The sequence below is a fragment of the Dermacentor albipictus genome, chromosome 2 (genome assembly GCF_038994185.2).
Source record: "Dermacentor albipictus isolate Rhodes 1998 colony chromosome 2, USDA_Dalb.pri_finalv2, whole genome shotgun sequence".
Taxonomy (NCBI): domain Eukaryota; kingdom Metazoa; phylum Arthropoda; class Arachnida; order Ixodida; family Ixodidae; genus Dermacentor; species Dermacentor albipictus.
Window position 1 is genome coordinate 89073311 of NC_091822.1, and position 72089 is coordinate 89145399.

The window sequence follows — 72089 nt, forward strand, 5'->3', positions numbered from 1 at the left end:
GTCCATTCTACGCCTTGGTTTCGAAAATCTGGCTTTCTATAGCATGCTTCAAGAATGTTCCAATGACCTAGGATTCTTTTCTCATTCCGGATATTTCTCATCTGGATTCCACAAAAAGATGAAAACCACCAGAAACGAAGCAGCATTGTGTATTTATCTACATATGTACGTAGACGCATGCTGGAAACTAAGAAATCAAAACCGAAATTTGCACAACTAAACTGCACTTTTAGCGTAAAAATACTCGGAGAACCGATGCAATTGATGATGCAGTCTCGTCTGTCAATAAATCTTTGCATCGCTGCGCACAGGAATTGTGTACCTGTGAGCGTGCTGTACAAATTCATAAGTCGTTTATTGTACTAGCTAGACAAGATTGAACCACCACTGTGGCAGAGGAGTCCACCTTTATTGTCGCGAGAGATGTAAGGGAACCATATTTACTACATTACTACAATACAATACTACAATACAATACTACAATACAATACAATACAATACAATCCCTCCCCTTTTTTTCCATTTCCTTTTCTATTTCTTCTTCTTTTTTTTGCATCCGGCGTGTCAGACGCCCTAGACACGCGGGATAACACGCGTGCGTTGACAGACCGGTGGGGTGCGGGGTGGCCCTGGCCTTGTGCACAGCATTCCTTTACTCTCAATTCGACAGGCTAACACCCCTTTCCTCGTTGCCACACCCTCCCGCCTTACAACCTCTCCCCTTTAGAAGAACCCAACCTATATATACTGTGACGAGGAAAGCATACGTCGCCTTGAAGAAGACAAGTCCACTTATCTAAACGTTGGCTCCTGCTTTCACCTTGTTCACGTTTTGATCATCGTCTTGAAATTCCATCTCCCGCATTTCCCGTGTTTTCCCTGGATACCTTATGTATGTATCATGCTGGTTCACCAACCACAGTGATCGCTATGTTGAGCAGTGCCATCGGCCTCCTGCAGAAGGCTAGCGCAGACATGTGGTGATTTCAAGCCTACTAGACTTGAAATTCGTAAGAAGGATGCCGGTGTATTACAAATATTTGATAGCGTCTGCTGCTTAGATGTTTCGTGGTTGCCTTAGGTTGGCCATACACGAACATGTGCTCTTATGTTTTACTTCCTGCGCCAAGCGATCAGATAGTGAGCAGATTTACGATTTCATGCCGGTAATATAGAGACGCCGATTCTTTTCGTTGAATTAACCCTTTCAGACACCACTTTATCCCGGTGATTGAAACGTTCCTTTCACCCTATCTCATGCATCTTCAGAATCGTAGAAAGTGTACAGCTGCAGAAATTATGAAAAATTTTTAATTGCTTACCAAGTTTTGTCAAGTTCACAAAATTTTGACTCCCTGCGAAAACTCACTACAGGAACACAAAATATGAGAACACGTACTATTTCGTGTTTTGAACACTTTGAAGAGAACTTATCCAGCCACTTGAATATTATGCCTGGTGTACGACATCGTAAAAAACAATGAAAGAGGTGAACCCGCTACATACAACATTCTGACACAGAGTAAAAACACCCAGCCATCTACCTTCCCGCTCATTTTACTAAAACATTCTGCACGTTATTCAATATTGCAGCACAGCTCAAATAAGAAGTGTTTCAAGATGTATGAAACACATTTTCAATATCATTACTTTCATCAGTGCTTTTGTTACTGATGCACTCTCCTGCTGTGCACAATTGTGTAGACAGTGTCAAAGGGTTAAAACAGATTTACGCAAAATAGTTGACAACGCCTACACACACCGCGGCTGATAATGCGCGTCGCGTGTTTGCGCCCCTGAGAGCGTACTGTATTTGAGCGTACTGTAGTTACCGATGCACAGAAAGGCTTCCCTGACGACCTTATATGAACAGACACTGCGTAAATTTCACAAAGTAGGATCTAAAACATCTCGAAATCGTTCCGCAGCACGCGACAACAATACTTACAAGCCAAAGAGGAGGAATGCCAGAAAGGAGGAAAGGCTCGCCGACCACCCTTTCCTCCTCGCCTGGATAAAAGGTCCATAAAGCCTGGAGGGTTACTCCAACCCATGGCCCCACCTAGCAGGCCATTTGAACAAATATGCATGGATCTGCTGGGACGCTTTTCCTTGGTAACCAATGGAAACAAATGGATTATAATCACCACAGACTACCTAACATGGTGCGCCGAGACGAAAGCTTTACAACGTGCCACGGCCTACGAAGTTGTCCTGTTTTTATAGATCGTATGGTCCTCAGACATGGCGCCTCATCATACGTCTTCACCGACAGAGGAACTGCCTTCACAACCCAACACATAGAGGACATCTTCAAGCTGAGCTCTGCACAGCATCGGAAGCTAGGCGTCTGCCTATCATCCCCAGACCAATTGGACTGACGCAACTGTTGAACAAAAGTTAGCTGTGGCTTAGCTCAGCTAACGCTAGATATTCAAAAAGGAAGCTTCGTTTAGCCATGTTAAATCTTGGAGTTACTTGGTTAACGTTTGAGTTAGCTTTAGATAGTATGCTTATGTATACAATCATCGTTAAGCCAGGTGTGATGGCTGTGCTTTGGTCGGTGGCTAGACATGACAGTCATTAGGCATGCGTAGGCAAGCATCATTGGATGGTGCGACGTTTATTGCCCCACAGGCAAAGCGCAAGTACTAGATATGCAAAGGGACGCCGCGAGCATGCGCAGCGTTGAAGCAGAAACAGAGAGGGTGCGAACGCGGTCGCTACATTGATCTCGATGGTGAGATGCCTGCTGCATTACCGATGCCACAGCATCCTCGGGGTGGTAAGGCGCCGCTTGGCGACGACGGCCCAAATACCCGCTCCCGCGCAACGCTAAGAGAAGACGGTCCGGCCTTGCTCTCATACTCTCATCCATGGCCAAGCTCGCACTGACTAGGCGAGTGCGGCGCTCATCTTAGCCAGGTGCGTGGCAGGTCACGTGCTGAGGCGGCGACCCAGCTGCGTAGAGCGCATGCGCCAAGCCGGCGGCGATGGCGGAGCTCGGCGCGACGCGGTTTGTAAAACTTTCGATTTAAAACCAGTGCTGACATGCTGTCTATGTATTATACGTTCAGCATAAAACATATGATCAGATCTTGTTGTGCGTTACATTGACGTATTAGTACTAGTATTAACGTATTAGTCGGCTCGCAATGCGGCGTCGCAGTCCGCCACCGCGCGGTATCGGTTATCGCAGAGCACAAGCAGGGACGGTTGTTCGATGTAACGCTTGTGGCCCGCGATAATGCTGAAGGTACCTGCGGTGGCCGAGAACCATTGACATCACCGGTGTCCGGTGGGGGTGTTTTTTGGGAGAGCCCTTGAGCGAGAGTCACGACATTCTTCTAAATGCTCGACTTGCACCTGCAGGAACTTTACCACCTTTTGTACTTTCTCTTGTCGCGACGCCGGAGTAGCACTACCGTCAGCTTCATTTTCTTCATGCGCTGATAGTATACAATGTTGATACCTTCTGGGAGCGAGCGCATTAGGACACGACAAAGTATGACGTCGTATTTTGACGTTGGTACTCCCAGACTGTCGAGGCAGCTTGTAGGGCAGTGCACCTCTTTGTAAGGTTCCCGCAGCTGCGATACCTGAGACGAGCGGACGACGGGCGCGATGACAGGCAAACAGTCGATGCAGGCATCACTGAGTGTGGTACGACGGCCGAAACTCCCTATGAGCTTTGGTGCCGCCACTGATTAGTTCGCTTCCAGCAGACGCAGACTTGCAATTGCTCGCTTCGCTATTCCGATTAAGTATGACCCTAAATAGAAAAGCTCCTCAATATCCGACAGGTTGCGGTTGTTGTAGATCGTGACCTCGAAATGTAGCCAGAAGCCCTGCCACTCGCGAAGTGCACCGGAGCAAACAGCTACCTGTAGTGTAGGTAGTGCAACTCGTAACGGTGTTCGGGAACTTGTTTGTGTGCAGCCGTCTTGGGTGGCGTTGTCTCCGGATGTTGAAGGAGGATTCAGCAGGAAGCGCAGTCTGCTCGTAGTTTGCAGGTTCTTTGGTATTGCAGAGCATCCGTGGTTCACGCCTTGTATTCGTCTCCATAGTACATGAGATCGGCAGTCCTATCGCTGAGTGTCGCAAGCACGGAGTCCTTGTCCTATAGGTCTTCCGAAATAACCTGCAGGCACGGTGACGAAGGATGCTCGGCTTGCAGTGCTGTGGTGGCGGACGTGATGAGCTTCGTAGCAGCAGGTCGAAGTACGCCTCTGCCGCTTTGCAGTCAATCCACCGTCGCTGCAGGCCGTTAGTCCGCTCGCGGGTTTCACGACACCAAAAACCATGTTGAAAACAGAGACTGACGTCCGTCAGTTGCGGTAAATTGATCCAAGAAGTACGACAAAGACGGCGCTGGCACGTGTCCTCTCCAGGACGTATTCTCAACTTCTTTCTCTAAAGTTTTCTGCACTAGCCTAGTAAGTAATGTCTGGATGGCTTCGCGCGGGAACTAGTTTTCCATGTGTTGGGCGATGAGCAGTCAGCGAATATAAAATTCAGGTGTGCACTGATCACATCTTTTTATAATGTATCGACAAAAGAGACCATTGCCACCTTAACCGACACGACTAATTGCAGTTACATTTTAGAAAAAAACGGAATTGGTATTGCTACCGGTTATATGAATGGTCTTCTAGCTAAGTTGTGCCGAGCGAACTCTCCCCTCACCTCCTCCACTAAAAAGAAAATAAATAAAATACAGACATGCAATACGATATATCGACTTGCTCACTGTTGTTAGCTGTCCGTCTGAACAACTCAAAATATGAATGCGAAGCTTTCTTTGCCGACTTCAAACAGTTTTGAGAGCCATGTCAGTGTCCGCGGACAGCTTGCGAGACAATATTGTGGCAGCGAGCACATCTGTTTTCCACGTAATAAACACAAAAAACACGAATTACAATTTGTAAATATTATCCCGGCTCACCAGACGTGAACTAGATGACATGCAATACAAGGTTTATTTACAGACTACGCGTATATTAGGGTAACTAAGACGACCGAAGAGCAATCACACGCAACGTCCGAGCGACGGCCATTTTCTGAATTTTCTTCAGTGTAGCGGCTCGTATTAATATATTGTCGGCTCGTAGGTACCTCTAAAGCACACACACAACTGTTAATAGAATATCCCACGATATTCAATGAATGCTGTGATTTTCGTAAACCTCTAAGTGTGTACCTGCAGGATATGCGCACATTCTTAACCAATTCTGTAGAATGGGTATGGGCCGATATGACACAAAGTGTATAGAATGTGTAATTTTATTTAAATATGAGTCGCAATGTTGTGTGCACACGTCTGGGACCACTATCCTCATTTGGAAAAACATTTCACATCGCATTCATCCTGGCGACATCCCCATGTCGGTGTCTCACGCAGTGCATCCGCCTGATTTGGTGCGCGCACAATAGCAAATGTTGTGAAGGCTGTAGTGCGCAAACAGCGAATAAGATTAGAGTTGTGAACTGTGTGGTGCGTAAACATAAACACTGCATGACATAAACATTGAACGATATTAAAAGCACCACTTCAAGCGTTGCATTAGTTGTAGAGCCTGTAATTACCCTCCGTACAAAACCTTAGCTTCAAATAAATTCCTACATGCGTGTTGGATCTGCAGAATGTTCATTACTACGACCTAGGTCATCAATTAACGGAAGTCGTTCGTAAACGTTCGGAGTACTGATTTTAATGCGAAACCGTCAACAGGCATTGAAAATTACTGCCTTCGTTTCAGTATCTCGGGGCTCCAAGGAAAGCGCAAGAAATATCTGTGCCCGCCTTGGCGTCGCTCTGGCTATGGCTTTGCGCTTGATAATACCGACCGCGGCGAACCACTTCGATCCCGTGTACCATGCAATGCTACACGGGATCCCGAAACATGTGTACTATGCAATGGGCGCACGTTTACAGCAGTCCAGGTGTCCTCACAGCAGTCCCTCACTATGGAATTCTTGTTAATATCGTGGTATTGGCACAAAAAAACACCTGCATTTTCGTCATCTGTATATGCACCACACGACTAGTCGATTACCCGCTGCGCCATATTTCCAAACTGGCGTATGTCTAAAGAATAGCCTTTGTTGCTCACACACGAAAGCACGAATAGTCTGCAAGCGAAAATTGTAATTATTAGATAAACTCCGTGACTGTATCCCGGATACGTTTGCAACTGCTGCCAAAACAACCTCGTTTCCTACATATACTGACAAAAAAAAGGAGAAAAACTGTCACGGAACTTCGTTTTACCGAGCATTAATATTGATATATCAAATGACTCAGTTTGCTGCATCCTTTCAAGAGCCACTTTATTTTTACAAAAGTGGAAGCCAAGATCTTTGATCCACCTCCGGTTATGAGGGCATGTCGATTGTGGTCACGTACGGTCGATCATTTGTTTCAAGCACATTTGTGCGAACATAAGGGCAAGCGCTAGTCACGTGGTACATTTTGTACATCTCGCGTCTAGCTCACCTTCTTCCGAGGCGCACAACTATTTCAATCACCGCAGCTCTCTTCATGAGAAGATATCGTTTGTATACATTGCAATGCAATCTAGAACTTATCCGTAGAAGCTTTGCGTTTAAAGCGATAGCGCAAATGTGGGGTATCTAAGTCATGGTAATAATTTATTTAAGCGCATAAAAACCATACTTTGATTGTCTTCAGGGGAGAGTGAATACTACGGAGTCGGCTGCATTTTATTACCCCACACAGGCGTCTTTTTTTTTACGCGTTGGCATAAGCAAGCTGTAACAGCATGTCTATACAGAAACGTTATTATTCGAAAATGATCCGGCTGTGCATAACCACAAATACGGTTACGCGGGCACAATCGTGTTCGCTGCCGAAACGCTATCTTAGGCATGAGTCAGAGGCGTCGTATCTTTTTCGCAAAAGCCGTTTATTTTTGCGAACGTTCGTCTGAGTGACCAGACGCGAACCGTTGCTGATAACCGCAGGCAAAAATAGCCGCACACGAGAACCAAACGGCCACCGTCCCCGAGCCCTTGTTCCAAGGTTCGCGACCTTGAAGCAGCGAACGGTCTCCTCATCACTCTGCACACCGTAGACGCCCCCACATGTGCCGCGCAAGCGCGTAATCTCTGGTTAAAAAAAGCTGCTCGTGACAACGTCAGGCGACAAACAATGGAACGAAACCCTCCGATAGGGAGGAGTTGCACCGCTGCTTGTGACTTCGCGGTGCCGGCTCGGCAATATTTAGTCACGCGAAGGGATGAAACTTTGCTGCCCGGTCAACGGCCACGGTGGCCACAGTTCCAAACAGTGCAGCATGGTCAAGCGAGCGAAGGGCGTGAACGTGACATAGCGCACAAATGTACGCACATAGTTTTCAGCTAAATTTACTGAAAGGAACGCTGGCCCTGCAGTCATTCAGCCATAGGAATGATGGCTAGTGCATGTATTTGTGTCATATTCGTGCCTGTGGCTTCAATTTTCTTGCTTTATTTAAGGTGTTTTATCTTTGTAAGTTTTAAGCAGTCATAGTTTTCTAAAATAAGAAAAATTAGACTCTTCACATGTTTGTAATCATTGTGAATCTTTGTATTTACGGCGCAATATTTCGTTGCAGCGATCAATATTTTAACGTAGTAAATTGGTTTGAAGTTGGAAAGGCGAAGTTTAGGAAAATCCATCCACCAGGATTAGTTCATCTAGCATTCAGATGATCCATGCACAGCCATACCTGTCGATGCCTCTAGTATTTCCTGAGAGCGTGAATCAAATTACACCCTAAAGGACCTCAGAGTGTGCAAATTTATCTATATCTGACACCCTTTCATTCTTAAGGTTGTTGAGATGTAGATCAAATTGTCTTTAGCTCACAGCCTTACACCCGTAAGCGTGTAAGGATTTGGGTGCGTTAGAGACAGAAAGTGTAGGACTCTATGAATATTTATACTTTACGCAGCACCAACTTTTCTATCAGGTTTTTATCACGCTGACATTGAAATGAACTAGCAGAAAAAATGTATAGTAACGTTTTATTAACGCCTACGCAATAAAAATGATGGCGCTTTAGGCTTTGCCGTTACTTGCACGAAATTGCTGAGCTTATATTTTAGTAGTTTTGAGAGCTTTTTCAAGCTTTCTTGTGCAAAACATTACAGTCGCTCGGAAAGACAGCTTATTGCTATTCGAGCACGCTGTTGCGTTATTAACCAATTTCGCAAGCAGAAGCGGCAGCAAGCGCAAAAACGTCAGGAAGATTAGCACCGCATCGTTCATACGTGTAAAGTGTGTTGTGCCTTGCATCATCGCTTGCTTTGGTGCGTGCAGCTTCCTCCATGGCACTTTAGTTTGCGTGAGAATAGGACGGCGGGGCAACGGTGAGACAATGGTTAAATTTAGCAAAATTGTTGTTCAACTGTAATTTTGCTAATATAAATGTTTTCATCTCACATTCTAAATACAGCAAAGACTATTCAAACAACTTCTGTCAAAATAAGGACAGTGAATGTCGAGAAAGCTTCTGGTAGTGTTCGTAGTGCTCGGTATAGCAGACGCTAGCAATGGAAACCTTCCCTCAATAGACGTTCTTAGTTTAGCATCTGCGACAGGCTTATGAACACAAGCCAGTACCCTATCAGCGGTCCACATACGCGAAACGTAAACGCAGCAATTCTCACTTGTGAGTCGTAGCGTATGTAACGCTGTAACGAGATTTGCAGCGGCGTCGGCGACACAAAACTTGCCAACTTTGAAGTTTTCTTCGAATATATAAATCAGTCAAGCTGCGATATCGGTGACATTGTCAAACCGTTTGCATATTGGTGAGCGGTGAAATATAAGCTGCACTGGCCATCACCCGGCATCGCAATTTCAAAGTTTCGTAAACCTTTGACATCATACACAAGAGGATGCTAAGGAACGCCCTAAATCAAAATTAGATGAAGTGGTCTAGTAAGGAGCTTACTTTACCTCACAGCACCCTTGCATGATGTGTACGCAGCCTATGCCAAAGCTCAAGCAAAACTGTTTTATAGCGCAACACACATCGTTTCTGTACCTCTACATTGTCCTTGAGCTTTATCGCTCTCTTCGTTCCATTATTCAGAGGAAGCATTAGCTGTGGAGCTCCTAGGCTAAATACATGGGAACGGAGAAACCATTTTTCTCGGCAACCACTGCATCGTACATAATGAGGTTTGTTGTATTTAAAAGAAAATGCTAATGACTAGTAACCATGTACAGTAAAGTTTCTGTTTCTGCTGAAAGTATATTAGGACATAACGTGAAATTCCCAAAACCTGAAAAAGCTCAATCATTATGTGTAGAATTATAACTCAACAATAAAACCACGCCGAAACGTTGTAAACTGCGCGCAATAAGACATTCACAGCGGCCAAAAATTATGTATTATACGTGGGCCTGAACTATACCCGATTTCTTGAGTTGTACTTTTGTGAAAGCCTCGTGAACATTTACCAATTTCCCGTAAGTTGTAGATTCGTATGTCAAATTTCTGCACTTCAGATGCTTTAACAGAAGCACTTTACTAACCTGATATATTTATTTCTGGTGCAAAGCTGCGGGTGTTTAATATTCCTGCTTCAATAGTTATTGAAACACCGCATTTGTCAATTTCTGTAAAATATTGCAGCCAGAAAATCAAGACTTTGCCCAATTATCTCACGATAACGTAGTTTGCTCTCTGAAATGCAACAAAATGTCCTTCCTATAGGTTCCGCAGTAGTCTCAGACCACATTTGCGCCTTTTAGAAGTATTTGAACAGAGAAATTGGAGTTATGCCTGAGCATAGGCTACCTCTTCAGCCACCTGGTGCTTGCATTCTATTTATAACGAAGGACCGACCAGAGCATAACACACTATAGCTAAGCTCGTTGCCACTTTGCACAAACGATGACACTGAGATAACCGATAGCTTTTCGTGAAATCATGCACTAAGGCCGACCTTTCCACTATTCACTTCGCTGCCAGCTCTACCACAAAATGAAGTTTGCTCTGCGATTGGCAGAACAAAGCTGTTTGCGAGTTTTTCGTGGTTTGAAAAAAACGCTCATCGCTGTAACTAAGGGGCAAAAAGTATCAAATTGCGTTTTCGGACGAAACCTGCAGGCATCCTCATCCAATGCAACTAACGTTGTCACTCGGAGACTGCGGTGGCAAAACGTGTGAATTCCTTCAGAGTCTATTGTTCGCAACGCATTGTCTTTGTTTCAAAGCTAACGTCTCTGAATTGTTCTTTTCAGAGAGCAGAGCATTGTATGTGGCGATATGGCTTAGATTGGCCTTTTCGTCTTAAGCGTGAAGCACTTCCCCTATCAAACTACCCAAATGCCCGCCCACTCCATTAGCCGCGCACGTGTGTTATCTGTCACGTCTTTATAAAATGCGTTCTACTGATTAATGCCTACTTAGTAAACTAACTTTACTGCACTTGCCATGTAAATATATTGTTCTCATGCCACTCTAGGATAGAATAAACAGGAAAATACGAGATAGAATGCAGACGTTTGCCAGTGTACTGTGCTTAGTTTCTCTTTGCGAAACTATATATAACAGGAAGAAAGCTCCATCCAAGCGTATTCTCATGCAGCACTTCTCGCTTAGTTATTTTCCGGATAGCGATTTTCGCTAACGTAAATTATTGAGGCCGATTGTCTTGTCGCGATGAGGTCTTCAATGCACTGTCTAGCAGCCTTCTCGTTCTTCAATATTCGTAAGTACAATGACGCACAACTAGCTCTCTAAGCATACAACACGATTCATTGCTCCGGACATTGTGATGTGAAATACGCCCCGAGGTCCGTCTTAAGCGCTAAAGGAACAATTCATTCGTGCAGTGAAAAATGCCTATAATAGGGGAAGATCAAATTTAGTATGAACTACGCCATATGTGTTCACATTGAGAAATGCTACATTTAAACAAAAGCACAATATTCGCAAACCAGGTGCGCCTTTCTACGCCTAAAAACAGGATACTATTTGTTTATTTATTTACATGCGTATTTATTTATATGTTTTTTTGTTTATTTATATCTCTATTCATTCATTTGTTTGTTTGTTTGTGTGCGGGTGTGTGCGTGTGTGTGCACGCGCGCGCGCGTGTGTATGTGTGTGTGTGTCTGTGTGTGTGTGTGTGTGTGTGTGTGTGTGTGTGTGTGTGTGTGTGTGTGTGTGTATGTTTTAAGGAACCCATATGTGCCTTGGTATTACAAACAACCTAAGCGGGGATAGTAAATGAAGTAGACTTGTAACCACAGACAGAGAAAACAACACAGTCACAGCACGGATAGTCATATAAAGTCAGTACAAGAAGTATAAATTACAATGTAACTTTATTGTACACAATCAGTAGTTTCCTAAATGTCAATAAAGCAAATCACGCATGAAAAAATTTATTTCAACGCAAGGAATACTACAGTCTAAATAAAGGCGACGCAGCAACGAAGCATAGTACAGATGACTACAATCCCGCAGGTAACAATGTTGATAAAGAAAACGATTGCAAAAAAAAACTAAAGCGACAATGTATCATAGTAGACAGTACAAGTTCTGAGAACAAATTTCAGTTACTATAATATGACAGCAGACTATTCCAGTGTGACGTTGTTCGTGGTATGAAGGGCCCTGAAACTAAAGCCACACCGATGTGTGGTTTTAGTTAGCACGTTTGATCGCAGTAAAAAAAAAATGACTGGTCAGTTACAGAAATGTGAAATGAAACAAGTCCCAACAAGAGAAGGTACAGAGACGGGGTTTCTTACCGAGACTTTTTGAGGAAACGTAGTCTTCTCACACTTTGTTACCCCAGCTCTAATCTAACAAGAAGAACCAGTCACCAATACAGCTGCAAGCTTACCACCGCAGTTTGTCAGGACTAACGTTTATAACTTCTCCTACTTTCTGGAAACGATTTATGAACGGAATGACTTGCCAGAACCTGGTAATTGTTACTTGCGAAAATAAAAAAAAAGCACTAGCTACTTTCTTAGGTGTATCTCGACGACACTTTGAAGATTTTTTACGTGCTTTGTTACCGGTGGTTGCCTTACTTTATATAGAATACGCCTTCGATATACTCATATATTATGAGTGTCTTGCTGGCTTTCTTGTGTGCTTGTTAACCTTACGTGTTATCTTGTTGACTATCTGCATAACCATTGATATATCATTTTTGTTTCTTTGATGCCAAAGAAGAAGCGGTTTTCTTCTTAGATCTATGAGAAATGTCTGTAGGAATTTGTAAATTAAAAAAGGAAATAAATGAAGAGCGTAGTTCTGATACCTCTATGCTGGGCGTTCAAATATGTCATGAAGACAGCAAGACACGACCCATGCCATTTGCACTCACTGCGCTTTTCCACATCGTCGTTTTTCTCTAATATTCAACAGAATTCATCACAAAGTGAATAGTTCTGATACATTTTCTGAGATCAATGCGAATAAGACAGCACCCGTCCCCAATGGAGCTCAAATAAGCGCCAGAAAACAAGCATCGCCTAAACGAGGCTTTAGCGAGTGCCTCGTTCTTTGTAATCAACGCAGACGATTTAGAGCTTTCTCTGACACACGCCGCGTGACAGCTGCCGCTGACGCACGCACGAGATACGCCGGAAACTAGACCCCGGGTGATGCACAGCGTGAGGTCCGCGTTTCGCGCGAAGAGCGGCATGTTTTGATTTTAACCAAACATGATTATCTGATAGTTCGAACAAAACTGTGAAGTCAGCCGCAATGAAGTCATCCACGATAGCTGACCGAACGTGGCGCGCTATGGTGCGTTCCATTTTTACAAAAATGTCCATTTGTGTAAAGCTTTCGGGCGTACGCCCTTCATTATGCTGCTTGTTACTGAAGGCTTTGGAGATGGACGGCCGCTGTAAAACTTGACTTGCACGATGGAAGCACACCCATATAGAGGCATAACTTTAACGAACGCTGACTGTAACGAACAAACATCGAATGCTTTGTTGGGAAGACGTATTACTCTAGAAATTTCGCGACATCAAAACAGGGAGCACTCAATGCCTTCCGCAGAAATAGCAAAGGGCTGATTATTGCGTTTGCGCGTTCTGTGTGACGAGGACACTATACAGAGAACTTTCAACGAATGGTTTTCACGAATATAGAGCCTAGTGTTTTCTTTTGCGTTTAAACTGTCGCTTTAGAGTTCTCTTTGCGACACCACCAAAATTCTGTATACGTGCCTGTTTAAATGAGAAAATTCCGAAAACAGGTAAATGTTTTTGTGACGTTGCAGGCCATTGACAACTCGCTGTTTGCCTTCTCGCATGAGGCAAATATGCAAATTATGTCACCTTTTTCTACCCCTTCTGTATGTGCTGCTTATAAAAGTATGAATTGGGAAAATACTAGCGGTGACAAAAATATATAGGAAAAGCTATTATATTGTTATATATGAAGCATGCAGATCATTTTTAATGTTAATGATAATTCTGAGAAGTGTCCTCAGTTAGTAACGCCTCCACAAGATCAAATCTCATTAGGCTCGCACTGTAGCTTTTTTTCCGGATTATCTCGTACACCATATTTATAATCAGGCGATTGGGTTGGCATTGGTGTAATCACACCCAAATAAATGCTTTGCGTTTTTACATACGCACATAAGGACTAAGGCAATTGAAGTTACAGTAGAGCGACGTCATGAAGAAAATTACGCAGGAGCTCCAGCGACGGCCACGTGGAATTATGCCACAAATGCCGTTGTAAAGTAACCTGTCACCTCAAAAACCTACGATATGCGATTCCTTGATAAAATAGACATTGGCGGTTGCAAAAGGTATCGATGTATAAAAATCGGTGGTAACTCAGTCGCTATGGTCTTTGGCTGCTGAGCAGGCGGTGTCAGGAGGTTCGATTTCGGCGGTGGCGGCCACTTTCCGTTGGCAGTGGAATGCAAAGAAGTGCTGCGAAACCTCCCTAGTGGGACCTGTCAGATAGTGCATAAGCATTCTTTTCATTCTTTCCTGCCTATATAGTCATAATCATACATATCAGTAGTTATACGTTGTCATACGGCATTGCCACGTGCACCCTCATAGGACCCCATGTATACATATGGAGCGCATCGTGTCACGTTTTACAGAAAGATGGACGGACGGACAGACTTCCAAGGGTAATAGCCCTAGAATGCTTACGCAATAAAATGTTTGTGGGCGGTGCCTTGAGTTCACGGTAAAAAATTCCAGGTAGTAATCCGACTTTCCAGCTACGGCCTGCCTCCTAATCAGATCGCGGTTTCCTTGCGTCAAACCTCGGAAAAAATAATAAAAAAGTGTCGTGTAACTTGGCGCAGCTAAACTGAGTTCGTTGCGTTTTTTAAACGTCCTTGTGAGAGCTAGCTAGCATTTGTCTTACCAATAATGTGACACTACATCCCTGTAAATGTTTTGCGCTCGCATAATAACAATTTAAGAAGTGATAATGCATTCCAGATATCGTCTAGATAGCCAGTTTAAGCCTATTTCTCTTACCCAAAGAAGATTTCTTGACATGTCTGTGTTTTTTTTTCGTGTACAAAAAAGACTTGGGAGAGTGCGTATTGAGAGACGTCTGAGTGCCAAGAAAAGGTTCATAGTAGAGGGTCAAGTCTAAGATGTTAAAATGCTTGAGCCGTCAGATACTATCATTTGTTTTGTGCTTTTTGATAACATTCTGTAATATCTTTTCTTGGCGAGGTCAGGTGACATTCTCAGCAATGGGTACTCATTCCACTGCGTCCCTATGCATGTGCGATTCCGAAACAAAAACGCCGCTATTTCGAATCGAGAGAGAGCGAGAGATAGAGACGGATATACTTTGAGGTCAGACTATGCAAGCGAGCACTACGGAAAGCACCATGCAGTAAATTTTACTTTGCGGGTCGCAAATCAGCTCCGCGAACGCGAAATGCATCCTCCGGATACGTGACCTGTCCGTGCTTGCGACCCGTGTGTCCGCAAACCTGGAATAGGATAACGTAACGATCCCGTCCCACTTCATTCCAGGGCTTATATAGTCAGTGGTCCAAGGGGCGCTGCGGTTACGTTATCGCGAGGGCGAGCTAGTCGTGATTGATGGATGAATAGAAAAAAGGAAATAAAATTAATAAGAGAAAGCCAGGGAGGTCAGCCTGTCGCGGCTTGACACTATTTTGTTACTGATATTTTGATTTACTTACCCTCCACGTTCTTTCGGTACTTCTTTTATAATTGTTGTATAACTTGTGTAATTCGTCAGTTCATACGATCAAAATGTCTGTATGAACCGCCGAACGTAATGCCCTTCTGGGCCTGTTAAATTGTGATTTTTTAATGAATAAATGAAAAACTAACTAACTGACTAAATAAATATATAAATAAACAAATAGAACGCCGAGCCGGTTTGGCTACCCGGTATTACGAAAAATGGATTAAACGACATATTTATTTCCTTTCTTCCACTAATTTACTTACGTTTATCTCTAAAAAAGATAGAGGGAGATAGAAGTGCAAGGCAAATACAGGGATCTTAGCCACGATATGCCCCGTTTGGCACCCTAAACGGGGGAATGTGGATTAAAATATGCATTTCTTTCCTTCGCTTATTTACTCATGTTAATCGGAGCATAAAATGGAAAGAATAAAATTCAGCCAAAAGAGTCCTAGCTTGATACCGGACCGTATCGTGCTTCTGTGCCATATAAATACAAACGTACAGCAACAGAAGATGAAGACGAAGTTACTCAGTGCTAGAACGCATCTGTCCCAGCTAGCCAGTTTTCGTCGAATTTTCATGAGTCTCTGGGGCATTTTCCGCGTCCTGGCTTGAGGCGATGGACGCGAAACGTTCCGCAGGCCCGTGCTGCCAGAAGTATGCAACGGCAATCTCTTCTATGAGTCAAGGCACCTCGTCAACCACCAGTGACCGCTCAAGAAAGACTCCTACTCCTGTGGCCATGGATGCAGAGCCTATTGCCGGCCCGTCTGGCAAGATCACTACATTAACAAGTTCCTCAAGGAAACGGGGCACCTGGTCCAGCACCAGCGAAGACACAGAGATCTACTCAATCACAGGTGACGACTCGTCTGATGACAGCTTCGTGTCGGTGAGGAGCCGAAGGGCTAAAAGGAGGCTTATCAAGGCGTCGTCACCAGCGAGTACGTCAACCCTGCAGGCAGGTAGTGAACGCTGGCCGCACACCATCCTCTTCATGCCAGTGGATTCTTCTGTCAACCTTCGAGTATTGAACAGGCAAGCTCTCTCTGTTTTTCTTGAGGGAAAGGCGCCAAACGCAATCAAGTAAGTCCGGCTGAACACACGAAAGAATGTTGTAGCTGTCGACACAACCCGTGGAACTACGCTGGAGACGCTACGACAGATAACAGATTTGGGCAACATCAAAGTACGATCGGTCATACCTATGGATGGGGCCTGCACTGCAGGTGTGATCTACGATGTTGACTTGGCTATTTCGAACTCGGACCTGCCAATTCTGATCAAACCGGCATACGAAAGAATGGTCATCACGCACGCATGCCGACTTGGCAACAGCCGTTGTGTGAAGATTGTGTTCAAGGGGGATTCCATCCCTTCGCACGTAAAGGTCGGTCACTTCCGACATGTCGTACGACGGTTTATCCCAAAGCCGCTTCAATGTCACAAGTGCTTTAAGATCGGGCATGTTAAGGGCGCCTGCGCAAACTCCCCAATATGCCCCCGGTGCGCGGAGTCACACACGGTAGATGTCTGCCGTGCCACAAACTTTAGGTGTGGCAACTGTGAAGGCACCCATGAAGCGACGTCTAAAGAATGCCCAAGAATCAAAAAAGAGTTCCAAGTTCTGAAACAAATGGTGAGGGATAACTCAACCCATAGAGAAGCCTCAGAAAAGATCCGGCGTCGACGTCGTCATCGACGGAAACGCTCAAGACAGGGTGGAGCTCGTGCGCCGCTTGCGCCAACGCCATCATCTTCATATAGAACGCCCGAGAGCACAAGGAGGCCTCAGACGGGAAATGCTGCCCCCGTGGAAGAGTGGCCGGCGCTTGCAAGCTCTCAGTCTTCTAAGGAGCCTCCACGCTTGATGCTCCCATCGAAGCCTGCTTCTGTCGGTGAGGCTTCAACAGTCGACTGCCAAATGATCCCGGTGCTGCGATCCATTGTGAATGTCATCAGGACCATGCTGACAAGCATTGACACTCCATCTGCTCGTAGTGGACTACAAGTGCTCGACGCGCTGAGCCCCGTCCTAGCAAGCCTTGAGTGAAGCCATGACTGACAATCACAAGTCATTTCGTAAGGAGGTCAGAGAAGCGTCGATCCTTCAGTGGAACGCGAGAGGTCTAAGATCTCGCATCGCCGATTTTCGTCAATTTGTTCTCACTAACAGCTTTCCAATCATTGTCATCTGTGAACCAAGATTATCCCATCCAATGAGACTATCCGGCTACGAGACAATATTCTCATCAAGCGACATCAAAAGTAGCAAGGTGGTCGTGTTTATTCGCCGTGAACTCACTTACGTCGTCCAACCGATGCAACATCATGACGACAATCAGTATGTGTGCATGACTGTTAAAAATAGGAAAGTCACCTTTGCACTCTTTGGGGTGTATCTGTCTCCATCAAGTCGATTTGACACCAAAAGACTAGAAGACATCTTGAAAACACAACCTGGTCCATGGATTATCACCGGAGATTTCAACGCTCACCATACCATTTGGGGAAGCTCAAAGGTTAACGCGACGGGAAGACGACTAGCATCATTAGCTTCCAACAATGGTCTCTACCTGCTGAATGACGTGAGTCCAACATTTCTGCGGGGAATAACGTACAGCAGCTGCCTCGATTTGACTTTCGTCTCCCACCGCCTCGCCACACATGTTAAGTGGTTTTTGGACATTGAAACGCACGGAAGTGACCACATCCCCACTTACCTCAAGATCAAGGGAATGTCCAACACGTATACGTTCACCACGATACGAAGAATAGATTGGTCTGTCTTTAAATCCCAGATTGAGGACGCTTGTCACAAAGGCCTCCCTTGTGGACTTCAACAAGCTATTAAAAAAACGGCACAGGCGGCCACGCGCACACTTACGTCTTCTCCAAGGTATTCTGAATTCGACCTGGAATTGGAGCGCCTTCGTGCGATTCGCCGTCGTGCCGAAAGGAGATATCGACGCACTAAGTCAATTCAGGATCTCAGAACAGCCAGGCGAATGCAATAGAAGATACAACGCCGCATGGTGTTAGATATGGAGCTGGTTCCTGCGATTACTTCGAGTTCCCCAGACCACATCGGATTGCAGCACAGCTAATTGAGGAATGCAGAAGCAGGAAAGCGCATTCCAGAGAAGCGGCCGAGCAGACAAGTTTAAGGCAACGAGTTTACATGCCAACAAGTTCGTGCGCCGCCGGGATTAGCAGGTGGGCATCCGACAATGAAGCAGGTGCAGCCCTCCCCTTCTCTTTGTTCGAAGTGCATTGCCAGTCTGCGATGCAAGACCGCAGCAAGCCGCCAGGTGTGACACCACGACACGGGCGCCTACCATTGGCTGAAAGTGGCGTCATCGGAGTGGACTCTCCCATTGGTCAAACATGACGTGACTTGCAGTGCTCGAAGGCTTTATAAGAAGCCTTCCAGAGAGACCCGAGCATTCTGGGACATGCCCTGATTCCCTGATTCACCTCTCTCGAACTTCTTGCCGCGGGCAGCAGCGTCCGAGTTGCTGCTGGCCCGTAATGTCTGTACTAATGTTACTTGTCGCTCACCTTCCTGTACATAATGTAGAATAAATCCCTCCCAAGTTTGGGTTTTCATCCGCGAAGTCCCGTCCTTCAACCCCTACATCTGGTGGCAGCGGTGGGATCGCCTCCGAATGCATCAGCTGGTGGCAGCGCTACGAATCAACCTTCGTCGAGAGAGATCGTAAGGAACCGGGAAGAGCGAAGAAGAGAGAGCCTTCGTCGAAAGAGGTCCGAAGAGACTGGGAGTATCGAAGAAGGAGCGAGCCTTCGACCCAGGGAGTCCGGAAGGAACCGGGAACAGCGGACAAATGAACCGGATGGCAAGGTGCTGCAACCGTAAGTGAGCGCGTGGTTTTTTTCCTTATGATTCGCCAGACTCAAAGGTTGTGTGTTCAATTTTGATAGTTCTGCGAATCGGGAGTTTGATGCACTGTGTATTTGCACAAATTAATTAAGGAAAACAGTTTTAACCACCTGTCGGGGCAGCTGCCATGGATCTTAGAAGGTTGACGAGGTTAGACTTGTTGTTGGTGTGCGACGATTTGGGAGTTGAGGCGGACGAACGGATGAAAACGCCAGCTATCATAAAGGCGATTAACGATAGTGGCAATGATGATAAAAGCATTGAGCTTGCTTGGGAAGTGATACAGGAGCCACGGGAGCGTGTGCGTCGTGTACGTTTGCGAGTGCGTCGTGAACTTAAGAGTGAGAGTAGGCGTGAAAAACGTGAGAATGAACGCGAACGTGAGCGAGAGGAAAAGTATGAGAGAGAGAAGGCAGCACTGATCAAAGAGATACAGCATTGTGATCAGTTATTGGCACAGAGACAACGGCTGTCTGAGAATTCTGTAAGAAGTACAGAGCGAAAGAACGAGAAAGCATCTAGCAGATTTTCGCCAGAAGCCGACGAAAAGAGTAGTGCCTGTGAGATTAGCTGCAGATTCATAAGTGAAGGGAAAAGGCTAGCTGCTAACGATGCCTTAGTGGCAACAGAGGCCGTTAAAGGCCGTAGTGAGAGCGACGAGGTGCTGTGCCAACAGATGACTGTGGAGACAGCTAGGCCAGCTGCGAACAAATTGGCACAGTTACCGCGTGTGTGCGTCGCAGGTAATGTTAGCGAGGTTGCTAGCGAAGAAAAGGGTACTTCTGACCCGACAGAAGCGAGCACCCATGTAGAGCCAGATGTGCGTGCAGAAGTGAAGTGCGAGCTGAGCGGTGCAGTTGAGGGTAATTCTCAGGATTGTGAGCTGCGTAGCTCACGAGAGAACAACTGCATTGTTCAGGGATCGGTGCGACTCTCCGCCAGTCTAGATGGCCTAGATAGGAATGGTTCAGTTATTAATCATTCGGACTGTGCGCGTGAGACAGCGATCGATACCGACGGGCTGTGTGCCGATGCACAGCGTGAGCTGGGCAATGTAGTAGAGGGCAGTTCGCAAGAGTGCGAGTTGTCTTACTCGAGTAAAGCCTGCTGCATTGTTCCAGAGTCGGTTGAGCTGTCCGCCAGTCGAGGCAAAGAGAGTGTAGTTTTAAATGTAAATCACTCAGACTGTGCGGGTAAGAGACCGATCCGGGCCGACGAAATGTGTTCCGGCCAGCACGAGGCACGAGAAGGCGACATGAAAGCGAGTGCAAAGAGAAAGCGCCGTAAAAAGAAGCGCGGTAAAAGCCGAAAGACGGTAATTAATGTAGCGCCGCCAAAGATGGCGAGAAACCCAAATGGGCAGGGCGCGAGGAAGAAGGTGCGGTCGTCTAGGACGATGTTGACGCATCCAAAATGGTCGAGCCACCGGTCAAAGGGGGACCGCGAAGAATGTTCTGCGCGGACGCGGACAAAGGGCACGGGGCAGTTAATCTCCTCGTCGTTCCGTAGTTCTTTTCACAGCTCAGCGTGCAGTTCGAAGAAACGCCGGGTGGCAGGACGAGACCAGGTGGGGAGTAGCGACGCGGTCAAGCGAGTTCGTGTTGAAAGCGGGGCGCGAGGACGCAAATTGGCAGGAGACCGTAACGTCTTGGGGAAGCTGATAGTGAATCAGCCCGTTTGTTGTCTCTCGGCAGCCAGAGTAGCTTTCAGACCACGTCCACCCCGAGGACGGCTCAGAGTATGAGTCAGACGTAAGCGTTTGGAAGGGAGGCCAAGAGAGCTTCCGTAGAAACGAAGTGTGTTCGTTTTTTATTTCTGAGCATCGGAAAATTTCGCGATTTGAGACTAGAGTTTCTTTCAATGTGTAAGGTATGAGCTCTGTTTGTGTTTTGTTTGAGAAGCTCGAGATTTGAAAGATGCGTTTTAAGTAAACATGTAGTCTCGCGAGATGCTCATTAATAAGTAGATAGGCTTTTTTTGTGTGTGTGTGAGTAACCTGAGGGTCAAGGTTATTGTTGAGAGGCCTATCGTAAAGCGCGTGTGTTATTTAACCTTCTTTCTTTTTAAGTGTTTTTGAATTTTGCAAGGTTAAGCGCGTAGGTTTTCAGTGAGTGCATGATTTGCACGGAGAAGCGTTCTTAGTTCCATTAGCGCGTGTCCTGTGTGGACGGAAGGAAGCAGACTTTATGACTGGGTTGCTAGTGTGTGTGTGAGGGCAGCCGTGTATTCTGACTTCTTTAGTGAACGTGCGTGGAAAGAGTTAGTAGAAGACGCATCATTTTAAGGGTTCTGCGGAGTGTGTAAGTCCCGCAAGTTTAATTGTTCGTTTATGTCACGTGTCCTGTAGGACTTTCAGGAAAGAAACGTGAGTAAGCGTGAATGAAAAGTTTGCCTACAACGCAAGTACGCGTTTTGTTTAGTGACCACAAGGCTAGTGCGCTTGTGATTACGTACTTGTGAGGTTGACCAGATTGTTCAGTGGCACCAATACGTGTGATAAGTACGCCACTGCGATAGATTGGAAACATGCTGTTCGTGTGGTTAGGCCACTTAAGTTATGTTCGGCTGTTTTCATTTGTTGTTTGCATCGTCAACGACCCTTTTGTTTTGCAACAACAATAGTGCTCTGGTCTTGTCGGCATTCGGGGAGAAATGGATAGCGGTTTGGAAGGGTGGTTGGAACTGTTTTGTCGAAATTGTGGAAATAAAAGATCAGGGTTGATTTTGACTCAGTAATAGTCTGGCGAGTCAGGGGTGAAGAGCCTGCGCTTACGCGTGGTGCAGCGCTGTGCTGTTTTGTTTGTTTGACGTTTGTTCTCCAGGGCCCAGGATCCCGAGGGTTGTCAAACGAGGCTCGACCCCAGTACCCTGCAGCTTCTATCAGCGTTCCTCATGGCCAGCGAATTGATTTCACCGGCCATTCAGAACAACCGGGGCGAGGACGAGCTGTTAGATATGGAGCTGGTTCCTGCGATTACTTCGAGTTCCCCAGACCACATCGGATTGCAGCACAGCTAATTGAGGAATGCAGAAGCAGGAAAGCGCATTCCAGAGAAGCGGCCGAGCAGACAAGTTTAAGGCAACGAGTTTACATGCCAACAAGTTCGTGCGCCGCCGGGATTAGCAGGTGGGCATCCGACAATGAAGCAGGTGCAGCCCTCCCCTTCTCTTTGTTCGAAGTGCATTGCCAGTCTGCGATGCAAGACCGCAGCAAGCCGCCAGGTGTGACACCACGACACGGGCGCCTACCATTGGCTGAAAGTGGCGTCATCGGAGTGGACTCTCCCATTGGTCAAACATGACGTGACTTGCAGTGCTCGAAGGCTTTATAAGAAGCCTTCCAGAGAGACCCGAGCATTCTGGGACATGCCCTGATTCCCTGATTCACCTCTCTCGAACTTCTTGCCGCGGGCAGCAGCGTCCGAGTTGCTGCTGGCCCGTAATGTCTGTACTAATGTTACTTGTCGCTCACCTTCCTGTACATAATGTAGAATAAATCCCTCCCAAGTTTGGGTTTTCATCCGCGAAGTCCCGTCCTTCAACCCCTACAATGGATAAACTTGAGGCTCAGCGTTGGTCGAAATTTTGTGCGTCGCTTGATCCCCGCAAACCGCTATCTCAAATATGGAGAACTGTGCGAGGTCTACGTTCTGTTCCGGAACAGCATTTCCCGTTTAAGGCCCTAGCACTATTCCAGCGCCGACAAGAGATTGATGTGGCGGAAGACTTCTGTGCTATGATTGCGGGCCAGCCAACTCGCACAGGTTCGCTTACATTGAACCGTATTCCAGATTCACGCGATTCACGCATGGATCTGCCTTTCACGACGCAAGAGCTTGACGCGGCGCTCGCCCTATGTAATCGGTCGTCGTCGCCTGGTCCGGATGACATTTCTTACCGCATGCTATGTCACCTTGGTGAACGGGCATGAGGTGCTCTCCTTCATATCTATAACGAGTCCTGGCAAGAGGGCAAAGTTCCTCAAGATTGGAAGCTCAGCCGCCTGGTACCGCTTCTTAAGCCTGGCAAGTCTCCTTTAGAGATTACTTCATACCGACCAATTGCGCTGGCAAGTTGCGTTGGGAAGGTAATAGAGCGAATGATCCTCGCCAGACTTGAGTGGTATCTAGAACATTACGAAATCTACCCGGACGCCATGGCTGGTTTTCGACGTCACCGATGTTCTATCGACAACGTTATCGATCTGGTAACCTATGTTCAACACCAAAAGACGTGTAAGAGGTTATCTGTCGCAATGTTCTTAGATATAAAGGGAGCCTACGGCGACGTTCTTCATCACGCCATACTTGAAGCATTGGTATCGGTGGGCCTAGGCGCTCCATTATATTGTTGGACTCGCAGTTATTTACATAGACTGTCTCTATTTCTTAACGCTGAAGCTGGCCCAACCTCGCAATATTATACGCACCATGGAGTTCCACAAGTTGGTGTCTTGAGTCCCACGCTTTTCAACCTTGTACTCATTGGTCTCGTGGAACGACTTCCGAACACAGTTAAAATTTCAATGTATGCCGATGACATCTGCGTGTGGGCATCTGGTGTGACACGGCCGCAAGTACGCGCCAGGCTTCAAAAAGCTGCCACGTCTACATCGGCCTACTTAAATGAACAAGGGCTCAAGATCTCGCCAGAAAAATGCGCATTGGTCGCGTTTAGCAGGAAACCAATGAGATCGTACGATGTCTCTATCGACGGTCAAAACATTCCTTATGTCAGGACGCACCGATTCTTAAGAGTAATCATTGATCGCGACCTCTGCTAGAGTCCCCATGTGGCCTACCTAAAGAAGCGCCTGACGAATATCTCTAATGTGTTTAAGTTTCTTGGAGGAAATGTCTGGGGTACTTCAGTACATGCAATGCTGCAACTGTACAGGACGCTCTTTCTTGGGTATTTGCGATACAGCTTGCCTGTGCTGACCAACACCTGCAGAAGTAATATCCGTACACTCGAAAGCGTCCAGGCCCAGGCGCTTAGAGTGTGTCTTGAATTGCCGCGGTGTTCGTCCACGGCTGAAACCATTGCGATTGCACACGATTTCCCAGCCAAGACCCATATAGTCATGGAAGCACTCAGAGAACACGTAAGACACCTTGCTCGAGCCCCTGCCCATCATCTAGCCACACTGCCAGAGGATCGACCACGTGCTTGCTTTTGTGAAACTGTCCTGCCCTATCGTGCATACCTTCCATCAGGTTATACAGCTCCAGCGAAAGTTCCGTTTCCACCATGGTGCTTGGCTCAAGCAAAGGTTGGACTTATCGTACCAGGCATACGAACAAAAGCCCAACTCTCGTCTCCAGCACTCAAGCAGCTTTCACTGCTTTTGCTGTACGAGACGTACAACGCTCATCATCATCTGTATACTGACGCTTCAACCACGGTGAATGGGTCTGCAGGATCGGTGATCTTTCCTGCAAAACCTTCCACCATAAAGATTCGACTCTCTCACCAGACTACATCGACTGCCGCGGAGCTTGCTGCTATTCGTTGTGCACTTCGTGTAATTTCTGAAGAAATACCCAAGAAATGGAGCGTGTTCACTGACTCCAAGGCTGCACTTCATTGTTTGGTTTCTGCCTTACGCCGAGGACCCCACGAACAACTAGCTCTAGAAGTCAGACTGCTGCTTCACCACCTCGTCGAGCAAGGACACGACATCACGTTGCAGTGGATTCCAAGCCACTGTGGCATAATGGGCAATGAACTTGCCGACGCAGCAGCACGATCTGCACATGAGGAGGGCTTGCAAGACTCCATTCCATTCTCAAGAAGAGACGCTGCAACGGAAATTCGTGTGCTTGCAAATGAAGCCATCAAAACTATATGGAACACACCAAGCTTAAAGCATACACCTCTACACCGACTGGACCCATCCCTTCAACTTCGACCCCCATCTGGACTCTCTCGACTAGAAACAGCAGTGCTTTGCCGACTGTGGCTTGGTGTCGCCTACACAAGATCCTTCGCCTTCCGAGTTGGTATGGACGACAGCGCGGCTTGCAGACACTGCGGCGGCGAGGAGACCATCGAACACGTGCTCTGCCACTGTCCTCAATATAGCGCGCACCGGCTGTCACTAGGGACCACGTTGGCACGCCTTGACGACAGGCCACTTTCAGAACAGTCAGTTTTGGAATGCCGACGTGAACTGTCGTCGCAGCAAAAGTCGGTCAAGGGTTTGTTGACTTTTCTACGTGACAGTGGCCTATTAGAAAGACCATAATGACCCCATTTCATCTCTTTTCATATTTTTTTTCTCACGCTTTTATTTTTGTCACGCTCTTCTTTCCGTCTTTACTTCCCTTTCCCTTCCCCTAGTGCAGGGTAGCAAACCGGAGGTTTTAAGTCTGGTTAACCTCCCTGCCTTTCTCTCATTTGCATCTCTCTCTCTCTCTCTCTCTACGGCATAGCCACGGTCCATGTAGATTCGGCTTTAAACGTCTTGCGTCCCCACTTGCATAGAGGTTATTTCTTTCTTGTTTAATGGTCCTACAAGTGCGGCAAAATCGATTAACGCTAAGGCGGTGCGAAAGTAACAGTGCAGCGGCGACACAACAGGACGACGCAGCGACTATACTTCTGCGAACGAGAAACTATTCGCAGCATCTGTAACCTAGATAATTGCGGGCAATTGGCTGCATGCCATATAGAGATACCTCACAGGAACGGGATCGATTGACCCTCGCGAGGTAATGCTGTTGTCATTGCTGTGTTTACGTAGTGTTTAAGTTGACGAATTCTTTGTAGAAGCAGATTGATTTTCATTTTTTCGATTGTGTAAACCCTGACCTGTCCGGGTGAATTCATCGTTAGACTAAACTGCATTTTGGACTACAGCCACACAAACAAAATAAACAGAAAGCCAGGAAACTCACATGGAAAAGAGAGCGAAAGCGAAAGCAAGGAGCAGAAATACATGGAGGTCAATCAAGGCGAGCACCTGGTTTGCTGCCCTAGGTAGTGGGTAAGGGATATGGGGACACGGTATAGGAAAGAGGCAGAGTCTGTATATTGTGCGCGCGCGGGATTATTTTTGTACAGGACCAAAAAAAGTTTACTAAGGAGTTATTAGCTGTCATGCTAAATACAGTTGGGGAAATATCCATTATCGTATAATAATACCATAATAGTATTTTCCAATTCACCAATAAGCTTTCCATGATTTGATTGCCTGTCGAATTATACTGCTGTAATTAATAATAAATTCCCTTTTGTTGTATTGCAAACTACAAATGAGAAATTGCATGGTTCTACCACCACTACGGCATTGAACACACCTGTTCATGTTTAAGTATTCTAAGCGTCCAAAGTAATGCATGAGGTAACTGAGACCTCTACGTGATGCCATGTATGTGGAATGCGTGGAAGTGTGCGGTACGATTGCGAAAAAGCGGAACTCGCATTTTTGTTCACTTTGAAGGAGTGAAATCTGGAATCAGGATTTCGTGCGTGGGCGAAATGCTTTGAACATCTTTTAGAGGAACCTTTCACCATGCAATGGCCAGATTTTCTGCGTATCAATGCATATGAAATTCTTGAATATGAAAGTAAGGCTAACGCCTACGCCTATTACGCGGAATATCAGAGTTCACTTTGACGACGTTGTCTCCAGCTGCACATTACAGAGCTGTAAAAAATAACGAATTTCTTACGCCATGACCCGCTTGTATTTGCCAGCTTTGTAGGCCCTGGCAGAACAAATGCGACCCCAGCGCCACTCTACGTCTTTCTTGGCGTTTCCGCGGTCAATGCCCTCGCTCGGTTTGCAGCGCTCTTAATTGCATGATATACGAAAGCAAGAGGTGGGGGCTGTGTAAGATTTATGATACCTCGGCTCGCCGAAGCGTTAATCCAATTAGGCCCAATCACTCGCGCTGGAGCCATAAACACCGGTGTTGTTGCGTGGCGTCTCCTGCGCAGACGCTATATGCACTATTTCGGCGAACTAGCGGATGGTCCTATAGCTTCTCCAATGAAATGTTCACTTCTTATATGCAGCGAGAAATGTTATTTTCTTTTGTTCTTCTTGCACTATATATGACGTGATATTTCCTGTCAGATTCCGCCGCAAGTTTTAGTAACTGCTTACCCCTTGAATTCATTAAAATAACGATAACATGCGTACACTTCGCTCCTATTATTTTCGCATGACACTCAATACGTGCTATGCTATATTACGCGACCTATTCCGGCCTTGTTTTGATATAAAGCCGCGTACTATTCCATACAATTTCTCGTAATCTTTAAGCGCTTTTAATTTTTGCGTCATTTGCCTACTACTTCTTTAGGTTTCATTGTTCATGGGGAGGAGGAAGACGAAGTGATTCCTGTTCCTTCGCGCTGCAGTACTTTCGGCTTTTTCCCGTGTTTTACTGGGTGACGCCGTTCCCATTGCCACGGCAATGGAAGTGGAGTCGGCAGAATGCCGCCGCGACGTGACTGCTTCGGCAGGTACCGGCCCGAGGAAGAGAAATTGCCCACCGAGTCAAGCTGACAGCGAGGACACTGCGCTGTACTCCTGCTCAAGTGATGACGTCTCAGATGACGAAGGCTTCGAAAGAGTGGTACATCGCAAGGCCAAGAGAAGAAACATCAGCGGACGGTCTTCGTCAAGTAAGTCTACCGTAATGCCACAGCGAAGGCCGTCTGCGCACACTATTCTTTTTGTGCCGGACACACCCGCCCACAACCTCAACCGCCTTAATAGACAAGCGATTTCCGTTTCTCTGGAGGCTCTTGTCCCAGGAGAAATCAAGGATATCAGAATTAATACTCGAAAGAGCGTCCTGGCTATTGATGTCCATAACCAAAGCGCAATCAATGCTTTGATGGCAGTAAAGCTCCTGGGCAACATCAACGTCCACTACCTCATTCCACAGGACAACGAAACCACGGCTGGTGTCGTTTATGATATTGATACATCGATTAGCGACAGCGACCTGCCAATTTTAATCAAACCTGCCACTGATGGTGTTGCCTTACTACAAGCTCGGCGCCTCGGCAAGTCGACCTGTGTAAGGCTCGTGTTTAAAGGTGACTGTCTACCGTCACATGTAAAGGTCGGACACTTTCGGCATGTGGTATGACCTTTCGTACCCAAACCACTTATGTGCAGAAGGTGTCAAAGAATTGGACATGTGAGCGCTGTCTGCCGAAATACAGCGACATGCCCACGATGTTCCAAACAACACGACACGGACACCTGCCGTGCAACAGAGCTCAAGTGCCCTAATTGTCAAGGCCCACACGTCGCATCCTCAAAAGACTGTCCACGCCTAAAGAAAGAGCAGAAAATCTTGCGGAAAATGGCCAGAGACGGATCATCACACAGAGATGCTTCTGCAGCTATAAGGCGACACCACTCTCGGAAACGAAAGTATACGACATCCTCTTTCGGTTCAAGGGAAAAGTCTCGTCCGGCAACGCCACCTCCTGTTCCATCTGTCTCCAGTAACAGCACGAATGTCAACGATAAAAGCGGCCCTGCTATTCCTGCTTCATCAAGTGAGGTGTGGCCAGCACTGCCGAAGACATGCCACGCGCCAGAGCCACAGCACATGACTCGCCACTTAACGTCAAATGTCACTTCAGTTGACCAAGTGCGAGACAAGGATTCACAAGTGATTGCTATGCTCAAATCCCTCACGAATGTCATGCGTCTACTACTGACAAACATGGACACTCCGGCTGCTCGTAGCGCACTGCAAGTGCTGGATGCGCTGACTCCAGTACTTGAAAGCATCGCATAGCACCATGGCCCGCCCCTCGCTGCCCTTCCACAAGGAAGTCAAGAAAGCATCTTTACTGCAGTGGAATGCCCGTGGTCTCAAATCGAGAATTTCAGATTTCAGACACTACGTTTTCGAAAACCGATTTCCCATACTTGTGATTTGCGAACCGAACGTGCAGAATGTTATACGCATTTCTGGCTATGAGGCATTCATGTCCTCTACCTGTGGTGATGTAAGCAAGGTAATTGTATATATTAGATGTGATCTGACATACGTGTTGCACCCAGTCCCGCCGCACCACGACAACCAGTACGTTTGTTTAATTGTGAAAACGAACAAGTTTACGTTCACACTCGTTGCTGTTTACCTTGCTCCTTCACGCGGATTCGACTCTAAACGACTGCACGACGTGCTATCAGCGACACCCCACCCTACGATTCTCACCGGAGATTTTAATGCTCACCATCCGCTTTGGGGGAGCTTGAAGATGGACTCCAGGGGAAGGAGACTAGCATCCTTTGCCACACAGCACGACCTTCACTGCCTCAATGATGGTAGCCCAACATATTTACGCGGGCTTACATACAGCAGCTGCCTAGACTTGACCCTGCTTTCTCGGCGTCTTGAAAGAAACGTGCAATGGTTTCCAGACATCGAATCCCGTGGAAGCGACCACATTCCGACGTACCTGAAGATCAAGGGACTATTTAAATGCCCCTCCACGACACTCCGGAGAATTGACTGGTTGGTGTTTCGGTCGCACATTGGAGGAAGTATGTCAGCTAGGGAACCATTCAAGTCTGGAAAATGAAATTCAAAAAGCCATGCAAGATACTACGCGTGCTTTTCAGCCTTTCCCGAAATACGCAGAATTTGAAGCCGAACTGCAGCGACTACGAGCAGTTCGCCGGCGGGCTGAAAGAAGATACAGGAGAACCAAATCCATCCATGATCTCAGAGAGGCAAGGCGGATGCAAAACAAGATTCAACGCCCCATTGATGCACTTCAATCTCAAAGATGGAAACGTTTCTGCGAGTCGTTGGATCCACGTCAGCGATTATCTCAGATATGGAGAACTGTGCGTGGACTTCGTGTATCACCGCAACAGCGTGTTCCTTTTAAGGGCCTCGCTTTGCAACAAGGTCGCAGCGAAATAGACGTTGCCGAAGAATTTTGCTCAAGACTTGCCAGCTCGCAGCCTCAACGCGCCCTTAGACCATGTGCCACTCCTGTGCCACGGGACTCCCGCATGGATGTAATGTTTTCGGTGGAGGAGCTTGAAGCGGCACTAGCGACTTGCAGGCGCTCTTCGTCACCTGGGCCGGACGGCGTTACCTATGCGGCGCTCGCCAATCTTGGGCAGAATGCACGCTTCATGCTGCTAAACCTTTACAACGAGTCTTGGCGCAACGGTTTGGTTCCACGTGAATGGAAATGCAGCCGCTTGGTTCCACTTCTCAAACCTGGTAAATCACCGTTAAACTTGTCATCGTACCGCCCCATCGCTCTGGCCAGCTGCATAGGGAAAGTAATGGAACGAATGATTTTGACGCGCCTGGAATGGTACCTGGAAAGTTACAACGTGTACCCAGATGCTATGGCTGGCTTCCGGCATGGGCGCTCATCCATAGGTAATGTCATCGATTTAGTCGCGTATGTTCAACATCAAAAACGGATGAAACGACTCACTGCGGCATTATTCCTTGACATAAAAGGCGCCTATGACAATGTAGCACATTATGCCATTATAGACGCTCTGATTAAAGCAGGAATCGGTTGCCGCACTTTTCAGTGGCTGTGCAGTTATTTGACCGACAGGCATTTGTTCGTGATGACCGAGGAAGGCGCCACGACTCAACACCAAACGTTCTGTGGAGTACCGCAAGGCGGAGTGTTGAGCCCGACGCTATTCAACCTAGTGCTCGTTGGCCTAGGCCAATGCTTGCCCAACACAGTTCAGGTATCAATATATGCCGACGATATCTGCATTTGGGCGTCTGCCGTAACACGACTGCAGGTACGAGCACGGCTACAAAAGGCAGCTACGATAACATCTCTGTACTTGCGAAAACAGAACTTAGAGCTGTCTTCAGAGAAATGCTGCCTTGTTACATTCACTCGGAAGGAAATGAAGCGTTACAGTGTAAAGGTCAATGGGCAAGTAGTAGCAAATGCACGGAAACACCGCTTTTTAGGGGTAATTATTGACCGAGACCTATCATGGAGCCCGCATGTTTCATACCTGAAGAAGAGATTATTGACAATAATACATCTCCTCAAATTTCTCGGCGCAAAGTCATGGGGCACTTCGGTGCGGTCAATGCTGCAGCTGTATAACGCCTTGTTCCTCGGTTTCGCAAGATACAGCCTCCCTGTGATTGGCAACACCTGCAAATCAAACCTGCGTGTACTCCAGGGACTACAAGCTCAAGCCCTAAGGACGTGTCTCGGTATTCCGAGGTGTGCGTCTACAGCGGCAACGATTGTCAAAGCTCGAGATCACCCAATAACAACGTACTTGGTAACCGACGCTCTCAGAGCGCATATTCGGCACGTTGCCCGACTACCTTCTCAGCACCTTGCCGCTCTACCCGCAGAAAGGCCACACGCAGCTATTAGTCGTATGATTGTTGCCAATCGCACCTCATTGCCAATGAACTACATGCCTGCAGCAAGACCATCCACACCTTTATGGTGCCTGCACAGACCTGAAGTACGCCTCACCATCCCAGGAATCACTAAAAAGGCTAACATGCCGTCGTTTGCCCTCAGCGCCATCGCCGACTCTGCCCATTTACCGCACGTGCAAAACTGGACCCTCGACTTCAACTGGGAAACACCATCAGCAGCAACATCACTTGCCAAGCCACCTATAAAGGACCAGCAATCACCTCAGGCAATCTGTGGGCTCGGCAGCTGTGCCACGGCACGGTTATCGAATCTGGCTCTCTTCATCATGCAGGTTGGTGAACCGGTCAGTCTATTTACTAAAAAATCCAGTAATTATTTCCTGATACAGCTGCCGAGCCCGAAGTGTTTGACCGCTATTTGTGCCGAATGTTGTCATAATGTACGGTCCCTATTACTCCTTGCTGGTGATATTGAAACTAACCCTGGACCAGACAAATTGAATGTCGTTCTGGCTGAATTGAAAAAGCTGTCTGATGGCCAGGCAACACTAATCTCTGACCTGCAAGATATAAAAGGACGTATGCTTTCAATCGACAGAGCGATATCCGATTTCAATACCCGCCTCACTGATCTCGAAGAACGTTTCCAGAATCTGTCTACAGTTACATCAGACGTTGAAATCATTCAGTCAACAGTTAGCCAGACAGCTCTTTTGGTTCAAGACTTGCAGCTTCGTCTTGACGATTCCGAAAACCGCTCCCGCAGGAACAACCTAATTTTCTACGGTGTGCCTGACTCATCCCCCCGTGAAACATATGCCGAATCTGAAAAATTATCACTGATCATTGTATAGAACACCTGGAAATAGCCTTGGATCCCAAAGATATAGAGCGTGCCCACCGGCTCGGCCGTCATACCCCAAACCATCTGCGCCCTATCATTGTCAAATTCATATCATCCAAGGTAAAAGAAACCATTCTATCTAAAGGGCCCAAATTTAAAGGAACGAAATTCAGTGTAGGCGAAGATTATACCCGCCGCGTCCAAAATATTCGAAAGCACTTGGTTTCATTTGCAAAAGAAACAACTAATAAATTCTCGCTCCGCTATAAAACGCTTCATATCGGGCCCAAGCGCTACTTCTTCGACGAAACGACTAACACAGTGAAGGAATTCGCATAGCAGATAACTTTTCGGCGCCAGTCCCCACAATACCCTCTATCAGCTTGTCATCCTAGAACCAACTCCCGAACCACCCTTTGCCTTTCCGTCATTTTCACAAATATACGCAGCTTCCTTCCCAAACGAGACCTTGTATCTAACCTTGTATCGTCGTCCGGAAGCAACATACTTGTACTAACAGAAACCTGGCTCAACGAAAACATCAGCGATTCTGAAGTTCTGCATGATTTGCCAAATTTTCGCCTCTTTCGCAACGACCGCGAGGGTTCTCGAGGGGGTGGTGTTTTAGTCGCCGTTAATCGTGAACTACCATTCTCGCTTGTCAACATCACATCTCACCTTGAAATTATGTGGCTCATTTGCCGCACTGCGCCAATAACAACACTAATTGGTGTCTGCTATCGACCGCCACATAATAGCCCTGACTTCCCGCGTGAGTTCAACAGTGTTTTGCTACAATTAACAACTAGGTATCCAAGTGCGCGAATTATTCTTTTCGGTGACTTTAACTACCCGTCTATAAACTGGCACCAACCTCACGTAACCGTTTCTCATGAGCCTCGAGAATTCGTCGACGTATGTCTCAATTTTAATCTTTCACAGTTAATAACTGAGCCAACTCGCATCACAGAGACTTCACAAAACACTCTTGATCTCATTCTAACTAGTCATCCTGAGACCTTAGCTTCGATTACTTACCTGAGGGAAATCAGTGACCATAAAATTATTCACGCCTCATTTAACATTACTCCCGTTCAAATGAAAGTGTCCAAAAAAACAATAAAGCTTTACGATAAGGCCGATTATGTAGCAATAAATAATGAATTAAACTCCCTCTTACCCACTTTTGAACTTCACTTCCATCAGCATACTGTCGACGAAAATTGGTCCATCTTCAAACGCAAAATTAGTGATCTAACGAGCAGATACATTCCAAAGTGCACTATCAACTCTGATTCCCAAAATCCTTGGTTCAATAAAACGCTCAAAAGACTAAAAAATAAAAAGCAGCGGCTGTACCGTGCAGCTAAACTTAGACCCAGCTCTTCTGCATGGGAAAAATACTACAGCGCTGAAGATGCGTACTTGACAGCAGTGAAAAGCGCGAAACGTTTCTTTCTTCATAACGACTTACCCAAAATGATAACAACTAACCCGAGAAAATTTTGGAACGTGATAAATCCCCAGCAATCGCACGACATCACCCTTACTAATGATAACGGTGACTATGTTAGTGATGCTCAGTGTGCCAATATATTTAATACTGCATTTTCATCAGTATTCACGAAAGAACCTGAAGATACATTCCTTTCACCACCCTCCATTACTGAACTAGCAATGCCACCCATAATTTTTCATCCAAATGGCATTTCGAGCGCAATCGACAAATTGAAAATTTCATCGTCAGCCGGAACGGACGAAATTAACACTAAGTTTCTCAAAAACACTAAGGACATTTCATCCAAGTTTTTATGCCTATTGTTCTCTCAGTCACTCGCCACAGGTATCATCCCAGAAGACTGGAAGATGGGGAAGGTCGTTCCTGTTTTCAAATCAGGTAACAGAGACTCTCCACTCAACTATCGCCCCATTTCCCTAACTAGCATCCCTTGTAAACTAATGGAACACGTCATCTACTCCCAGATAATGCAGCATCTAGACTCTATAAGTTTTTTCACTCCATCCCAACATGGATTTAGAAAAGGCCTATCATGTGAGACACAGCTTGCCATCTTTCTTCACGATCTTCATTCCAACCTTGATGCTAACTTACAAACTGACGCCATCTTTTTAGACTTTGCCAAAGCATTCGATAAGGTACCTCATCAACGTCTGCTCTTAAAACTGTCCACACTAAACTTGCATCGAGAAATTATTGCATTGTTAAAAGAATTCCTCACACATCGTTCACAGTCCGTTACTATTAACAACTACACCTCTAACCGTCTACCAGTAACATCGGGCGTTCCTCAGGGAACTGTCCTTGGCCCCCTCCTATTCTTAATTTATATTAATGATCTACCACAAAACTTATCATGTCATGTCCGTCTGTTCGCCGACGATTGCGTTATTTATGCCCCAATTACTAATACCGCTGATCAAGAATCCCTTCTGGACAATCTTAACCGCATTCAATCATGGTGCAATCACTGGTTGATGACGCTTAATCCTAATAAGTGCAAACTCATGTCTTTTCATCGTCGTCACAACCCGCATTTATTTACCTACAAGATTTCCGATTCCCCTGTCGAACCCGTTTCGTCCTATACTTACCTCGGTATCACTATCAGCAATGACTTATCATGGCGCGAGCACGTAACAAAGCTCATATCATCTGCGAATAAAAAACTAGGCTTTCTTAAACGTCATCTTCACGACGCCCCTCAAAATGTAAAGCTACTTACTTATAAATCATTAATCAGGCCAAAACTTGAGTATGCATCTGCCATCTGGAATCCACAGCAAGCTTACCTCATCGACTCATTAGAAGCTGTGCAAAACAGAGCCGCCCGTTTCATTTACCGCTCATACTCATCCTATATCAGTGTTTCATCTCTCAAGCTACAGTCCCAATTATGCAGTCTTTCCCTCCGTCGCCGTATTTCTAGCCTGTGCCTATTTCACAAATTTTATTATTCCCAGCTCAGACAGCAGCCATACATCAGCGCACCGCCATCACGCACGTCTCGCCGAATTGGTCATCCGCTGAAAGTCTCACGCCAACGTGCCCGTACGACTACATTTTCCCAGTCATTCTTCCTCCGAACAGCAAGCGACTGGAACGACCTTCCCCATGAAATTGTAGCCATCACCTGTCCATCAACCTTCCTAGAAAAAGTAACATCCCACCTGTCATCATGAAAAGAAAAAGAATGTTTTACTTTCTCACGTTAAACCCACCCCTTATGTAAAACCCCCTGCAGGGGGTCTTTAAGGAAATAAAAATGAAAATGAAAATGAATGAAAATGAAAAATGAAGCAGGCCACATTACAACTTATACATGAGGCGCACAGCGGCCGCGTACACGTTTACATCGATGGCTCAGTCACATCTGCAAGTTCAGCTGCTGCTGTGGTGATACCAACAAGATCCATCGAAATACAGCTAAAAACGTCGCATGTATCATCAACGACAGCTGCTGAACTGGTAGCCTTGCGTGCGGCTCTCCATTTCATTCAGGAGGAACCACCGCATGCATGGTCAGTCTTCTGTGATGCCAAGGCAGCCCTGCAGAGTGTACTCTCAGCACTGCGCCATGGATCACATGAACAGCTCGTCGCAGAGATCAGAGAAGTATACCATCGCATAGTTGACGAAGGACACGATATCATATATCAGTGGTTGCCTAGTCACTGTGGCATACACGGCAATGATCGAGCAGACGCAGCTGCCCGATCTGCCCATGACGGCTTCAGGTGCGTTGCCATTCCTCTTTCGAGAGCCGACGCAGCGAAAAAACTTGCCGTACTGGCAAACGACCTGACATTAGCTCAGTGGAATTCATCCGATTTCGCAAGTGCACGACTTCATACCCTGGACCCTACTTTACAACTCCGTATTCCGCCCGAGCTTCCACGACGTGACTGTACCCTGCTAGTGCGTCTATGGCTTGGAGTAGCATTTTCAAAAGCGTACTCCTTTTTTATCGGAATGTCCGACAACCCACTTTGTGACTTATGCGGGTGCAATTAAACAATCGCGCACCTTCTTTGTGAGTGCTCTCGTTTCAACCCGCAAAGAGCAGTCCTCTCAGCCACCCTAGACAACCTGGACAAGCGCCCACTGTCAGAAAACAAGATCCTTGGACACTGGCCTACGCGAACATCAGCGCGATCGGCTATGAAGGCGCTGCTGCGGTATTTAAAAGACACTGGACTTTCTGCCAAATTGTGACTTCACTGTGTGACTCAGGATTGTACGGTGCACTGCATCACAGTAGGAACGCCTTTGCGGGCTGCGTGACAGTGCCCACAGAAACAGTTTGTGTGTACGTGCGTGTGTGTGCAGTTTTTTTTAAAATCCTTCTCCCTCTCACCTATCGCTTCCCCTTTCCCCTCCCCCAGTACAGGGTAGCCAACCGGAGATAATCTCTGGTTAACCTCCCTGTCTTTCCTTTGCCTTTCTCTCTCTCTCTCTCTTGTTCATATTTCCTCTTATGCCACTAGAGATCTGGCGATGAAGCAACATCGTAAATGGGTTGCTCAATAATAACACTTGTTTTACAACGTAGCAATAAGTGTGCGTACTTCCCATTTCGGCGGTAGCGAATGGCCGCTGGTTTCCCCTGACTGAGTTAAAAACATAGACATTAAATTCTGCGCTGTTACATGCCGAAAAGATAATGTCACATTGTAGCGATCCTCAAGAATACACTAGAAAAACTTTGAATAGAAAAGCTCACTGTGCGAACACAAAAAGCAGGTTGCAATGAAATAACAACGAAAGCGGCAAACACAGCCGGTGATCGCCGGAAATCTGATCAGCGGGTCAAGTGCGTCGGGTATTATGCATCAGTTATCGAAGGTTCCAGAGAAGTCACCGGTGCCTGTGTGTCATCCAGGAAATACTGCACAATTCACGTCACGCATACGTGCAATGAGATGACAGAAGGTTCGGTGTCAGCACACAGCCGGATAGGACCATCCATAATATTACAGAAACTTCGGAAACATGGATGCGCGTCCTGCGCTAAGCGGTAACATTTGTTAGATGATGACGCGTGGTCACCGGATAAAGATACACAAGTACACGTGTCAATAATGTGATCATAAGGCCTGCTCAAGTGGGGTCACTTCGGATTCATTTTCACCACTTGGAGCTCTTTCACGTGTTCCTATGCTTAAGTGCAGGAAAATTTTTTTACAGGGAAGCTGTCTATGGCTGGGATCCAGAAAAAAATGTGTCCGAGATGTTGACAAAGACAAATTATCATGTGCGCCGATCCTGCTGATAGTCCAGAAAGGGTTCCAGCTTTATGGCACATACACCTGTGGCCTTACTAGGCAGTAACAATGCGTATCGAAAAGTCAGTGTATATGTGTAATCAAAAAAAGGAAAAGTGAAAAAAGAAAACAAAATATATTAAACATAAAACATAACAATACATAATAGACATAATAAAATAACAAACAAGTGCTGTACATTGAATACATGACTATGTGATTTCACGCAATCGGCTTTAAAAACGAAATTCTACTGAATTTTTGATGGACTAAATGATGCATATTTCGTAGCATAATTGACCACGCAGCCACGCAAGGACACTTTGGCAGGACGAGCAGCAACTATGAACTGAGATTTTGCTGCGCCATGTCAGAATACACATGGATACGGTGAACGTTGTAGTGCACTTGCACAGGCAGAAGAAAAAAATAGCGCAGAGAATTACCATGCAGCGCGATCTAGGAAGGATATCTCACAGCTACATATACGGCAATACCAAGGTATCGCTCAGGCAAACGTTCTTTTCTTAATGTGATAAGAATGCTTTTGTTCAGAAACGTGCCTCCGACTTCTAGGAAGCACATTGGGCAAGCGATTTTGCCAGGACATTCGATCGCGAGCTGATGCTTTCTGGACACGGTCATGCAGTTGCGTCCAGCTAAGGCTACGCCGGGCTTCCCAAATGTTAGCGGTGTTTCTCAAACCACTCTTTTTCTAAACGAAGTACAAATGGCTTCCCGGTGCTTCTTACTGCATTGTCCAGTGCATGTGCTGTGCTGCATGTGCTGAGTTAACGCGAACCCGCTAACCAATCCCATACCTAAGGCTTCAATATTCTCAAGGTTAGGCGATATACTGTACGCTTATGAATTAAATTACTTCTAGATAAGCCGTAGCCTGCGGAAGCGAACAGCTTGAGGCGTGGGTTCCGTGTACGTCCTGCCTTTTCTAAAGCGTTCCGCTTTTTTGGAAACTAACCGTAATTTCCTGCGACAGTCTAACCCTTATCGTGGGCCGCCGAATCCGAAGATAGTGCAGTCTTGCGCAGCGGTAAAAACCGCACGGCCATACGGTATCATCATGCGGTGTATACCGCTGCTACCGGAGACAGCGCACAGCGGCATGGTGGTGAGGCGAGCTTTCTTGAATACTTCCATCGTGACAGCTATTGCTTTGAGATGCTGTTCTTGAGAGGGCTGTGCATCTGGTCGAAGATTCACGCAATGTCGTTTGAGACGCTGCACGGGGTTCAGCACACTGGCCCTTGAGAAAATGACGCTCCAAGTACCAGTTGACTTCCGCGTGTGCGTAAGGCCCCGTGGTAAGAGGAGCGCCATCCACAACTCCACAACACGCAGTGTATACAGTGCCACCAATAATCAGCTTTCAAAGCATACAAAATGCGTTCTTCAATAGAAACCAGGCTTGATTATTTATAACTATTTTGTAGGAAGGTTTCAGGGACTGCTGTCAGAACCTCTAGCGGATACCCAGCTGACCCTAGCCACCGATTCGTTCAAAGAAGCTAGCTTCTATAGCGTGAAGACACGCCTTTCTTAATTGTTACAAAAGAAAAAGGAGAGCGACGGAATCGTTCGGTGATGATGCGTCGGTAACTTTGCACCCTATTTGACCGAGTGCTTCTATTTAAAACTGTACAATCTACAGGCCTACAATTATGCTTCAACAAACCTTATTCGAGCCTCAACTCTAATACTTACACACACCGTCCTTTCAATTCCCCACAATGACAACGTTGCGCACACAAGACATGGACTGCCATGTGTGCAGTGCCGCAAAAATTTCAATTTGAAGGGATCCCGCGGACGTTCGAACTACCTCGCGTCTTTCATAAAGTCTAGCTAGAAAAAGATTGTTCCAAAATATTCGTGTGTGTGTGTTGTTGTTGTTGCTGTCGTTGTGCGCGTTGCGCTTCTTTGATTTGTCCCCCAGTGGAATACTGCTGCCGAGGCGGAGGTCGACGCCACATCTTGGTGCTTCACACTAAAAAGTCACAGCCTATGAGCCTACGCTGCGGGCAGCAGAACCACGAACGTGGGATGAAATCCCGGCCGGGGCGGCCTCATTTCGATGGGGGCGAAATGCAAAAATGCACGCGTGCCGTGCATCGGCGCAAGCTCAATAATCCCAGGTAGTCAAAATTATTCCGGAGTCTCCCACTACAACGTGCCTCATAATTCGATCGTGGTTTTGGAGCGTTAAACCCCAGAATTTATCAGCAGCACCATCAGAAACAAAGTTGCGAAAGCCCCACCCTAGCTATGCCTCCATGAAAACAAGAACTACCTAAACATTTGCTTTCGAACAAATAGACGTATAAAGGGCACCATTCTTGTATTGAAGTGAACATTTCAGAACTTTCTATGCCTATTTGGCCAAATATCACGTATATTTGTATCGTGCCAACGCAAACTACTCTTTCGAGACGACCGATGATGATGATTTCCATACTACGGCGCATACACACATCGGGGGATTGGCTGTGAATCGGGCGATACATGTAAAATAAATAAGAAACGAAGACATACGAGGCAATACCAACAGTTGTCACATGGCGTAGAACGTGTTAGCGAGAGCGCATGCTCGCATGCTAGTTTGCGCCAAGCGAGTACAAATAAACGGGCAAATTCATAAAATTTTATGAACAGCGTCACAAAAGCTTCGCTTCACATAGATCCCCAAATGTGCCATTGGATGTGCATAAATTTTTCTTCGTATGCAGAACAGTGAGGCACGCGCAGCCAATAGATAAAAATTGATTAGCGTAGCACGGATTCAGTTAAAGAAGTTCGCTCCTTTCTGCGCGTGTAGTCCGGGTGATGTTAATCTGGGACTATAAAGTATTAATTTAGAAAATTCAATTGTGCCGTTTCACTTTCCGATATCGTGATCTAATCTCGAGGTACGCCTGAATGTGGAGCTCCAGATTAATTTCCCGGGCATGGTTCCTCAACGTGCGCGTTATGCACAATACATGGATGTCATTGCATTCAGACCCCATCGGAATGCATTCTGACCCCATCGCTCGCAACCTCGACGCCAGCAGCGCAACTCCATGCACCCACTGGGCTATCGCTGCGCGTGCCTAAAAGCTGCGGCCGCGGCTGAGATTTCTCGACTCACCTCGGATGGCGTTGATAAACTTGGACAGCTTGACAACGCAATCCTCCGTTCTTTAATCGACATAATAACTTCCTTCAAGAACGATCAATATAAACGTACAGTCTAATGCTCAGCAACCTTTCTTTATTCAACCCTCTAGCTCTCAGGGGAGGGCAGATATACATAAGTACACATATATTACGCATATATTAAGTAGTAAGCGAAATGAAAACAGCCAAACGCACTACGTGGAACAATTTATCTCACTTTAACAAAGCCCCATCTTACACGTTTCGCGGCTGACTCACTAAAAACAAAAATGGTTTCACTGTGGGTTGTCATCTAAGTCAGGAAAGAATACGCCAAGGATGGCTCTTTGGGAACACTGAAAATCGTGTGCACGCTTTTGTAGATAAATGCATCTCATTATATATAGAGAGCAGAGTCAACCGGCCCCATCCCCTCCTCCTCATGGAACCTCCCCAAAACCCGCTCATCTTTATAATAGTACGACTTACCTTTAAACGGGCCGCGGCACTTAACAAACTCCACGGTAACCAATGAAGAACCAAAAATATCCTATTACACAACCTCAACAATCTTTATTCATACTGCCGCCCGACATGAGTTTGGGTTATTCGTTTTCCTTGCTGACTATCTTTGTTGCATACTTCTTGTTTTTTTTTGCCACAGCAGAGGGCCATGACGGCCGTTTGTTGTGATATATATATATATATATATATATATATATATATATATATATATATATATATATATATATATATATATATATATATATATAGCATATATATATAGCAGTCCTTTGGTTGCGGGCCCCATTATGCATTAAACTACACGTTAGATGCCGAGGCACCATTGTTCGCTCAAGATACAGCTCGCTCGTGACTGCTCGTTTACTGGAAGCACGGAGCCTGTCATGACTAGAAGCATGTTGGCGTTTGTACAGAAGCTGCCCGATGTGTCACGAACAGGGCTCTCTCGATGTTTCGCACACTAAGGAAGCCCAGGCCATTTATGCGATCGTATCGACTTCAAAGTGCAGCAGCGTTGTATGCGCGCACTTCTACAGTGGTCGAAGTAATACAAGAAAGCATGATTTCCAAGAAACACCAAAAAGGCTTGTGGTGCGCTCTCGCACTGTGCTCCCGCTTGAGCTGAGTGTAATGTTGGAAGCATCACGAATACGATCTGCGCGTGCCTGAAACTCACAGCTTAAGTATAAACATCACGGAAAGATTAAGAGCTCGGCGAAATAGTCGGTGCTCATAAATGGATGATCGTAATAACTTGTTCTCGGTGGACTTTTGTTTTCTATTTTAATTTCAATAAGTAACGATCGTCTGCACTTGTGTGGTCATTTTGCCGATATTGGTACTGAAGAAATGGTATTTGGTTGCTCGCAACTAGAGCGACAACCTTATTCATCAGTATACTCGGTATACGGTCTGTTCCTTACATGATAGGAATGCAGTTCACTGTGAAGCCGCTGCCCAGCTTCTGTTGCGCCTCTCTCATTTGGTGCGCGTCATCTGCTGTACAATTACCAAATCATTCAAGAATAAGCGTAATAACTTCCTAGGCGGTTGTCAGTTAGCTCCTGTTGATCTTTGCTTTGACTGATGCATTGATCAGTCGATCGATCGAATTATTGATTGATTTAATCATATGGTTTAACGTCCCAAAGCCACGCTATAAAGCTATCAGAGAGGCGCCATAGTTGAGGGCTCAGGGTTCATTTTTGATCATGTGGGGTCCTTCAACCTTCATATAAATCAAAGAACACAGGAGCGTTCTTGCATTTCACGTGCACCCTCATCAAGAAGCGGTCTTCGTCGCCGGGAATCGAACCCGTGACCTCGACCTCAGCAGCAGAATGCCATCGCCACAAAGTCACCGCCGAGGGTAATCTTTACTTTTGCCTGCCTGTGCAGGCAGGTTCTATCTGTGTCATCAATTCGTCAGCTATGAGCGCATGATAACTACACATAGTCGTTGCTGTCCTTTTTCCCCTAAGTGGTCACATTGACGCTCTTATTTTACGTAAGGGTTTCGGTGCCCCAGTAATGAAGTGAAGCCTGATTTCAGTGACATTGGGGCAAAGCAACAGGTTGGGTGTTCGTCCGCCAGCCGCGGTGGCCTTGTCCCTCTGGGACGTTAAAACCCATAAATCTATTTGGCCAGCTAGAAAGATGACGCTTAGCTTCGGTCATACGAGAAGACGTGGCAGAGTTTTAAAAAAAAGTGAACTTTGTGAACCGCTCAGATACCCCAGCTATATATCCCGAAAAATAGACGCTTGCTTTCACTGATTCGTCTCTAACGCGTCAGGGAGCTTGCGGTTCTTATTTTCGCAGGCACGAACGCGCACTTTTATTTCCCGTATATACCATCAGTGTTTGCCGCTTATGTCCTCAATGCTGCTGCAGGCTGCACGCATTGAACAGATTGACATTTTCCTTGAGAAAGCAGCACGGACTTTCCTCTGGAGTGTGACTGCGTCGGGTACGGTTACAATCAACGCGGCAAAGCGCATCGCTCGTTCTTTTTTTTTTTCTATGTGTCTACCTTTGTTTTGCTTCCCAGAGAGCTGCGCAAGCATTGGGTGCCTCACAGCGTGTGACATCCGGGATAGTCGATAAGCGCTCCGAGAGGCCAGACGGTCCGCATCCGCCCCCGAGGCGCGCGACGACAATGCCCCCGATTCTGTCACCTCATCTCTCTTCGACGCTGCACACTAGATTTTCCAGAAAGTTATTACGAAATCACGGAATAATCACAGTGCTGATTACGGACTGGCAGTGACCGCTTGAACGAACCACTTTGCGTGTGATAAATCCATTCTTTGGGAAACGTTTTCGCGATTGAAAGAAGGGTTGGCGCAGTAAAGTGTAGAAAACTGATCGCAAATTTCCCTTCTCTGTTATTGAACTGCTTGCTTTTGCAGCAGCGTAGTTTTACGTGCGCACAGCTGAATCTTTATCACGCGATCGCGGAAGCAGGCCTAAGAGTGCGTGATATTTTTAATGACAAGAATTCCTTGCCTTGCTCATTGTATACAGGCACGTTGCGCAGATAAACATGTTCCTATCGCGTGGCGTTTTGGGCTTACCAATAAAAATAAAAGAAATAACGCGTTTGTCCATGGGATAAAACCTGTATAAATAATGCGTGATGTTTACCTCTTGGTTAATTTGGGCGAGGCCCTACGAATGAGGCTAGAATGCTTTTCCGGTTGTTTCATAACAACTGTTGACCTGATATTTCTTTCCAGCAAGAGAAACCATAAATCTATACGGTGTGACCAGAAAAGTCCAGGGCGTTGTGACACTACCCTAGGAATTATACCTCGCAGTCATTTATTAATGATGTGTACTTTCGAAGTATAATTGATGAGTTTTAATGACGCAAGGGGTTGTTTCGAAGTAATGGCAGCCACTAAGAAGAAAATGTGATACGGAAAAGTTGGCGTGAAATGTTAGCGATCGATGCGGAAACGCGACTGTATAGTCGATGCAGGAGCGGGACACTTATTTGTATGGTCAGATGGCCAAAAAAAAACTTCCTCTTGGGTATTCCACTGGGCTTACACATGAGAAACAGCCGTGAAATGATTTTTATTACGAATCAATATTTGGATTGTTCCATGGTTTCCTTCGTACAACTGGCCGGTAAGTCTGGTGTCATTTTCACCCACATAATTGTGCAAGGGAGGGAAGCTCTATTAAGCGTAATGAAGGAATAAATGCCGACACAAAACCTTTACATCTAATACAGGCTCGTAGGTATCTCTAAACCAAACACGCGTCCTAACGGAATTGCGTTCTATATTTAACACCGTCTCTGATCGTCTTGGGCTTCACATACGTCTTCATCATGTCGTCGTCTCCGCGCCATCTTCGTCCACCCACACCCACCCTTGTTGCTCAGCGGCTATGGACTTGGGCTGCTGAACACGAGGTCGCGGGATCGAATCCCGGCCACGGCAGCCGCATTTTCATGGAGGCTAAATGCGAAAACGCCCGTGTACTTAGATTTAGGTCCACGTTAAAGAGCCCCAGGCGGTCAAAATTTCCGGAGCACTCCACTATACGGCGTGCCACGTAATCAAAAGCTGGTTTTGGCACGTAAAACCTTATAGTTTAATTTTAGTCGTCCACCCAGCTTCGTCATCCGACAGTTGTTATGCTGTCGTCATCACGTCATTGTCATCGTCAGGCACGTGTACAGCAACATGCGGCAGCTTCCCTTAAACGCTGCTTGCTGCAGTCGCCGGCAGGCGGCGACACAATTTATGCTTGCGCCGTCGCGGCAGCAGCTAGCTTCCCGTAATTGTAGGCAAATGTGCACTTTCTTCTTAAACACCCGGCAATTAACTATCCTAAGTGTTATACTAAACTACGCAGATTCCTAAATGCGATACTTCTGTAAAATGTCAGCAAGAATAATTCAGCGGTGAGAGGAAAACTTTCCTTCGAAAGTACGCAGCGAGATATGCAGAACCCTGTATGCTAAGAAAACGTAATTACAACGAAGGTGCCAAATAGAACAACGGACGAAGGAAGGCGACACGGGACAACCACGTAGGAGCACTAGCAACTGATCATTTGTTTCTTGACACAGGAATAAAGAGCTGTTGCCAAGAATCAAAACAACAAGAAAAAAGCGCGAATGAGTCCCGTCATCTGCGTCGCACAACGATACACACGAAAACGTGACTAGACAAATACGATGCATGGCTGCGTCGCTAGGATGCTAATCGAATTACCATTGACAGTCATTGTGAGATGATCTCTCCCGTAATTCTTTCTCTCTGGTGCACCACTGGTAACGCCAGAGATCAGGAAACAAGCTTAGCTAATATTTTCATTATTATCAGTGCATTTGGAGAGGAAAAAAAAAACACTACTACAATCCTTACTGGAGCAATTCGTTCTCGTTGTTGCGTTAAACACCCACCCCACCCTGCCCCTCAGAAACGCCGAGAGGAAATGTTTTCTAAATAACCTAGTGACAAACACGCAACCAATTCGACGTTGGTGCTGCTTTCATGTACAGCGATTCCATTGGCATCATGGTGGTGGTTGAGCGGATTGAACGAACCACCTAAATAAGCGAGTCTCCCTGGTTCTATATAAGCGACGTGAATAACTAAGCGTAAATTTGTTCTTAAGGAACAAGGATTAGAAGAAATTGTTGAAGCCAGCGTTTACTGTCGCGAAATGCATGTTTTCCCAAACATCGCCACGCACTCACAGCTCGCAAAGCTGCTGGCCGGTCTCTGCAAGTGCCACGGAGCAAGAAACATTTAGGAGTGGAAACTCCGCTGTTTGCGGCGACCAGAAAAGGTCACAAGACCGCGGAGCCGTTATCGTGCTGGCGGCACCTGGCGGCCTGGAAAGAAATTACCGCCGTTGATTCTGCATGTGTCAGTGTAACGAGCTTGGCGCACAACTACAGAGAATGATCATTAGAGCAGTCATCGAAGCAGCGAACACACTGCGCTATAAGCAGTATATTTTTCTAAAGTAGACAGCCCTAAGAGCAGGCATTCTAAGGCGAAAAGGGCACTCCAAATGCATGTGAACTTGCCAAAGGTAAATTCAAATTAAGTCACACTCAATATATTGACGTCACAGCATTCTACTTGGAGCATGGTAAAGCGCTATAAGGTGCTGCAGGTTTTAATTATGAAACTTACAAGAAATAATTTTAGTTGACAGTATTCACCCCTTAGGTTTCTTCGTGAACAACATGATGTTTGTTTCACCAGTTTGTTTCTAAGCAAGCGAAGTTTACATATTTGATTGAGGATATCCATTAAGTTATTCCGCTACAGTGCACTGTTCGTCTTTTCCCTTTCCTGCAGTGGACACTTATGGAAGTCCTGTGCCACATTGAATAAAGTGGTCATGCTCTGAAGTTCCACCCACAAAAAACTGCAATAAAGTAAAGCAAGTAAAGCAATCTCATTATAACACGGGTATACTGTATGCCGCTCCCTTGCATTGAAACTTGGTTTCTTAAACTTGTTCTGGCTTTTTGCTGCTTTTTCAAGCGTGACTTGTCAAAAATTTTTTGGTAACAACATGCCCTATGTTGTGAACGGCCTGGCCTCGTTTGTCACATGGGACCTAAAGCTTGCGAAAAGCCCAAATTAGAGGGCTCAAACCAAAGTACAAGTGTCGCGATCTTGTAACTCACGGTATTTTTATGTTCATTTATGTTTGTAATGTTAGTCTCCTGAAGAGCCCAATTCTGATTTCTCAAACGAGCGTACAAATGAAGCCTTGCCATTTTCAGGTTAATTTTAAATATCTTAATTGTGATGGTCTCCTATAAAACCCACATTTAATGACCCAAACCACCCGTACAAAAAAAATTCTTGAGAAGGCATTGAAATATTGTTGGTCAATGTTGAGTTTTTTATTGAGGAATTATTGAAAGTATGTTGGAGAATTGTTGGGTTGAGTGTTGAGCACTCTTGAATATTGGCCACTGAAATCGAATTGAAACACCATTGGGTACCTCAATGTCAAATAATTATTAAGTTACCATTGAAAGTCCATTGTGCTTAGACGGCCCGTTGTGTTCGTTTTGTTGAATGGTTGTTGAGTTACCATTGATACTGCGTTGAACTAACGTTGTGGTAGTTCTGTTGACCTGTTGTTGAGTTATTATTGCCACAGCAGTGAAAATCATATCGTGCCACAGTTGAGATGCCATTGAGATTGCAGAAGTCGCCATTGAAATATGATTGACGTTTCGTTGGGCTAGTGTATTTTTATTCATATATTGAAATTGCTTCGCTTTTCACACTTGCATGCCGCGGTGCCTGCTCATAACTTTCCCAAACACAAACAAAATCAAAGGAGAGACTGATCAACTTGAAGTATCTTTATTTACACTAAATATGTGTGCACGTGAAACATTATTACAGTACATAAGGCACCACTACATCGAACCTGGAGACACAGGCTAGTGCCTACAGCACTCTAGCAGTGTAAATACATCTGAAAAAACCCATACATATTAATCCAATCAAAACGATCATTGTGCTCTTCACTTTCGACTTAAGTTTATGACTAGAAGGCAAAGCGACTCAAAAGGCAGGGCTTAAGCATACCCTTGCAACAACCAACTTTGAACACATGAACACTTGGAGCTGCTTGCATGTGAATACACAAAATACATCTGAATATGTTACATTAAAATGTTGCGCACAATAACACATCACAGGAAGAGCTACGGCTGACTGTGAGAAGGCAAAATAACCAACTTGAAACGAATGACTTCACGTAAACATATACAACCTTTAGCGCACGTCTTTCACCGTGATTAAAACTTAATGAAGTACCAAAGTAGACTTGCCTGAGCTTTGTCTTCGAGATATATATATTTTCATGTTGCCCAATTACTTTATAAAATAATATCACTCAACTTAGCTATTATTTGACGAGACATCATTTAGAAAGTTGTCGGGCATGATGAACACCTGAATCGTGTTTCTGACAAGCCAGGATTGCTTTCTTCAGAAATAAACTTGTAAAGCTTCTGTGTAATGAAAGCAGCTTATCTCCCTGGTACAAGTCAAGAACAAACAGTAGGCCATTTGATTATGTTAATTTGGGGTACAGAGGAGTTCGTTAGTGGCATTTCCTCAATTTAGGGAGCTCATTTTCAGGTAATATTTCTGGACTTGCACAAAGCTAATTAAAGCACTTTTTGGGGCCTTTTTCCTATACCCAGCAACTAAGTGCTACCTCAGTCAATAAAGAGATAAGGAAAGGCTAATACCTTGAACGATAAGAGAAAAAATAATTATTTAGCACAGAAAATTGGTAGTAACACATGGCTAACACAATTCCAAACAGCCAAATAAATGGTCACCTGCACTTTCAGTATCAAGCACCCCAGAAATAGTCTTACAGTATGAGAGAAGGTTCCAATGACTCGACAGCCCGATTGCTGAGACAGTGAAAAACGCAAATAAACCATATACGAAACACCAATTACCTCAATTTCACAGATAAAATGTTATTAAAATAGCACCAGAATTTTGCTGCATAAAATATATAAAGGTTGCATAAAAATTGGGACAAAGCAGTAACTGAAAGACAGAGGGAGCTACAGCGCACCCATGTTGAAAAAGATTACAAGGAAAATGATATATATGCATATTTAAGTTTACAATTTTCGCTCCAACACACAGAAAAAGAACGCATGCACTTAGAGCATAAAAAGGTTCATGTGCCTGGAGAATGCAGCGCAGTACAAAGAAGCGTCATGAGAACCGAAAAGTAGATCTTACTACGAATGCTTGCAACCTACAATCAGGCATGTGCCATGTCATGCCTTGAATGGATGAAATTCATAAATCTTACACACAAAGGAAGTTACCATCACTCTTATTGGCTTCCTGAGGGGACTCCTTGAAATTGAACTAGAAAAATGTACTCAGTGTCAAAAACGAAGAGAAGACCCTATAGCGTTCTTCCTGAAATGAACAGCGCAAATAACTTCATGTATCAATTCTATGGACACTTCGCCAATTCGGTGTACATTTATATTTCACAACCACCCAAACAGAGACGAGAAGGATGAATTAAGGTAGGAACACGCATGAACGCTGACTCAAGTATAAGTTTATTCGTGAAGACGAAGATTTTAAACACACTGGCCAACTTCACAAAGAAAAAGCCACGGATGCGCAGCATACACAGCCCGGCACAAGAAAAAAGGACCGAAATACGTCCTGTAGAATAAACATGTGCGCCAAAAACTAACAAAAACATGAAAACTGAAAGGTTTCTCCTGTAAGCGATAGTAACGAGAAGTACTGTAGCAACTCTTTCCCACTAAGGGTCACAGAAATCTTGTTTATGAATATTTCTTCGTGATCAATAATTAATGCTTCCGTAAGTCCTTTTGTGTTCTGGTCTCTGTGATGAAAGAATCGTTCTTTCTGCTCTATACCGCAACACCAGAGGAGTTCCAGAAGCAATGTTTATTGATCACAAACGAAACAATTGCGTAACCAAGTTATCTGTTGCCCTTAGTGGGAAAAAGTTGTTCTCAAATGAGTATTTCCCGTTGGGTAGTATCACTTATCGGACAAATCTTTCGCTTTTTCAATAGATTTGATCGATAGTTCTCGTTTTTCACGCACGCTTATTCTACATGACATGGCTTTTTCATATTTTTTTTTCTTGTCGCACGTGGCTGTTTCTGCCACGCACGCACGGATTTTTACCTTTGCCAAGTTGACCAGTGTGTTTAATGCCTTTGTCGTCAAAAGCAAACATTTAGTAGAGCTTGCGCTCGTGTGTCCTCCTACCTACTTCGTCGTCCGCCTCTGTTCGTGCTGCTGTTTACAGTACCCGCGCATCACTTGGTTAGGCTGGTAAACATTCTCACAAACAAAAGTAAATGCCTCCCCTCAAAAGGTAGCCCATCCTTTACTACTAAACGCCAGAGCAAATCGAAAGTAAGCCTTCACAGCGTCCATGCGGCAGCTAGTACACCACAGAGCAACACAAAAAATAGTTGAAAATCCCACTTGATGGAGAGTGGCAACAGAGATGCGAGCTTGCTAGTGAATCAGCCACATATCAACGGGTGTCTCTTGCACGACGCCAAGGTGCTTTCGGCGTAGAACACTTTAGCATCTGGGGATTTACTGCATACGTAACCTGTGAGAAGGGAATGTGGACAGAAAATGAGATTGCGCGGGTGAAGAACCTGCCACACACTGCACTTAACTACGCACGAAATAGAAGTACACACTATACTGGCAAGTAAAAACATGCGACTCTTTACGAGTGCCGTCGAGAAAAGGAAGGAATGGGTTGCTACGGTAAATGTTAGCTAAAACACGCACAGCGATGTTTCACAGTGGGGAAAATATTCCCGGCTCTCTCGCAGAACCAAAGACCACGCGACAGTGCATAGCCCATACCAAACAGATATCGAATCTTTGGGCAGAAGTCCAGTAGAAGGAATGACCTAAACATACGCCGAGAGCGATGCGAGCGTGAGCGTGCCTGTACGAGTGAGAACATGTACCGCTTCTTTGAAGCTAGCCGCTCCGGCGTGGCTCCGATCATCCCGCGCGATTTGTGTGCAGAACGTCGCGTACACGCCCTTGCGCGTTTTGCGCGGTAGTGCCCGCGCAGTGAGCTAGCTTCATGCACGCGTCATTCTTCACCGCGCAAACGGTGCTCGAGTGCGACGCTTAGCTCGAGGCGACAACGCGCCGATTGGCGCTTCTTTCGCTTCTGGAAACAACGCACATTCGGATCGGTCCAACTCAAAGAGGCAGCAGAGAACGGTGGCATGTTTCGGTTATCGCTTATTAAAATTGTACAGTACGCCTTCGACGGCAACCCGCCGCGCTAGATAAAGATGCTTACTGCGGTAGTTTTGGCGGTGATAGACGATAAGGTGAGCCCGTCGGCGGCTGTGTTCTTTGACCACGTCACCACACCTCTGTTCATTTGCGCTGTGTATCCATGTACAGCCACCGCGCGGAAGCTGTGACTAATCGGTTGGCCGTTCTCCGAAAATCCCAGAGAGGCGAAATATATTTCGCGGTGCGCCGCATCATTAGACGCAACCTAAATCGAGGCGCGCTTAACCGCTACGGCACAAAAGGTGATCACACTAACCGTATGGTATACGGTGAGCCACTACGGAAAAAAAAATTCTGATGTTCCACGTGCCAAACCAACGATCTGATTATGAGGCACGTCGTAGTTGGGGGCTCCGTATTAATTTTGACTTCCTAGAAATATTTACGTGCATACAATGCACAATGCACGAGCGTTTTTGCATTCCGCTCCTTTGGAATGCGGCCGCTGCAGGGATCGTATCCACGACCTCGATCCCCAAATTGCCACGGAGGCCGCCATAGTTGCGAAATGCGTAAGCGTGAAGTGCAACACTGCCTTCCGGTACGAGTGTGGTACAAGCGTAGCACAGCTGCACACCTGCTGCACGATTATTTCTCGCGCTTCTCCTAAACTCGTAGTGCCTGCCTAAATACCTTGAAAGGTAGCGCGCCTCTCACGTATCGGAACGCGATGACAAGCGCTTAGACGGCATACGTGAGCCCCCATGAAAAATGACGTGGCCACTGTACAAAATTATCACTGCGCAGAGAAGCCGATCCTTATTTTCCAATTGTGTTCTCTCATACAAATGAAGGAAACGTTATTAGACAGGAACAAATGAAGCAATGCAATTTTACGCACATGGGGCGCCGCTGCCTCTTCGCCTACCATTGTTTCTGTTTCAAACGAAGTGACGGCGGCAGCGAGAGTTAGTATCGCGCGCATTTGCTCCGGGGCATGCGGTTTGCTTCAAGAAAGTGAACGGTGTGCTTAACATGTAACGCTCGTCAATGTCAAAATAGAAAAGAAGGCTACGTGACCAAGAAAACGAGATTACTTACCTATCTTCAGAAGTGCGGCTGCGACTGTTTCGGGGTGCCTTCTCTCCAACAGGCATCATGGCCTCCGCCGCGCAACTCATCAAAACCGTCAGGCTCGCACATCAGTAGAAGACTAGTTGTTGGGTGAGCCAACCACTTCACCGGATAAACGTCCCACTTATCGTCGTTAAAGCATTCCACTAAAATGTGCGTCATGATGTCCGAAAAGAAAATACTTTCATCAAGAAGCACGAGGCGTGAACCAACGCACAACTGCAACCGAATAACTGAGTCCGAAAGCCGTTCACAGCTTCACATGGTTTCACTATCGTATTCAGTTATTAAAACCTTTCAAACACAAAATAACGACACTTAAGAACCACTAATTAATTAGCAATATTTTTTTTATCAACTAACCTTCATAAATTATTAAGAACTACCTAATTTATAGCGTAAACAATAAATACTACGACCAAAAAATGCGACTACGAAACTAGCGGTAACCATGTGTACTGTTGCAAAAGTGTGCGCAAAACAAAGCTCGGTTGCGCCCGTTTGCGCGCACACATAGACACCCGAAAGTTACCTTAACGTTTGTCGCGCCACCTAGAAATAAAAATTACTACTAGTTCTGCTATTTTTACAAAAATAAAGCTTCTAAAATAGTTTGTAGCGTTTTTGCAGATGACGAGGTGACAAGTAAGGTACAATAAGAGTCCGTTACCTGTATTTCTTTCATTTCCCTTTGGTGTTCTTAACTGAACATACGAGACCTGCAGGCTTGGGAGAGGACGACCGTTCGGCGAAGCTCAAATAAATCGCGTGCTGCTTGCAAGGCGAGAAACGGGAGCAGCCGCAGATACAGCGATTAGCTGTGATACTGTTGCGGTTGTTGCTGAATCTGAAGCTCTTTAAAGTGAATGGTATAGCGGCTGCGCGCTGCGATCTCAAAGCGCGTTCATTCTTCGATCTCTAGTACCACGGACATTGGACAAAAACTATATTTGCTTTACGGACAGAGGGTACGTCGCAGGAAATTCGAAGACCTCAGCCGTGTATGTTTGTAGCGTGTGCGCGCTTGCATCCTACGGTTCCCACAGTGCGTCCGATGCTCGAAGGTAGCGTCGTCGCCTGTCGGCACCTGTCTTATCGCCGGCCGCGCTGCCGCCGTGTCTACTTTTGGGGAACTCCACATGCGCGTAGTCACCGTGTTGGCAAGCGAGTTTCGCATTCTTCTGCTCCCCAAAACGTGCTCATTTCGGATCGTACCAATGGTTATGTCATCTAGTGTATGTTAAAACGACGATGGCATTTGTACACCGGCGAAGAAATAAATCGTTATGAACTTGGGCAGTCATGAATCTAGTCTAACGTTGCAGTTTTTACGTAGCGAAAATGGCTACGAAAGTGGGGCGGTCCCGGAGATAGGCGCTTCAAAGCGCCAGCTATAGCGACAGCACCAGGAAGTGGCACGCGGCGCACACGCCAAGCATTTCAGAGCTCACTGGCTTTCGAATGAGAGGAGTATGCGCGCGCTCGTGGCCTATTGGTTAGAGTACCGGGCTCGACGGCCGACGTTCGATTCCACCCCATCGGTCACACATAATTTTCTATTAATGAAAGCGAGGCGAAAGAAGAACCTACCTGCCGCAAAGTGACAGGAATGAGGTTGGAACGCATCGCAAAACATGTTTGGAATGTCTTCATATGCGAGACCTAATTATTGTATACTGGACTCAACTGCTACACAACAAAAGAACAACTAGAAAAATCAACACAAATTACCCAATAAATTGTTTATTGAGAAAACTCAACGGTAATATTGTTGTGCAAGGGTTGAGTGAACTCAATTGCTCTTGAAAATTTGTTGAAGTCAGTTGTTTCAACAATTCCCCAACAATATATCAATGGGTAATCAACACTCATTTTTGTACGGGCAGCGTGCAAGTGTTTTGGTTTGTGATTTGTCACTAAATTCTTGTGTTAGTTTTTATATATATATAATAAATGAAATGCTTCTTTACCATATTGTTGTTTAAATATGTTAAGCCATTTCGTGCCGAACAACGCAGTTTGTTCAAAAACTGTTCCATCATGGCACAGCAATTCCTGTTTGTTTGATAAGAAAAAGTGGCTAGATTAACAGTCTTCGAAAAATTTAATTCATACATGCGCCTGGGTCATTCCACGCCATACCAACCAGTTTTTTTTTTACATTTACAGATATAGTTCAAAATATGTCGATCTGTTTATTGATGTTGCAAACTATTTTTCCCCATTTTTTTTATCTCCACAAAGATTTTCGAAAATTTTGGCAAAAAGTAAGTGTTATTGTCCAGCAAGAACCCACTGATAAATGTTTCTTTTCAAAAAATAAATCTTGCGAATCAAACACACAGACGCTGCGCATCTCAAAACACTGAAGAGGTGTGACTGCCAAAATAGCCAAGTTTTCAAATATTTCAGCACTTTTAGCGCTTTTGTTACCGGCAAAAACAAGTAAAATTGAAGTTTGATATTTTTCTCGATACGCAGGTAAGTTTAAAAGACACAAAATAAATGCAGAATGGCAGCGTGGTTGACATAGTATAGCCGCAAAATACTTCGAGCCTTGGAGGTTCAATTGATTGTCTAAAAAAACGAATGTTCAAATGTTCTGCAAGAAGCTTCGTGTTCAGGGTCAAAAAAGTAATTTTAGTGGTGGTCGTAAACGTGCATGTAGTACATTGTTACATAGCCCTACTTGTCTGCCACGCATGTGACAAGTTAAACAAGCGATTTTTCTGTAAAAGAGAAATTTTTTTTTGAAATGTTCATTAGTGGGTCACGCATACAGCATAAATATATGAAACCTTGCCGTCAAGCAAGGAGAGATTGTTAAAAGTATTAGCCACAAAAGCTATTCAAGAACCTGTCGCTGCCTTTAATAATCAATAGGAAGGCAAGTGACGCAATGCGCCGCAGTCTAGACTTGCACTTTTTTAACATGAACACAAAAAGTGATCGCGCACCACGCCTGACCGCATCAGACTGAACACAGTACATATGATTTTTATAGATGAGGCTATACAGGCTTTCAAACAGTGGTAACACGCAACACAACAAGAATTTGTTCTCGCTCATGCAGGGTTTCAGTTGTAATTATGAACGTGTTTTCTACTTCCATCATCATATGACACTCTTTGGGTTCCAGGGAGCAGGGCACTAAGCGTCCTGGTTATGTATGGCCATTGCATGTTGATATGTCACATTGCATTGCATTGCGACATGCCTCCTAAAATGCTTTGCATGAACAATATGAGCGCTCTTTCTGGATTGACTGGCTACATGAAAGCCAATATTTCTTTTTGTGAACTCCATGAAGCGCATCTTTTAACACTGCAGGAGTCCCTCACAAGTTTAACATGTATGGACATTTTATTTGCAATGGCTCTATGGTTTATCCGGCCCACACCAAGGACAAGCCTCGTTACGTTAGAACATGCGTTTCTTGGGAACAAAACGTCGACCACAACGCCGCTTCTCTATCATCTGTGTTGCATACGAAGCCAGCTTTGACTTCGGCTTTCCCGGCCGGCAAGCTTGTGCGCACGTAGGAAAAAAGTTGGTTATGACATTAAAATTAAAAGCGTAATTTATCGCTTTTAAAGTAACACTTTCTTTAATTTCACACACGCATACCAGACAAGTACAGTAATTTAACGATTTGTTAGGTATTTTAGGCCAAACATAGAAGATGCTTTTTTTATTTTAGCACGAAGCTCCTTGCAAAAGATCTGAACTTTGCAGTTTTTTTAAAGGCGATCAGCTGAACTTTCATAGCTTCAAATATTTTTCTGCTATACTATGTGAACAGGGATATTATTGTATACTTAATCTCTGTCCTTTTAATTCTTTTGTGTTATGAGAAACAAATTCAGACACTGCAATTTTACTCGTTCTTGCCGGTGACAAACGCACTCGAAGTAGTCGAATATTTAGAGCAACGGCTATTTTGATAGTACCATCACTTCACCGTCTTTCCATGCACACTATTCGAAGGCCTCGATTCATACAATGCGCCTTTGTAAAACGTATAATAATTGGTGCCCTGAACTTCAGCTTGGCAGGAAAACTAAACTGCCGCCAAATAGCTAGAACATTTTCGGCAAGAATAAATAAAAGTGGGGAAGGCATATTGAACTCGAGTAAACATGTAGAAATTTTTTCAGCTATATCTGTGGTGTTGAAGAAACGATGGTGAATTTTGCGTGGAAAGACTTACCTGCAACTGCATCTGTGCTATTGTTAGAGTGGTTCTGTTCAAGGAAAACTGTAATTTACATAGATTTGGCAATATGGCTTGTATTTCTATCAAAAAACATAATTAATAATTAAGAGACACAAGTTAGCTTAAATTTCAAGTGCAACCAAGACTCCCCAGTAATGGCAATAAGTGCCTTTCGTGTATGAAATAAAGCAGAGTTTTTGTGACGGTTGTTTCATTACTTTTGAGGTATTCCAACTGAAATTGAAGTCACATAAGGGAAAATCCTTGAGAAGTCTTCCAGCTGGTCACTAATAGCTATGGTTTTTCGTACAAAAATATAGAGCAGCAAAAATGAATCAGTCACTAAATTTGGAATGACCTCAGGAACGTAGTTATCATGGCAGAAAACACCAACGAGCCACTATCTTGTGACGTTCCATAAGCCGACGCTCAGTTTCGTCTCACGCGATGGGTTAAGATAAGCCTAGGTCAATCGCGTGAGCTGAGTGGACATCTGTTTTTCGAACACGTTCGAGATAACGTCCCTGGATCATGCGACAAGCAATGCAGGACAATAAAGGGCTCCTATGGCGTCACTTATTGCAAATGGCTTGTTGTTTAAAATGTAGATGACGTTCAGTGAAATCGGCACCCACCATTCAACCAGTAATTATGGATTATACGGTGTGACCATTTCTCCGTTTTACAGAATATTTAAGAACTGTCGCTCGCACATAGCACAATTCTTGTCCTTGAGCTGGATTATTCAGAGATGGATATTACTAGCACAATGGAACCACATATTCAATTGATTCTCAGAAATTTACGAATTTATTTAAATTCATTACGGCACATATTGGAATTTACTAATTGTAGCCGGTGAGTTCGCAAGACGTATCCACTTGAAGTTAATTTCAAGGATGACACCAGTTTCGATATGTTTCCAAAATTATGGGAAGAAATACTTGGTCGTTCCAGTTAATTTTGTGCTGCAATGCATAAAAATATGTTTTGTTAAAAAATAAGTGGAACAGCAGGGCATTATTACGACTAGTTGCGTAGCCCCGCTCTAGAAAAGCAAATCCTGGCCGCAATGCATAAATATGAGCGTAAATGCATAAAAATATGTTTTGTTAAAAAATAAGTGAAACAGCAGGGCATTATTACGACCAGTTGCATAGCCCCGCTCTAGAAAAGCAAATCCTGGCCGTCCGGTGTGCCCGCGACCGGGCTGGTGGGCTAGACCTGCCGGTCCCGACGTGGGATTAGCCAGGTGCGCGACGAGTTCGCGTCCTCACCGGACCTACAATAAAGTTTATTCACTCACTCACTCACTTACGACTAGTTTGGTTGTGTGTATCTCGTCAAGTAAAGTATGATGCAAGTAAGGTATGATGCTCTAATCGAGCTAAGGATCAAGAATTATGTTAGCTGCACAGCCCTTCTTTAAAAATTCCGTAAAGCATAAGGATGACAACCCTTATATCAGCGTCTGCCGTGGGCTCTTGGGAATCGTGCCATGGTTTTAATACCACTGAAGGCATAACAAAGAAAGCAAGTACCTTTTCTGAGTATTCTGATTTACTGTCATGTCAGTCTGCTTGTACATATGTTTATTTAGGTATGTAGTTATTTTTGCAATATTGCTATCTTTTGAGAAATGTGTTTTGCTTAAAGGCCACAAGCGGGGGGGGGGAGACTACATCTGTCTGTATTCAATTTTGTTATGGTGTTTAGCTACAGGAAGTTTGCACTTTACAATACTTTGTGAAAAGTCTCTGATGTTCTCAAGCTACATTTGGTTGTATATCTACACAAACCTTTGGTTGCAAATAAACACTCCACCTAGAAAAATTGTGTTTATTTGCATCAGTTCTGCACTGTTGATTTCCTGAAGGACGATTGATATTGCTGTGTTGAGCCAATTATAAAACTGGCATAACAGTTCTGCTAGCAGCTTTACAATAAGTTTATTCAGTGTATCTAGGAGCATGCCTTTGTGCCCAGGGTGATCGACACCTGCCGTACACAAGAGCCTGTATTTAAATTTACCCCTGTCCTCTCATATGCAAAGATATGACATCGAAGGTAATGCTTTGTGACACGTCTTAGTTCAGCATTATTTTAAGGAAAGAACAGTTTTCGACACGACTCATTAACATTGGGGCTGCATTTAAATTTGCTCCTGTGCTCTCATATGCAAATATATCTTAACATAACATCAGAGGTAATGTTTTCTGACACGTCGTAGTTCAGCCGTATTTTAAGAAAAGAGAATTTTCCGACACTACTCATTAAACATTGGGGGTATAATTCGACGGCATTTCAACGTAATTGCATTGTTCATGTTCAACAAAGCTCCAACGACGTTTCAATGGAACACATTTCAAAAATACTTCAATGGAATTTCAAGGTAGATGTTCGACACATGAACAATGCTTGAACGGGCTTTCAATATTGTCATTCAACATGATTTCAACATTACACCAATGATTTCTTAAACTGAAATACCTCAATGGTGTTTTGACAAAATTTCACGGGCCACTTATCAACACTTGTCAACAACTTCCTCAGTAATGTTTCAACAATGTCGTAATGTGATTTTAATGCCAATTGTTAATGCTGACCAGCGACATTTAAATAACATTTGAACTACTTTTGTTAATGGAATCCCCAAGACGTCTTCATGCATGTTCGTATAGGATACATGTTATATTGTGTGCCTGCTCCAATGCATTTAGCATTCTTAAAGAGACGCTGTTTAAATACCTTTCCAGAAACCTCGCAACACTTGTTTCGTGCTAAGAAAAGACTTAGTTTACGGGAAAATTGTATCTGAAAGCTCCTTTTCGAAATTCAAATCTCCCGGCACCCCACCCGGGGAGTGGAGATGTTGCATACGCCATCACTGCCCTTTGCATCACCGCCAGACAGACGGCGGCACCGAGCCATGATAGAGCGGCGGACTCGCTGCTGCAGCTGCTTTTTGGTCAAGCGGCGTCTACCTTTCGGGCATCCCGCGACATCACATGGAAGTTGAATTCTCTGCTACTTGCAGTTTGCGCGTGTTTCTGGAGCACGAAAAACCATCGCAACACTACGCCATCAGGAAAGCACTGAAACGCGAAAGTGTGGGTGACGCAGAGTCGAATGAAAACGAAACCTTTCGACCGACCGCGTCGTTTGCAACGGTAATTTCAATTAGCTATTTTTTCTAAACATGACATGGAACTGGACAAGTAGCATTTTATTTCATCTTAGAATACAATACGAGGGTGTCTTTTAGAACGAGTAGCTGAGTACTGGGGATAGAATTTAACTGAGGAGTGCTTTCGCCATCGGGCAAGTGCTTGAATGTCCCGAGGGAGTCTCTTACGTGCTGCATTTACCTCGATTACTCGGTTATTAAGGCTCTCTTCACGATAACATTGACGCCTTAGAGATTCTCAACCGCTAATCTATCACTTTAACTCGACTTAGTATATGCCTTTAGTGTCCCTTTAATGATCTTCATGCACTTCCTTGCGGCTGCCTATCTGCCTGCCTCTCGATATTTCTAACCATTCTCCGGCTAACTCGGGTCACTGTTGCCTGTGGTCTAATGGTTAGAGCATAGGGCTGCTGTGATGAAGGAAGCGGGATCGAAACTACTCATCGGGCAAACTTGGGTCACGGGTACGTCACATTGGGTATGTGCTCCTCATAAGTTACCCCGTTTCGCTCCAACTTTGGTCCCTGGGATGTGCCACTGAGTGTATGGTGCTCTTCAATTACAAAACAAATAAGGAATTTAAATTTCTCCTGTTCAGCGCGGAGTCGAATCGGCATCGCATATATTCCGGCAATGTTTCTGAATACGTATCCAGACACATGTCCCACGGGAACTTTGCTGTGGTGACGCTAGATGGCGTGGCTTGTGCGAGGGAAGCACCATAAAGCAGCCCAATGACACGCAAACCTAATATCAGACGCGTTTCGCCGGTGGGAATGTGATGTGTTGATAGAATGCATCAACGTATGAATGCTACATTCATTGTGACAGGGGTTTTGCTTGATCTTCTTTGGTCTTTATTTAGCTTTTTTTCACACGCACAGTATCAGGCTTGTCTTCTAGCTTGCGACCTTGTATTGTGAACCTGTGGTTTATATGTCATGAGTTAGATACTACTCGCGGGAACAATTTCTTGCACGATATCTTTTTTTCGCTTCGGCTTTGTTATTCCCAGACTGTCCCTCTTTTTAGTGTTCGTCAAAGAATACGACCAGCCTTACATGCGTTTGCTTACATGCATGTCCTTCCATACACATAATAAAGACATTCCGTCACTAGTCTATCCTAGGTTTGTAAGCGTATACCAACAGCGCACACAGATACGAGCCCAAGATTTATCTTGTTCTTTGATTGAAACTCGATGTTAAAAACTCGATGTCGTACCATATTCAAGACCACTAAGAAACGGGGTGTCATCATTTTCTCAGGAAAATCGCATATATTGGCTGATGTAAAGCGAATCTAACGATGGACTGGGAGCACATTGCACAATCTACCCGTAATAAAATGCTATTCCCTGGATTGAACGTCGCGCTGTGTAACAAAGGAGAAGAACAAAGAATAATAAAGGCTCCAACAATGGGCGTGTTGAGCTGGACGCCTGCTTAAACACTACGCGATCCCTGATCCCACTACTATCGTTCGTGCATGGGGTCTTGCTGGAGAGATACGCGCGAAAAGTGAGATAAAAAATATGAAAAGCAAGGGTGACGAGCGACGAGGCACGCACGTAGCTGCTTCAATTGTTTTTTATCATTTTTCATAAGAGTCAATATGAACTGCACAAAGAGGTACTGATTGAGCTAGCGAGATGAAATAAAAAAAGCGCAGCGATACAAACACACATGCGCAACGCATAAAAACATCTGAGTTCAGGTATTCTGCAGATCATAATTGGGGTCTGTATCCCGCAGGAATAACGTCCGTGGCGGCTCCGTGTTGAAGGAATTTTTCCGTGTGCTTTCTGTTTCATAATTGTTCATGTGTAATATATATGAATGCCAATTTAAAGTAAATTAGTAGTACCGCAATTGCAGTTGAATTCCGCAAAAGTATGGGCAGAGTAGCTTAGGGAGAATCATCGTCAATGCGGTCCTCATTTATTCTTAAATTTAGCATGTTATCTTAGCTTCCAAAGCCGCCGTGGTTGCTCAGTGGCTGTGGTGTTAGGCTGCTGAGCACGAGGTCGCGGGATTGAATGCCGGCCACGGCGGCCGCATATCGATGGGGGCGAAATGCGAGAGCACCCGTGTACTTAGATTTAGGTGCACGGTAAAGAAACCCAGGTGGTAAGAATTGCCGGAGTCCTCCACTACGGCGTACCTCATAATCAGAGTGTGGTTTTGGCACGTAAAACCCCATAATTTAACTTTTTTGAATGATACCAGGGTGTTCCTCTGGATGTACAACGTAGAAAGGAAAGGAAACAGCGGAAGAAACAGACTCTGGGTATCGCAAGTGCCAAAGGGATAACTGTAACTAGTGCTGTTCCCTTACTTTTATATATATATGAAGCGGTCTGCGCTGGACGCATGAAAGAAGACGAAGGAAGGTGCTAGGGGAGAAGTGAGAAGGAAGAAGTTGGAATAAAATGGCGGACGACACCCGTCTCACTTAGATGATGTCATTTCTGTTGCCGTTCTAGTTAGGAACGCTACATTTTGGCGCAGCCGACAGTTTTCGAAGACCAGCGATGCGGGTGACGTTTTTCGTCGACCAGGCGTCATCAGAGTCTGTTGTGTTCACCCGATACCGAGTGCACGGTGAGCCAGCGGCGGACCTTCCTCTTGAAGTTAGTTCTACCGCGCTGATCAACGTGGTACTGCAACAAGCTGCAATCAGCCGCCAAGCCCTCGTGCAAACAGGATCGGTGACAGTGAATTTACAACTGCAGACACTGAGCGAACTCGTTCTGGAACCCATACGACGTGGCAGCCTCAAAGAGGAAACGCCTGCCGGGAAGGTGAGCCTAGACTTGAGTGTTATGGAACTGCAAAGGAACATTATACAACAGATCGAAATAATGAGAACTTTCGTCCAAGCGCTTAGTCGAGAGCAGTCAGCACGAAGTATTATTGAACCAGATGTTTTTGAAGGAAAATCGCAAAATGCACACTACTGGCTGTGTTTTTTTGAGTACGCCTGTGACATGAATCTGTGGCACTCCGACGACACAAAGATTTTGCATATGCGCCGCTATTTGGGCGGTATAGCCAGAAAATGGTATGACGTGCAACTCATGGATTATGGAACAACATGTTGGGAACTGTGAAAAAGCAACTTTTTAGGGGCTTTCGAAGGCAACGCAGTAGAAAGATGGGATGCGGCACTGCGGTTCAGTTATACAGGTGGCTCTCTGCTTGAGTACTGTCTTGAGAAGCGTCGCCTGTTGTATTCTGCAGAACCGAAGCTGTCGTCTTCTGCTGTTGTAGCTTTGATAACGCAAGGGTTGTGTATCGAGATCCGTTGTCATGTCCAGCTCAAAGGTCCAAGAACGTTTGATGACCTTCTGAACTTTCTACAGACCTCAGTGCCAAGAATTACATCGAGAAGACAGCCAGATGGTAGAACAGAGCAACTTGATTCCAATCTAGAGTCGTTGCCGTCAACTGAATGTGAACACAGCTTCATAAACAAATCTCTGGGAAGCGTAAATCATGACTGTGAGGATGGTGAAGAACCAATTACCGCAGTTCACGGCAACCTACTTCCACATAATCTGTCTACCGTGCATCACAAGCCCCAGAAAAAGAGCTTCAGTGAGACAGTATATTTGGTGTCGTCAAGCTTATTGTACGCCCCCATTAAGGTAGATGGCATTGAAGTGAAGGCTCTCGTTGACAGTGGAGCTTCGGTATCTATTATCAACAAGACTCGAGTGGATGCCAGTCGTCTGCACGCTGGTAGAACATTGCGTGTCCAAGCCTACGATGGGTCAGTGACCATGCATAGCGAATGGGTAACCCTGGCTATTGAATTTCAAGGAAATGCTATTACCAGTGACGTATTGGCCATTCCCAATGTCACCTACGATTTTCTTTTGTCCCGTCCAGACATGAAAAAACTTAAGATGAACCTCTATTGGGATGACAAGGTAATGGCCGAAGACACGATAAGAACAGAAGACCCTGGTGAAGAACCTAGTGTATCAAGGCTAATTTTTCACCACGAAGACATCAAGACTAAGTACCCAGAGCTTATATGCATAGGAAGCTACCCTCCAGCAATGAAATCCCATGTCGTTCCTTTCGAGCTCGCAGATAAAACAGTGGTTCGTAGAACCCCCTATAATATGTCCAGAGATAAAAAGGTGTGGCTGAAAAAGGAGTTGCAAGAAATGTTAGACGCAGGTATCATCCGGCCTTCTGTATCCCCATTTGCTTCTCCTATCACTATTGCACCTAAAGAAGACGGGACATTCCGCCTCTGCACAGACTACCGGGCTCTCAATCGTCAAACTGAATTGATACCTTATCCAATGCCGAGAATCAAATCTTTATTTTCCATCAGGTGCTACAGATGGAGGGGCTACGGAAAAAAAGCTGCCACTTGGCGGCTTGACGAGTCCGCAGACCCATATATAAGGCAGCGTCTAGACAGCACCAGATCACAAACAAGCGATAAACAAATCAAGACATTTGATCAAAGCAAATAAATAAAATAAAAAATCCTGAGCCAGATCAATCAAACACAGTCAACGCAAAAGAATGAACAAGCAATAAGCGTATCAGGACACTTCATAAATGCAGAAGAAAAGAAAAAGTCTCGAGCCAGATAAAAACAAACACCAGAATAGCTGAAATCAGGTTAGTCAATGAGAAAACAGGCCTCTAAGTGTAACAGCGGAGCAACGAAATAAATCAAAATTCAGTGACTGATAATAGTTTAAAAGAGATGGCAGAGAGAAACACAAACGTTCCATACCAGAATTCAAGCGTGGTACAGCAACCTTCCAGTTTTCTCCACGTCTAGTCTTGTAACATTTATCATTTCTTTCTAAATGTGCCAAGGCATCGAGGCTATGAATATTTTTTTTCACTTCATATTTAAACCGAGCACTCAAACGGTAGCGGTATTGCTTGTGAGCTGTAATAACATGTGCCCTGTGAAAGAATTCTGCAGTGGTCGCAGTATGACGAGCATTGTATACGTGGCGTAGATACCGTTTTTGCAAATGGAATATTTTTTGTGTGTTAGAGAACGTAGTTGTGCCCCAGACAAGGTGGCAATAGTTGACGTGTGGATAGAAAAGAGAATTATACACCAATATTTTTGTTTTAGTAGAAAGCACGTACCGGAGACGACCAACTACACCGGTTATTCGAGCAAGTTTGGCTAATACAAAATTCACATGCGGTTCCCAGGACAGATTGGCAGTGAATATCACACCTAGACGACATCATTGACGAAACCGGTGGTTGCCATTGGTTTTCACGAATAGATCTCTGCAAGGGCTTTTGGCAGATTCCACTAAGTGAAGAAACGAAGAAGTACACCGCGTTCATAACCCCATTTGACTTGTTTGAGTACAACCGCCTACCATTTGGTTGGAAAAACTCCCCTGCGTGGTTTCAGAAGATTATGACGGACATTCTGAAACCTTACCTGGGCACATTTTGCAATGTGTACATCGACGACATCATCATCTACTCAAAGACAAAGGACGAACACCGTAGTCATCTTTCAAAAGTTCTTCGTGCCCTCAGTCTTGCCCAACTCAAAGTCAACTTCAAGAAAAGTGCGTTCTTTCAAGATACCGTAGTATTTCTTGGCAGGGTGTTTGATGGACAGACTAAAAGCACCAAGCAAGAATCGGTAGAGAGAATCTCCAAGCTGGTAAAGCCTTATGATGTGCACTCCCTGCGCGTTTTTCTTGGCCTTGCAGGACACTTCCGGGCGTTTATCAAAGACTACGCACTGAGAACAAGGTGCCTCACACGTTTAACTCAGAAAGACGTGCCTTTTCATTGGGACGAGAAGTGCGAAGCTGTCTATCGTGAGCTTGTAAAACTAATATCGTCGGACCCCATCTTGCGAATACCGGATTTTTCCTTGCCTTTCGTGCTGAACACGGACGCATCACATTATGCTACCGGTGCAGTTCTATACCAGAAGCCATCCAAACAAGCTGATCAAACCAAACACTACGTCGTGGGGTACTACAGCTATACCCTGAAACCCGCCGAAATCAATTACTGTACCACAGAAAAGGAAGCTCTGGCCGTCTTAAAAGCTGTGCAGTACTTTCGTACTTACCTGGAAGGTGCCAAATTCATACTTTTCACGGACCATCAAGCATTGACTCAACTTCTGAGCATGGCCCAGCCAAGAGGCCGCATTGCTAGATGGGTGAACTATCTGCAACAATTTGATTTCGTAATTTCGCACCGTCCTGGCCCACTCCTCACTGACGCTGACGCACTATCAAGATTACTTGTACAGGAATCAAGCAATAATCCAGATACAATCAATCATATTAAGCTATGGGAAGGTACAGAAGAGCTCCAGTTTATCAATGGAAGGTATCACGTACCACCAACTATGATTCCAAGGATTCTTCATCTATACCACGACACCCCTGAATCGGGTGGACATGATGGCTTCTGGCGCACTTATAAGAAATTGCTCATGAGATTCACATGGCCGGGCATGAAAAACGACATCAGCCATTACATCCGCACATGCCACCTCTGCCAGGTGAACAAAGTTAAATTCAAGCAATCGACAGACGTTATGACAAACCCTGAATATTCAAGCATCCCGTTCGAAGTAATTCATTTGGACTTCGCGGAGCTCAAAAAGAAGGGGGAAAGAGTCAAGCGAACGCAAGCTTTCTTGCTCTCCATAGATGAGTGCACACGGACGATTGCGGCTAAAGCTGGCAAAGAAGACGCAAACAGCGTAATAGACCTCCTCAAAGCTGAGTGTTTTAAACATACAAAGACGCTCGTCTGCGACAATGGGCCGGCTTTTCGGAGTGCCAAATTATCAAAGTGGGCCCAGGAGCACGGCATCATGATAAAGTATTCTTCTCCATACCACCCGGCAGCAAACGGCCTAGCGGAACGTGCCATACGAGACATCAAACAGTATCTGAAGATGTATCCAGACTTTGCCGGTGGCTGGAAGTGCTGTCTCGAGGCCGCTGTGAAGCATCACAACAGATCATACACCACGAGTTTAGGCTGCAGCCCTCATTTTGTAACTTCAGGTACAGCGCCCATACTTCCTGCAGATCGTGAGCTAGGTCTCCTAGAGAACCTCGAACTTGCGGAAGTAAGGAAAACTGTCAAAGAACAGGAGATCTACAAGCGCCGCATGAAGCGAAACTTTGATAAAAGGCACAGTAGCGAGATACCGGACATACAGCCTGGAGACTGTGTCCTTGTAAGGAAAGGAGCTGTGCCCTCAAATTCAAAATATTGCGGACCATTTCAAGTTATTAAGACTGCATGCCAGCATGGAATATTGAAGAATGTCTGGTACGCCGGAGCCTCGGGCCAAACGGAGTGCGCCGCTATTGGAAACGTATTCAAGTATTACCCCAGGAGGTGTAATTAAAAGAAATCCGGAAGAGTGAAGCGGTCTGCGCTGGACGCATGAAAGAAGACGAAGGAAGGTGCTAGGGGAGAAGTGAGAAGGAAGAAGTTGGAATAAAATGGCGGACGACACCCGTCTCACTTAGATGATGTCATTTCTGTTGCCGTTCTAGTTAGGAACGCTACAATATATATATATATATATATATATATATATATATATATATATATATATATATATATATATATATATATATATATATATATATATATATATATATATGTATATATATATATGCGTGTGTGTGTGTGTGTTTGTGTGTGTGTGCGTGCGTGCGCGGATATATTGTGGACGTCGACCAATGTATAGTACGATGCCTCCGCGATAAATTGGTTGCAATGACCGCGCTAACATTTACGTCCTTTTCAGGCTGTTTGCTAAAACACATAAATAAATTGAATGAAAATTTATTTATTTATTTATTGTACATACTTTCAAGGCCGGCAGGCACAACAGAAAGGAGTGGTGGAGTACATTATTTGCAGAACGAAAATAAAAAATAATGAAGGAACTATAAGGCACTTTGAACAGCAAGCTTGAAATTGGTGCTGTCACAAATGGTGACTAAGGAGGCGGGAAGGCGGTTCCATGCAGTGGCGGTTCTTGGTAAGAATGAAGAATGGTATAAATTAGTGCGGCAAGTTGGCACTTCAACTTTGTATTGATGATCGATGCGAGATGAGATGTAACTGGGTCTGGCGAAGAGATTTTCTTTCAGGAAAGGATTGAGGTAGTATATTTTATGAAAAAGACAAAGGCGAGAATGCTTGCGACGTAGTGAAAGGTCAGGTAGATCTAATGTTTGTTTCATGGATGTTACGCTAGAATGACGTGAATAATTAGACAGGATAAAGCGCGCTGCACGGTTCTGAATGCTTTCAAGTGAATTAATGAGATTGGAATGAGCAGGGTCCCATATGGCACACGCATATTCTAATTTTGGACGGACGAGCGTTTTGAACATGGTAAGCTTTAGTGAGGTCGGAGCGGATGCAAAGTTTCGTCTTAGATAACCTAATGTTCGGTTAGTATTGTTAGTGATATATTCAACATGCATGTTCCACGAAAGATTGCTAGTAATATGCAGGCCAAGATACTTATAAGAGTTAACAACCGACAGGACAGTACCATTAATAGAATAGGGGGGCGGATCAGAAGGGGTAGAGCAGCAGGAGACACGCATATGTTTGCATTTATTTGTGTTAAGCTGCATTTGCCATTTATTACACCAATTTGATACACTAACCAGATCATCTTGAAGCTTACTGGAATCATTAAGGTTAGTTATTTTGTGGTAGATGACGCAGTCGTCCGCGAACAGCCTAATGATTGAGTTAGAGATACAGTCAGGAAGGTCATTAATATAGATGAGAAAAAGCAGGGGCCCCAGTACGGATCCTTGCGGTACACCGGAGGTAACTGAACAAGGTCTAGAGGTATAATCATTAGCGGTTACATACTGGGTCCTGTTAGAGAGAAAATCCTTAATCCATGCAAATACGTTTGGGTCAATATTAAGAAGAGAAAGTTTGAAAATAAGTAAATCATGAGGAACAGAATCAAAAGCTCGCGAGAAGTCCAGAAATACACAGTCAGTATCAAGTTGCTGATCTACATTAATAAACAAGTCATTGGTAAAGGACAAGAGTTGGGTTTCGCAGGAAAAGAATTTTCTAAATCCATGTTGTGCGTTGTTAAAGAAAGAATTCATCTCGAGGAAATTAATGAGGTGTGAATAAATTATGTGCTCTAATATTTTACTTGGAATGCATGTCAATGAAATTGGTCGATAATTATTGGAGGAATGAGTGTCACCTGATTTATGGACCGGAACCACCTTTCCCACCTTCCAGTCTTTGGGCAGGGTAGAAAGCTGTAGGGACTGGTCAAAAATCTTCGATAAAATAACACTTGAAAAAACTTCAGTACACTTTAGCATTTTTGAATTAATGAGGTCGGGACCACAGGATGAAGAAATTTTTTGATTTCTGATAAGTTTGCCGATGCCAATCCAGTCAAGCGAGATAGGATCCATAGGCGGAAAACTTGGGGACGATAAGAATGGAAATTTTGGATGTACTGATCGCTGAAAAAATGACGAGAAGGTATTATTCAGAATTTCGCAGCACTCGTGAGTTGGAACTGGCACGTCTGATTGGATTAATTGAAGAACATTCTTTTTAGTACCTGCAACAATAGACCAAAACTTCCGTGGGTTAGAAACCAGAAACGAGGGCAGAGTATTATTTAGAAATGTGTTTTTGGCACTGGCTGTTGCCAAACAGATGGATGGATGGAAGAGTATTATGGTGGAAGAATTGGTGCGCAGCTAATCCTGGCACTGTTTGTCTCATTGTTTCTTCATCGTGTTTTTTTTTTTCGTGCCACAGTATGCGTCGGTTGGATGGTAGATAAATCTGCAACATATATTATAAAGTTGGTTTGTCGCTATTCGGAAACTGCGAAGGCTTATGTCTACGCATGTAGAAGTTGTATGGAAAATTAAAATTAAAAAATCATTATATGAGGTTTACGTGCCAAAACCACGATCTGATTATGAGGCGCACCTTTGTGGGGCACTCCGGAAATTCGACCACGTGGAGTTCTTTAACGTCCAAGTAAGTCTAAGTACACGGGTCATTTCGCATTTCGCCGCCATCGAGATGCGGCCGCCGTGGCCGGGATTTAATCCCGCGACCTTGTGCTAAGCAGCCCAACACCATAGCCACTAAGCAACCACGGCGGGTGAAATGGCATTTAGGCAGCTACAATTCTGCAAGACGATTGCTATCGCCTCACCAGTCGCAACAGCCAGCCAAAATAAACTCGGTTATATAATTCTGTATGAATGCCTGCATGCGAATGTAGCTGATTTCGTGAAGCGATTCCAAGTAAAGTTAATCTAACGTTCACTGAATAACACACTCAGGTTGGGCGACGGGGAAGGGACTTCGGAAGAAGTGATCAATTATTATGTTAAATCTTAGTGAAGCGACACACTAAGACAGCAGGGCAGAACACGCCACTAAGTCTTATGGGCTGTAATACCCAGCACTGCCATGTGTTTCTAATACAAGGAGCAGATTAAGTCTATGATGTACAAAGTAATAGCCCAATTGCATCCATGCGTTCTTCTTCTCTCCAATATGAAAAATGGAGGCCGTGAAGGTGCTTTATTCCTTAATGATGGCATCACAGAGTACTTGTTTTTTTTGTGCTTTTGTGACCAAGAAAATCTTCGAGCAAATTAGTCTCTCTCTCACGTCGCCGTCATCAGGTAGCGATGGACTGACAGTCGATTCTCGAAAAGCGTTTCTACACGAGCCAGCGTTTACGGTGGATGGATGAAGCGGCCCAATGCTGGGCGTCGGCCATTCACTGACGGGACGGGACGCGCCGAAACAAGCCACATCCGCTGTTCCACTTGACGGCGCTGCGCACGATACAGAAATGAGCGGCGCGGCGCACCTATAAATTTCTCACAGTATAGGCAAACGCGTGCGTTGGTCACTGCTCTGTCTAACCACACGTGAGCTGAGAGTATGCGGTTCAGAGGAGCAGCTGCAAGTGCTACTGCGCTTTTGACAAAGTTGCAGAGCGTTTCTACTCTCCGCAATTACTTCGATGCGGCAGCGTTCTGGGAATTTCGCCGTAGGGACGTCTTGGTGTGAAAGAGCACTGGACGATGCATCAAAGTCACTTCGACGCAAACAACAACAAAAAAAAAATGAAATGCTCAAAAAGGTCGACTGATTCAAGGGTTATTGATGTTTATTATTTTACTTTATCTAATACTGCTGACAAGCCAATCCGAGAAGTAGAGGAGATACATTCACACTCGTGGACAGCACACATAGAAACGTGGAACGCAGAAGCTGCGAACACAGGAAGAGGAAACCAAGGTTACATTTTAATTAGTATTTGCAGCAGAAGATATGAGCTTTTAGAGGAGAATGCAATATATTTCTTGCTCGCGTCTGGGCCATGTGCGCTCATTAATACTAGGATCTCGATGTGAATCGAGATGTAACTGTTATTCGAGGGCAGTACTGAGGTACCTGCAAATAGTCGGCGAGAAATGCGTTGAGGTGCTATGTAGCAAAGGTGTTTTATTTAGTTTCGTAAAGCTTACGTATTCTGCACTCCATGCACTTTACTTGCAGAAAATGGCCTGTTCACCTGATTAGCATGAAGAAAGATTCATTCCTCGCAAACTGCATCTCACTTGGCGGAAGCGTAGGGAGGAAACACACAAATCTTGTTGGCATCTCGCACGAGCATCTGGTCACGTGGTGCACGCTGTACTAGGGAATGACGCGTCCAGTCACGGGCTCTACGTGCTACGACATTCAAAAGTGTATTCGCGGGAGCATTGCGCGGAATGTACGCGGGAATAATTGTACAGTTAAACAGAAACTTTGTTACTGGGGGCCACGGCAGGCAACATCGCACTGTCGGCGGCGTGCACACGGGGTAGCAAGTGAGAGATACGCAAGATGAGCAATGGCATGCATTTACTGTTTCTTTTCTTTGGTGGGACGCAGCCAGGCATCTGAGGAATTGCAGTGGCCAGAGTAGATGGATGAACTGCTACAATAGGAATCCCAGACAGACAACTCGGCAGATTCCACAGGCACACGGCAGGCGAAAAGAAGAAGAAACGAAGACATAGTAGGAGTGGGGCAGACGTCGACATGAAAATGCCACAAGAAAGGTTTTCCATTGCCAGACACAGCGGCACCTCGTCTAGGAAGCGCGGGCCGCCTGTTTTGGCGCGTGTGGCCTATTCTTCACTGCTCCTGACCCTTCCCCCCTTCCCCGCACCCCCTTCAAAGGCCGCTATTCGGCGCTCGGCGCCGGGACACGCAATCGACCGTGCAGCAAAGAGAGACAAGAAGGCAGCGGACAAAGGTACACCCTCGCCACCCGTTCCTTCTCGTATTCAATGCCGAGCTGTGCGAACTTCGTAGGTGCCAGACGTCTTGACCGCGGACGC